Here is a 55593-nt window from a genome sequence, read left to right on the forward strand (position 1 = left end):
CAGACGCTCATGGGCGCGCGCAAGCAGTGTGGGTGCAATAATTGAATAACATGGGTTTCTAAATTTATTTTGCGACGCTCGCGCACGCGACGTGTCCGGTCTGGTCAGCATGTAAGTGTATGTTGTGTAGTAAGCTGTTAGTAGCCCACGTGCCTCACCATAAGAATTTTGTCTATTTTCACCTCTTAATTTTGCCTACTGTTCTGACTTGGTGGTGCACATGTAGCCTATAACCTGTTTTTGAGAGACGCAATCATTGAATATTGTAAGAGCTTTCATTGTCTGCTTATATGCCCCCTTTATTTATCCTACGGTTCTGACTTGGTGTACAGGAAGAACACTGTAAGAACGGCGCATGTTCTGAATTCTGTCACAGTACATTTCAAAAGTGCTGAACGTCCGTCATAGCTCGCTCATTAATGTCTTAATCGAAATTACAGATTGCCTCTTATCCGCTTGTCGTCCCCTTACACCATCGTTTGTACATCTCAATTGTCAGTAGAAACCATATTTGTTTAAACAAGTCAGCCATATCAGCTATATATTTTTTAAAGGCAGTAAATTAGGCTGAATGAACTGTTTCGCTGCCAGACAAGGCTCCGCTGACAGCCAGGTGTAGCAGTGGTATAGTGCAATTAATGTATTGTTTAGTGTTGTGTTGTGTAGTGGCTTTGCTGGCATGCATCCCACTTTTTGTTGTTGTTGCCCCACCAAGATTTACATGCTAAAATCACCACTGATTGTTTTGTAGTCTTAACATCTGGCACATAATAATGGCACAATTGCCAGAAAATAGCCTAATATAATATTTTTGAAGTTTGTCCAAGTATTTCTTGTACAGAGATTTCGAGATCCTCTGTCCAACGTTCATCATGCAAACTCTCCTCAAACTCTCCTGTTGGATTTATCTATTGTTATGCACATGCGCAAACTGGATTTATTTACAATTATAAACTGGGTGGTTTGAGCCCTAAATGCTGATTGGTTGAACACCGTGGTATATCAGACCTTGTACCACGGGTATGACAATAAATTCCTTTTTACTGTTCTAATTACGTTGGTAACATGATTATAATAGCAATAAGTATAACAAACCACAGAGGTTTGTGGTATATGGCGACATATTCCTAAACTTGGAAGAATTATTATTTTGATGAAAAAACGAATGTTGCTTCTTAGCCTAGGTCATTACAAATTGCGTCAATATTCCTTCTTAATTAAAACTCCATAATGTTATGAAAAAAAGCTTTATTGGATAAATGTGGCAACTCCTCTCTTGCTGCGACATGTGGGTTAGTTTTCGAGACCTGTGGGCAGGTTTTGACTGGTCATTGATCTAGTAATTTAGCTGGACCTGGCAACCCTGCTCGTTTGGTACACTTCAAAGAGAAATGTACACTTCAATTTTTCATGATTGTTGACTATTTGATCCACAGTTAATGGACATGACCAAGGCAACTAGAATTCAGTTCAGTAACAATATCAACCATACTGGGAAATGTCAAAACGCAGGGAGAGCGCCATGTCACGGTGAGACTATTAATAACTGGGGGCAATAAATTACTGTGGCTAAAAAAAGGAGAGTGTTGTTGGATTACTTTACATAGACAACAGAGGGCAGTGTTGACAAAGAATCAAAGGTTTTCAATAAAGGCCATTCAATAAAAGTGTAAAGTTGGATAGGCACTCTAAATCTACAACTTTGTAATTTGATATACTGATTATCCTGCATTCAATAGTAAAGCTCCTAACTGAGGCCCTCTTTTGTTACAGATCAGCATTAACAAGGGAGCTCTTGGGCCAGTACATCTCAGACACCCTCAGCCACATTCACAGAGTGAGGGAGTTCTGTGACAGGCATTCCAAATGGGCCCTTCAGAGGGAGACAGAACTGGAAATGATGAGGGACATCAAGGAGAGGGCAGACAGAATTGACCTTAAGTTCGACCATGTCCGTAACTCAGAGACCAAGGCCAAGGCATTTGGGGAGTTCATATGGAGCGGTCTGACCCAGGTGACTGCAGACAGTAGGCGTGAGGAGCTGGAGAAGGAGCTGGGGGCTGTACTAAAGGACACTCTGGGAGGCCTGGAGAAGCTGGATTACTTCCTGCATGCTGTGGAGTGTCTGGCGGTCACCTGTCTGTTGGTGTTTGAGGAGAACAGGTTCCTCTGTCTGCCTCAGGGGACGAGCCCTGCCAGTGTTCAGGCTGTCATCATTGCTGCCAGAATGGCCTGCCCTCTCCTCATCTATTTTAAGAGGGATGCTAAGGCCTTCTTTATTCCCAACCTCCTCAATGTAGAGGTGCTGGCCTTCCAGCTGGACAGATACATACAAATCAGCCAGCAGGTCTGTAAAAGGATGGAGAAGGGGTAAGTGGAGCTCTCATCACAATTGCTTCAACATTAACTTATGTCATGTTTTTCATTGCCATTTTACAAACACTTGATGTCCATTCTTTCCTTCTAGATTACAGATCAGACCACAGCCTGAGAGTAAACTTGGGTAAGATCCCTCACACAGTTTTAATATCAGCATGTATATTATATTAGCATAGTTGTATTATTTTCCTTTCGTTTTTGTCCTTCTCAGATATGTCATTTGACAAGGTTCTTTGGCTTATGTGATATTATTCAAATGCCACAAAATAATGTAATGAATATAATTTAATTTAGAAATGAATATTCATTGTTACAGTAGCTCAGTCAGTCAAATGATGTTTTGGAAAAAGAGGAATGACATCCCTGTGGTCAACCTTGGTGATGTGAGTGAAGAGTCCATACAAAATATGCTCCAACATTTGAATCAGCTGAGTGAGACCAGGTAAGTTATTCTGCCATGGTTTGGTTCTTCTCTTAAAACTTATGTTGACATTCTTTAACAAGATTCAAGAACTAGTCTATTGGAAAACAGTAAATAGATATCTTTCCTCTCCGACAGGATGGACCCGTACGTCAGACTAACGTTCCTGTTCCAAGGGGCTGCTCAGCGCTTCATTGGCCGGTTCAGCCAGCGCCGACCCAGGATGGAGCAGTTTCTGACCGAGCTGGAAGAAAATGCTGTGCAGCTGGACAGGATGAAGCTGGGGGCTAAGATCTCCAGTGTGGCAGGCAGCTCAGTGGGGGCGGCTGGAGGGATCCTATCCATCGTGGGCTTAGCTCTGACCCCTGTCACTGCTGGGGTGTCACTGGCTCTCACCATTGCAGGGGTCAGCCTGGGGGTCACCAGTGGGGTCAACAGTATAACTACTGGTATCACAGAGATGAAGGTCAATAGCATCCATGAGAAGAAAGCCAGTAAAGTCTTCCAGAATTTCATGGAGGATGTGGAGAGTCTCCAGGAGTGTCTGGAGGATGTGGCCAGGAATATAGAGCCCATCCTGGGGCAGAGCAGGGTGGACATGGTTGGAGCAAGGAAGGTGATTGCCACCACTTGGACCATAGGAAAACGCATTGACTCCCTAGTTGACCTTTCCTCAGGTTTTAAGTCAGCAGAAGTCCTTAGAAACAAAGATCTGATCACAAGCACTGGTAAGTTGGCGCTCCAGGAAGGCAAAGTAGCACAAAACCTGTCCAAGCTAGCCGAGGACATCCCAGACATTGGACAGGTGGCCAAAGGCACCCCACTAGTCCTCTCCAAGTCAGCGCGGGCTGGTCTCATCACCCTCAACGTCCTCTTCATTGGCCTGGATGTCTTCTTCATCTGTAAAGACAGCGTCAGCCTGGCCAAAGGCAGCAAGAGTGAGAGATCCCAGCTCATCCGTGCCAGATCAGCATTGTGGCGCACAGAGCTGGACTCCTGGCAGAGGATCCATGACTCGCTGTGTAGAGGTCTATTAACATTAGAGAAAAGTCAGATCAGCCTGGAGCAGCCATTGTACCCTCTGGAGGAGAAGCTGAGAGGGAAGAAATCGATGTGTATGACACAGTAGGACAACATAAATGACTGAACAGTTTTGAAGTTAGGGCCTCTCAAACATACTGTACAGTGGCACTTAGAATGTTAAACAATTAAAAATAAAGAGATGACACACTTTTTTCATTTTCATTTCAATTCAATTTTATTTTATATAGCCCTTCGTACATCAGCTAATATCTCGAAGTGCTGTACAGACACCCAGCCTAAAACCCCAAACAGCTAGTAATGCAGGTGTAGAAGCACGGTGGCTAGGAAAAACTCCCTAGAAAGGGAGAATTTCATCACTCATTCTGTACACAAGTCTAATTTTATAATCAACTTTACAATTTAATGTTATAAGAAATAAAACAATCTGTTCAATTTAATGAAACGTATTCAGCTTGGCACTTTTTTAAAGTAGTCAGTTTAATATCATGGCCATAGGTTTCCAAAATATGTGTTCGGTGTAGTCACAATACTGAAAGTGAAATGTAATAATGTTTCCAATATTGTGCTGCTGACATGTACCTTCATACACAGAAGATATATTCCTCACTTCACTGGAAGTTGAAGACTTCTTACACAGGGACAGATCAAAATTTACTGGGGGGAGGGGCTTGTCCAACTCAAGGTGTCCTAAAAAAAGCACCCTCCCCAAAGTTACAAATATTTCCACATGACCCTCCCCTTGTACTGTAAAATTATTTGAACACCCTCCCCCCTCATATAATTAACTCAAAATCATTTTTACGACCACAAATAACAATATCTGTACCGAGCCTGTGTTTATAATCGTGTATATCGACTTTGCCAGTTCAGCATGCTTTTGTGGCCCAGTCAATGCCCCGCCGTGCTACGGGCCAGAAGATTGAGGGTTGTCATGGAAATTTGAACCAGAAAGGAAGAGACTGTACATCCTTCAAACAACAACTTTTTAAAATAAGATTTGCAAATCGGGGGCTGGTTAACAATCACTCAAAAGTTGCAAAAGTTAAGAACCCAACAAAGAATAGTTTTGTCTCGGCTTTTATAACCTTAGTCTACGTGCCAGTTTAGCAGGTGTGTAAGATCATGATGGGAACATAGTGTAAACAACTGATAACGCCAGTTTTGTTACTCCTTTCTGCTGATAGAATTGTCGCTGCTGCTCAAGCTAGCCTCTGTTCTATTCATATCTCCACACAGCTGTGCCCTTGAAAGATACAAAAAGAACAGGATGGACCAAAAACTGGTCACTCTCAGACGGCCCTTTGTCTTTGGCCGTGTGACTAAGTTACTCAAAAACAAGAGAGAAAAAACACTGGCTTCTTCTTACATGAAAAAAACAAACAGTGGAAATGTACAGGATAAGGCTTATACAGCGCATGTGCATAACAAAGTTCGTAATTCCCACCATAGGGTTCGCCAACCAACACAGACGAGCTCACTCTCCCTGCCTGTTTCATTACACTACGATCAGAGCTGGTTGCAGACAATCATCAGCTTGGGGTGAATCAGATTTTCAAAATGTTTATACCGTATTCATAATTACATCAAATATATGCAACAAATTTTCCACCAACAGGTTTCTTTGCCAATGACCACACAATCTATAAACAAAGCATACCGACTTCGAGCACTTCAATATCATGATTTGCATTTCAACACCACAATAAATAGACTACTGTATGTCAATCTCGACAAACAGAAAATACATCCCTGCTTAACTTGTAGGCTTACCCAGTATTGAAGGCTTGGCTTGACAATCTCAAAATGTCATTCACCTTTTTGATGTTTTGTAACAGATGTCTCTTTCCATTCCTCAATTGGCCGCTGCACAATTCGGATTGATTGATTTTATTTGTCAGTTAAAGAAATACATACTGTATACAATGCATTCGGAATGTATTCAGACACCTTGACCTTTTCCACATTGTGTTACGTTAAAGCCTTATTCTAAAATGGATCAAATATTATTTTTTTCTCATCAATCTACACACATTACCCCACAATGACAAAGTGAAAACAGGTTTTTAGACATTATTGAAAATGTATTAAAACCTCAAAACAATAATACATTATTTAGATAAGTATTCAGAATCTTTGTATGAGACTGAAAATTGAGCTCAGGTGCATCCTGTTTCCATTGATCATCCTTGAAATGTTTCTACAACTTGATTGGAGTCCACCTGTGGTAAATTCAATTGATTGGACATTATTTGGAATGGCACACACCTGTCTATGTAAGATCCCACAGTTGACAGTGTATGTCAGAGCAAAAACCAAGCCATGAGGTCGAAGGAATTGTCCGTAGAGTTCTGAAACAGGATTGTGTCGAGGCACAGATCTGGGGAATGGTAGCAAAAAATGGCTGCATTATTGAAGGTCCCCAAGAACACAGTGGCCTCCATCATTCTTAAATGGAAGAAAAGCTGGCCGCCCAGCCAAACTGAGCAATCGGGGGAGAAGGGCCTTGGTCAGGGAGGTGACCAAGAACCCGATGGTCACTGACAGAGCTCCAGAGTTCCTCTGTGGAGATGGTTGTCCTTCTGGATGGTTCTCCCATCTGTGCAGCACTCCACCAATCAGGCCTTTATGGTAGAGTGGCCAGACGGAAGCCACTCCTCAGTAAAAGGCACATGACAGCCCGCTTGGAGTTTGCCAAAAGGCACCGAAAGGACTCTCAGACCACGAGAAACAAGATTCTCTGGTCTAATGAAACCAAGATTGAATTCTTTGGCCTGAATGCCAAGCGTCTTGTCTGGAGGAAAACTGGCACCATCCCTATGGTGATGCATGGTGGTGGCAGCATCATGCTGTGGGGATGTTTTTCAGCGGCAGGGACTGGGAGACTAGTCAGGAAAAGATGAACGGAGCAAAGTACAGAGAGATCCTTGATGAAAACCTGCTCCAAAGCGCTCAGGACCTCAGACTGGGGCAACGGTTCACCTTCCAATAGGACTAAGACCCTAAGCACACAGCCACGACAACACAGGAGTGATTTCGGGACAAATCTCGGGAATGTCCTTGAATGGTCTAGCCAGAGCCTGGACTTGAACCCGATCGAATATCTCTGGAGAGACCTGAAAATACCTGTGCAGCGACGCTCCCCATCCAACCTGACAGAGCTTGAGAGGCTCTGCAGAGAAGAATGGGAGAAACTCCCCAAATACAGGTGTGCCAAGCTTGTAGTGTCCTATCCAAGAAGGCTCGAGGCTGTATTCACTGCCAAAGGTGTTTCAACAAAGTACTGAGTAAAGGGTCTGAATACTTATGTAAATGTGATATTTCCGTTTTATTTTATTCATATATTTGCAATAAATTCTAAAAACGTGTTTTTGCTTTGTCATTATGGGGTATTGTGTGTAGATTGATGAGGAAGAAAAACTATTTAATCAATTTTAGAAGGAGAATGTAACCTAACAATATGTGGAAAAAGTCAAGGGGTCTGAATACTTTCTGAATGCACTGTACAGTGCCTTGCAAAATGATTTATCCCCCTTGTAATTTTACCTATTTTGTTGCATTACAACCTGTAATTTAAATAGATTTTAATTTTAATTTCATGTAATGGGACATTCACAAAATAGTCCATATTGGTGAAGTGAAATGGAACAAATAACTTGTTTAAAAACTTTTTTTTTTTTTAAGTGGTGCGTGCATATGTATTCACCCCCTTTGCTATGAAGCCCCTAAATAACATCTGGTGCAATCAATTACCTTCAGAAGTCACATAACTAGTTAAATAAAGTCCACCTGTGTGCAATCTAAGTGTCACATGATCTGTCACGGATTGCTATACACCAGCGGGACACATTCACGTTGAAGGAGCTGGAGCTCCTTGAAGAATGGGCAATGCCTTGAAGAATGGGCAAAAATCCCAGTGGCTAGATGTGCCAAGCTTAAAGAGACATACCCCAAGAGACTTGCAGCTGTAATTGCTGCAAAAGGTGGCTCTACAAAGTATTGACTTTGGGGGGGTGAATAGTTATGCAGGCTCAAGTTTTCAGTTTTTTTGTCTTATTTCTTGTTTGTTTCGCAATAAAAAAATATTTTGCATCTTCAAAGTGGTTGGCATGTTGTGTAAATAAAATTATACAAACCCCCCAAAAATCTTTTTTAATTCCAAATTGTAAGGCAACAAAATAGGAAAAATGCCAAAGGGGGGTGAATACTTTCACCAGCCACTGGATACACAAAGATTTTTTAAAGTGATCAGGATTGCACAATAAAGTCGGGGACTTATTTCCATTGTGGTCCCTATTTTTTATATAAATACATACAGTACAAGTCAAAAGGTTGGACACACCTACTCCTTCCAGGGTTTTTCTTTATTTTTACTATTTTCTACATTGTAGAATAGTAGTGAAGACATCAAAACTATGAAATAACACATATGGAATCATGTAGTAACCAAAAAAGTGTTAAACAAATCAACATATATTTTATATTTGTGATTCTTCAAAGTAGCCACCCTTTGCCTTGATGACAGCTTTGCACACTCTTGGCATTCTCTCAACCAGCTTCATTCCAGGTGACTACCTCATGTATTTCAATTAACATGCGTGCCTTGTTAAAAGTTAATTTGTGGAATTTCTTTCCTTCTTAATGCGTTTGAGCCAATCAGTTGTGTTGTGACAAGGTAGAGGTGGTATACAGAAGATAGCCCTATTTGGTAAAAGACCAAGTCCATATTATGGCAAGAACAGCTCAAATAAGCAAAGATAAATGACAGTCCATCATTACTTTAAGACATGAAGGCCAGTCAATCCTGAACATTTTAACAACTTTGAAAGTTTCTTCAAGTGCAGTCGCAAAAACCATCAAGCGCTATGATGAAACTGGCTCTCATGAGGACCGCCACAGGAAAGGAAGACCCAGAGTTACCTCTGCTGCAGAAGATAAGTTCATTTGAGATTCCAGCCTCAGAAATTGCAGCCCAAATAAATGCTTCACAGAGTTCAAGTAACAGACACATCTCAACATCAACTGTTCAGAGGAGACTGCGCGAATCAGGCTTTCATGGTCGAATTGCTGCAAAGAAACGACTGCTAAAGGGTACCAATAAGAAGAAGAGACTTGCTTGGGGTCAAGAACCACGAGCAATGGATATTAGACCGGTAGAAATCTGTCCTTTTGATCTGATGAGTCCAAATTCAAGATTTTTGGTTCCAACCGCTGTGTCTTTGTGAGACGCAGAGCAGGTGAACGGATGATCTCTGCGTGTGTGGTTCCCATCGTGAAGCATGGAGGGGGTGGTGTGATGGTGTGGGGGTGCATTGCTAGTGACACTGTATGTTATTTATTTAGAATTCAAGGCACACTTAACCAGCATGGCTACCACAGCATTCTGCGGTGATACGCCATCCCATCTGGTCTGCGCTTAGTGAGACTATCATTTGTTTTTCAACAGGACAATGACCCAACACACCTCCAGGCTGTGTAAGGGCTATTTGACCAAGAAGGAGAGTGATGGAGTGCTGCATCAGATGACCTGGCCTCCACAATCACTCGACCTCAACACAATTGAGATGGTTTGGGATGAGTTGGACCGCAGAATGAAGGAAAAGTAGCCAACAAGTGCTCAGCATCTCTGTGATACCAGTGGTTAAACTGTTGACCCTTCTGGTGAACCCCAGGCGTGCTCCTGTAATGGTGAGACCCAGTGACACCCCAGCAGTGACTAGGGACAGAGCTATGCCCGCGATAGAGAGGATCCCTCCAGCTGCCCCCACTGAGCTGCCTACCACACTGGAGATCTTAGCCCCCAGCTTCATCCTGTCCAGCTGCACAGCATTCTCCTCCAGATCGGTCAGAAACTGCTCCATCCTGGGCCGGCGCTGGCTGAACTGACCAATGAGGCACTGAGCAGCCCCTTCGAACAGGAATGTCATTCTGAGGTGCTGGTCCTTCCTAACAGAGGGGAGAGAGATTCAACATCTATTTACTGTACTCAAATATACATACAGTACACTCCCTCCATATGTATTCGGACAGTGAAGCTAAAATGTTGTATTTATCTACACTGTAGTGCTTGCATTGAGCAATATCCCTGGTTCCCACAGACACAGGGATCCCCGGACACATATTAATCCCACCTGAAGCATGCGCAGAACCATGTAAACAGGTGCACGAGCTCTGCAAGTATGCATGTGTTGCGTGCATGTATTTTGATCTTGTGGCATGCTTCAGGTGATAGAAATCTGAATGCACTACCAGCGCTTTGAAAAGTTGATTTAATTATACTTTCCTGTGGATATATTGTCTCACATTCCTACCTGCAAATGGACCAACTGCACGGATAACCAGTAAAGTAAGTTAAAATATAATTGTATTCAACATGCTGGCTTGTAGAGGTCAAATGCTCATTTTTGCCCGATGTAGAATTCAATTAAATTCAACTTTGGGTTTTCAGGCTAAGGTCAACCCTGTAATGTGAACTGAACTCTCGTTTTAATATAGTAAAACTATTCCTTAAAAAAAAAAAATTCTAAAAAACATTGAACATCTAATAGTCAAATCATAGTGTAAAAGCATCTGAGTGGATTCTACTCTTTTTGTCTATTTTGCGGTGGAAAACTGAGCGTGTTGACGAGCATAACACATCAACACAGAAAAACGTTGATTGTAAAGTTGATCTTTATGACAGAATGTTAAAATTAGGTGAAATATATATATATATATATAGTCATTTTTGGCAAAACTACACTACCCAAAAGGCACTCTATCCATGGAATGACACCAGCCCTGTTAGCCCAAAGAAAGAGTATTAAAGAGAATATACTGTATGGTGTGTAATTACTAGGTAGGACCATGTTTTTATTTTTTTTACAGGCATTTTAAATAAACAAATACAATTGTGGAGATCTTACTCAAATTTACTTTCAGGCTGTCGTAGCATCTTTTTTCAAATGTATGTATAATGACACTGAAGAACATTGAAAGTACTACTTTAATACTAATAGAGTGGTGAGGAGGAGCTCTGCGGACCCTTCGTTTCAGGAAGTAATTGACATTCATTGTAGCCATTTGCACTCTGTAGAGTTGCTATTTTTTCCATTTTTTTTGTGTCAATTAAGTTGTGACATTCCTCGATTACTTATTATATTAATAAAGCATGATTTAAATCAACAAATAAGATAGTCAGTTTAAAAAAAGGTTAAAGGTACAAGACTATGTGTACATATCTGGCTCTGTTGGCAAAATCACTACATATCCCATCAAGCCAAGCGGGGAGAGGCTGCCTGTTGTCACAGTTCCAAGACCAGTCAGAAACGTCCAGCTAACTCTATGCCAATGATGCTGGTGGATCTCAAAACAGAACTTGGATCTGCGTTAAGTAGCAATGATATCCTTCGTCAACGTTGTCTTATGACACGACAGATAGCTCAAACCAGTCATGGCTATTTAACAAAACAAATAATTTTAAATTTTCTTGAATTTCTTAGTTACAAGATTGTAGCAAAGGACTTTTGAAGTTGAGGGTGCAGTATTTATGAAGTTTGGCAATGAGAACGAAAACTAGCATAGTTGAGCTAACCAGCTAATTTAGCCAGGGAAAAACGAGGACAACAGGCTTGGGACAGGATATAGCTGGCCGCACATGCACACTAGGCTATTTCAGGACACATATTGTAGTATATACTGTATGCCCTGATATCAGGAGCTGGTGGTGAAAAGTTTTGTTAAACAATTCAGAGACTGAAACGAATACATCAAATGACAAATATTTAAGCAGAGCGAATCAATATACAATCCCGAAAATCAGCTGGACTAGTAAATAGTCAAATAAAGCTTAAAACGATGTTTTGAATTAGCCTAAATCCAGAAAATGAATAGTGAAGTTGCTTCCGGACACGGTAGACTCCTCCTCCTCACCACTCTATAGCCTACTAGGCAAGCTACACTGGTGGATTGTGATGGGCATTCCACTTACCTTTCCTCTATCCTGTCACAAAGTTCCTGGCGGATCTGTATGCAACTGTTCACCTAGAAGGCCAGTACTTCTACATTGAGGAGGCTGGTTATAAAGGGCTTAGCATCCCTCTTAAAATAGATGAGGAGAGGGCAGGTCATTCTGGCAGCAATGATGACAGCCTGAACACTGGCAGGGCTCGTCCCCTGAGGCAGACAGAGGAACCTGTTCTCCTCAAATACAGACAGGTGACCGCCAGACACTACACAGTATCTACGAAATAGTCCAGCTTCTCCATCCCCCCAGTATCCTTCATTACAGCCCCCAGGTCATTCTCCTGCTCCTCAATCTTACTGTCTGCAGTCACCTGGCTCAGGCTGCTCCATATGAACTCCCCAAACACCTTGGCCTGTGCCTTAGCATTGACCTTATATTTGGTGACATGGTCGAACTTCAGGTTGATTCTGTCGGCCTCCTTCTTGATGTCTTTCATAATTTTTGCTTCTGTCTCTCTCTGTGAAGTGCCCATTTGGAAAGCCCGTCAGAGAATTCCTTCACTGTGTGAATGTGGCTGAGGGTGTCTGAGGTGTATTGAACTAATAACCCCCTCATTTGCTCTCTGTAAGAAAATACAACCTTTTAGAATATTATTTGCATCTGGTATTTGTGATGATGCGAGCTCGCTGCTGCTCTCTTGTCACGTCGAACTACCTTTCTTCATTTACCACAAGTTTTGGGACTGTAAAGTCCATGGAGAACAAGAGCCCCTCCTCTCAGCTGCCCACTGCACTGAGGCTAGGCGACACGGTCACCACCGATAAATCCATGATAATCGAAAATTTCAATAAGCATTTCTCTTTGGCTGGTCATGCTTTCCTCCTGGCTACCCCAACCCCGGCCAACAGCTCCGCACCCCTCACAGCTACTTGCCCGAGCCTCCCCAGCTTCTCCTTCACCCAAATCCAGATCGCAGATGTTCTGAAAGAGCTGCAAAACCTGGACCCGTACAAATCAGCTGGGCTAGACAATCTGGACCCTCTCTTTCTAAAATTATCCGCCGCCATTGTTGCTACCCCTATTACCAGTCTGTTCAACCTCTCTTTCATTTAGTCCGAGATCCCTAAAGATTGGAAAGCTGCCGCGGTCATCCCCCTCTTCAAATGGGGTGACACTCTAGACACCCATCTAAAGTCTTTGAAAGCCAAGTTAATAAACAGATCACTGACCATTTCGAATCCCACCATACCTTCTCCGCTGTGCAATCTGGTTTCCGAGCTGGTCACGGGTGCACCTCAGCCACGCTCAAGGTACTAAACGATATCATAACCGCCATTGATAAAAGACAATACTGTGCAGCCGTCTTCATCGACCTGGCCAAGGCTTTCGACTCTGTCAATCACCGTATTCTTATTGGCAGACTCAATAGCCTTGGTTTCTCAAATGACTGCCTCGCCTGATTCACCAACTACTTCGCAGATAGAGTTCAGTGTGTAAAATTGGAGGGCCTGTTGTTCGGACCTCTGGCAGTCTCTATGGGGGTACCACAGGGTTCAATTCTCGGGCCGACTCTTTTCTCTGTATATATCAACAATGTCGCTCTTGCTGCGGGTGATTCCCTGATCCACCTCTATGCAGACAACACCATTCTGTATACATCTGGCCCTTCTTTGGACACTGTGTTAACTAACCTCTAAACATGCTTTTATTTATGTTTTCATTTATCAAACCAGACAGCTCATAATCCAGTGCCTTTATCCCAGTCAACACATGTATCATTTAGCTTTAATTAGAATGTGTAGAATAGCATGAGATTAGCTACAAAAATGCACATTTTCCTCTCTGCTCCATGGCAAAATGTGTAGAATTGCAGGAAATGTGCTTCAAAACAGCACATTTTCTCTTTGCCCCAATGTCTAAATGTGTAGAACTGCATGAAGTTTGCTGTTGTCTTTTATTTTTTTATTTTTGGGAGGGCCCACACAAATTTCTGGAGGCTCACCAACGAATTTCTGGCTATGCTACTGCCACAACTAGACCTTTTTATCAAATAATCTTATTTGTACAGTATTGGCAGTCCATGTCCAAAATCAATAGTGGAAGATATGAATGTCTTTTGGACTGTAGTCAGTATAATGTTATAGACCATCAGGAAGTCAGCAAGTTCTTCTCCCCTCTTTTATTGTGTCTTACATCTCTGATCTCTAATGGCCCTGAGGTCAGACCAGGTGAGGTGTGGTGGGGCTGATGTAGTATCTGCTGAGCTGCTTTCCACACCTGCTGTTGAACCACAAAAATGTGTAAGTACAATGTATTTTCACATTACATTCTTTATAATTTTCACACATTGAGAAAATACTGGCCAACATACAGAATATTTTTTTTCTCTAATTTGACAACTGATGAGCATATTTAGGCATCACATAAAACAACTTTCTCAGTAAGTACTGTAGGTATAGTGTTTTACTCACTGTCTGATTTCTCATCTGTGTATCTCCTCCTCCCTCTCTGCTGTCTCGTGGACTCCTCTGTGGCCTCCCCTCCGTCCCCTTGCACCTCCTCTGTCTCCTCCTCCATCTCCAGCTCTCTCAAAGCCTCCTTGCACCTCCTCTGTCTCCTCCTCCATCTCCAGCTCTCTCAAAGCCTCCTTGACCCTCCTCAGATCCTCCTCTCTCTCCCTGTCCTCCTCCTGCTGCCTCCTCTCCTCTTCCTCCTCCTTCTCCATGGCCTCCTCCAGTACCTACTTGCTGGAGAGCAACTCCCCTCTGTTCTTGGTCACCATGTTGTCCAGCTTCTCCAGTAGCTCTGCCACGGCATCGTGGCCCTTCCTGGGCCTCCCATAGAGGGCATGATAGCGGCCCCCACATCGCTCCACCAGGCACTGGAGCTCCTCGCTCTCCTTCACCTCCTCCTCTAAGGTGGCATCCTTCAGCCGCCCACCCTTCACCGTGAACAGCACCACGGTATGCCCCCAAGCCCGCTCCCCCAACATATCCACATGCTCCTCGGCCGCCTGCTGCTCCCGTCTGGTAAAGGAGAAGGAGAGGGGCACCACCAGGAGCACGATGTGGGGGCCAGGCTGGCACAGCGACATGCCCCGGACAATCTCCCTCCGGACCCCCAGAGAAGAACCCCTGGAGGGGAACCACTCCCAACCAGGCGTGTCCACCACCGTCACCTGCCTCTCGGCCACCTCTCCCTGACGCTTTACCGCCTCTCTTGTTCTCACCCCCAACGCGTCAAACATCCCTCTGCCCAGGATGGCATTGCCCACAGCACTCTTCCCCGCCTCTCTCTCTCCGATCAGGATTATTCGCAACCCTGAGACCACAGAAAGAGGGACTGCTTGGCCTGTAAAAAGCATCATACCACCCTAAATGAACGTACAGAACAACACAATTCAATTGTATTGAATTTTCACTTCCTGTTTCTCATAAGCCAGGATAGATCAACAACTGACCTTGTTGAGAATCTGAGGAGCTTCCAGTTTTTTCCATTTACACCATGACCTCCTCTGAATCTATGTTGAAACCACTGATTATCATACTTGTATGATAACACAACCAGTGCCTTCTAAAATGCTACTTCATACTTGTCCACTTTCATCAAATCTGAAAGTATACACTAGCTATTTTGTTAACGGAAGAAAATATTCCTCAGTCCTCTCCCCTCCCGGTACATCTTGTTGTCTGAATGGCATATGAACTGTAGCCACCCTGCTAATCATTCTTTACAGCCCCTTTTACTGTCCCAGGGATCCAAAGTTCACAGTGGGACTGCTTGCATGTTCACACAGCTAGATAACACTACCTTGGCAGGAATCAACAGTCTGGCTGTGACCCTGCCCCAAGCGATACTGCATGGGAACACAGCTTCTTTATTGTGCCTTAGGAAGACTTGAAACTTTTGGAAACCTTTGGAGATAAGGGAAATGGTCCTGATGAGTTAGGAGTTGTTTCTGGACAGGGCCCTGGAGATATTGAACAGACTCACTTATCAGTAGTACCACACATATCACTGGCAAATAAGATTAAATGTGAGAGCTCCTCCTTTGTAATGAATGAAAGTCATATTTAGCTGGCATTATCTGTTTGATTGTTGAAGATCCTTCACCAACAGCAACACACAGTGCCTTCAGAAAGTATTCTCACCCCTTATCTTTTTCCAAATGTTGTTGTGTTACACCCTGAATTTAAAATGGATTACATTTAGATTGTTTGTCACTGGCCTACACATAATATCCCATAATGTCAAAGTGTATTATTTGTATTATTATTATTTTTTGACAAATTAAAAATTAAAAGCTGAAATATCTTGAGTCAATAAGTATTCAAGCCCTTTGTTATAGCAAGCCTAACAATTAAGTTCAGGAGTAAAAATGTGCTTAAAAAGTCAAGTTGCATGGACTCACTCTGTGTGCAATAATAGTGTTTAACATGATTTTTGAATGGCTTCCTCATCTCTGTATCCCACACATTAAATTATCTGTAAGGTCCCTCAGTCGAGCAGTGGATTTCAAACACAGATTCAACCACAAAGACCAAAGAGGGTTGTCAATGCCTCACAAAGAAGGGCACCTATTGGTAGATGGGTTAAAAGAAAGCAGACATTGAATATCCGTTTGAGCATGTGAAGTTATTGGATGGTGTATCAATACACCCAGTCACTACAAAGATACAGATAGGAAGGAAAGCGCTCAGGGATTTCACCATGAGGCCAATGTTTAATGGTTGTGATAGGAGAAAACTGAGGATGGATCAACAACATTGTAGTTACTCCACAATACTAACCTAATTGACAGATTGAAAAGAAGGAAGCCTGTACAGAACACTTGCATCCTGTTTGCAACAAGGCACTAAAGTAATACTGCAAAAAGAATTTAGCAAAGCAATTAACTGTTTGTCCTGAATACCAAGTGTTATGTTCGGGGAAAATCCAATACAACACATTACTGAGTACCACTCCATATTTTAAAGCATAGTGATGGCTGCATCATGTTCAGGATAAAAAATAAACTGAATGGTGCTAAGCACAGGCAAACTCCTGGAGGAAAACCAGGTTCAGTCTGCTTTCCACCCGACACTGGGAGATGAATTCACGTTTCAGCAGGACAATGATCTAAAACACAATGCCAAATCTACACTGGAGTTGCTTACCAAGAAGACAATGAATGTTCTTGAGTGGCAGAGTTACAGTTTTTACTTAAATCTACTTGAAAATCTATGGCAAAAACTGAAAATGGTTGTCTAGCAATGATCAACAATCAATTTGACAGAGCTTGAAGTATTTCTTAAAGAATAATGGGCAAATGTTGCACAATCCAGGTGTGGAAAGCTCTTAGAGACTTACCCGGAAAGACAGCTGTAATTGCTTCCAAAGGTGTGTCTACAAAGTATTGACTCAGGTGTGTGAGTACTAGATATTTCTGTATTACATTTTGCCATACATTTGCAAAAGTGTCTTAAAACATGTTTTCACTTTGTAATTATGGGGTATTGTGTGTAGATGTGTGAGAAAAAATATACTTAATACATTTTGAATTCAGGCTGCAACACAACAGAATGTGTAATAAGTCAAGGGGTATGAATACTTTCTAAAGTCACTATGTTTCATCTTTGGCAGATAAAAGCAGCGACTGGATTGGGCTGAGATGAGAGGTAAAGCTTTATTTTAGAGAAGAAAAATATATAATTTCACAGTTAAATGCATTTCTAAGGGTATATCATAAATGACCATAATTTGCTTGTTATAACAGACAACAGGTTATGAAACTGTAGTGAGTTCATATTTTATATATACACCTCACATGCAACCCATAATAAGACTATACAATTAATATGTTAACAAAATCTATTAAATGTTGATCTGACTCCATAAAATTGAAATATGCAAGAGACTACGGTTGCGTTACAGTAATAGACAATCAAGAAACGTCTGACAATGTGTATTTAATTACTTTTCTTCATGGATTTACATATAAGGAATAAGCTTAAGTTACAAAGCATTAACAAGCATTACAAGCGTTATTCTAGGCATGATCAGAGAGGGAGAGTGAGAGAGAAAAATCCATAGCCTGAAAGGCCATGAATCTAAGACCCTTTTATAATCATTTGACCATGTTTGGTTTCGAAATCTGAGTTGTTGACGAATAGCAATACTGTTGAGTTAACTTCCAACCAGATATCAGACCTACAGGATGTAAAGACAGAATCTCTGCATCGCAGAAGTGTGACAAAATGGGGGTTGGCAAGAGCTGTCACGCTCTTGCCAACCCCCCGTAACTAGGAGGGTGTTCTGGTCATTGGTTTTCTATGTTGGTGATTTGTATGGTTCCCAGTTAGAGGCAGCTGGTAATCGTTGCCTCTAATTGGGGATCATATTTAGGAAGCCCTTTCTCCCACCTGCTTTATGGGATATTGTTTTGAGTGAGTGCATGTAGCACTACGGTACTTCATGGTCGTTGTTTGTTTCTTGGTTTGTTTAAGTTTCACTAAAATAAAGATGTGGAACTCCAATCACGCTGCGCCTTGGTCCGTCTCTCCTCACGACCGTGACAGAATATCCCACCAACGCAGGACCAAGCAGCATGTTATGGAGGTTAAGGAGTTTTGGACATGGGAGGAAATCATGTCCGGATGTGAGACCCTTCCTTGGAAGGTAGACACCAAGGAAGGTGGAAGGACAGCGACGACGCCGGGGTCCGTGGCCACAGAAACCCCAATATTTTTTGGGGGGGTGGCACGAGGGGTGGTCGGCGGAGCAGCGGAGAGTGGAAGAGCGGGTCACCAGTCCGGTGCCACCTGTGCCGGCTCCACGCACCAGGCCTCCAGTGCGTCTCCCCAGCCCGGTTCGTCCGGTGCCAGCTCCCCGCACCCGCCCTGAAGTGCGTGTCACCAGTCCAGTGCCACCTGCGCCGGCTCCACCCACCAGGCCTCCAGTGCGCCTCCCCAGTCCTGTTCCATGGCAGGAGCCTTCCTCTGCGTCTAGCCCCGCTCCAAGGCCGGAGCCTTCCTCTGCCCCGATGCCCAGTCCAGGCACTGTGTCCAGTCCCGCTCCATGGCAGGAGCCTTCCTCTGCGCCAATGTCCAGGCACGGTGTCCAGTCTAGCTCCAAGGCCAGAGCCTTCCTGGGCACCGGTGCCCAGTTCGGGCGCGGCGTCCAACCCAGCTCCATGGCCGGAGCCTTCCTCTGCGCCGCCAACCCAGCTCCATGGCCGGATCCGTGGTCGGGGGCTACGACCCGCACCGGAGCCGCCACCGACACTAGTCACCCCCCCTAACCTCCCCATTTGGTTTCAGGTTTTGCGGCCGGCGTCCGCACCTTTGGAGGGGGGGGGGGGTTACTGTCACTGTCAAGAACCAAGGGCTCTCTATGGTGTTTAGGTCAGAGCGTGACTAGGGGGGTGTTCTAGTCATTGGTTTTCTATGTTGGTGATTTGTATGGTTCCCAGTTAGAGGCAGCTGGTAATCGTTGCCTCTAATTGGGGATCATATTTAGGAAGCCCTTTCTCCCACCTGCTTTGTGGGATATTGTTTTGAGTGAGTGCATGTAGCACTACGGTACTTCATGGTCGTTGTTTGTTTCTTGGTTTGTTTAAGTTTCACTAAAATAAAGATGTGGAACTCCAATCACGCTGCGCCTTGGTCCGTCTCTCCTCACGATCGTGACAAGAGCAACACATAGAATGCTTAATTCCGAAGACAAAACAAAGAAATTCTTGCACATTTGATAAGTCACTTTTGGGGCTGGTTATGGTATTGTTGTAATTTCATCCACCAGTTTTGACTTTCTTATTCCATATCTATATCAGTCTGTTCAGTATGTCTTGGTCCACAGGGAACCCAGCTTTAACTATATGGTATTAGTAGGAAGAGAGTAGGGCGATGGGGAGGGGTCTGCCAGCCCAGCACCAAGTTAAAGCAGGCGAGCTGAATCAGATTGTGCTTGCTTCAGTGGTATTGGAAGACTTGACCTTCCCAGTCACAGCACTTTTACAATCCAATCTATTTAGTTTAGCAATGTGTCACCACCAAAGCAGTGTGGTGCGAACATGCTGGGGAATCCCAATGTGAAAGCAGGGCCCGTATTTAATCTCCCTGAACCCAGTGCCTTCGGGAGGAAAGATGAAGCACAGAGACACAAGGAAATATGCAGTATTTACAGGGGAATAGTGAACCACTCTCTCTCGACTGACCAGGTGAATCCAGGTGAAAGCTATGATCCCTTATTGATGTCATCTGTTAAATCCACTTCAATCAGTGTAGATGAAGGGGAGGAGACATGTTAAAGAAGGATTTTTAAGCCTTGAGACAATTGAGACATGGATTGTGAATGTGTGCCATTCAGAGGGTGAATGTATAAGACAAAAGATTGAAGTGCTTTTGAACGGGGTATGGTAGCAGGTGCCATGCACACCGGTTTGAGTGTGTCAAGAACTGCAACACTGCTGGGTTTTCCGTGTGTATCAAGAATGGTCCACCACCCAAAGGACCTCCAACCAACTTGACACAACTATGGGAAACATTGGAGTCAACATGGGCCAGCATCCCTGTGGAACGCTTTCGACACCTTGCCCCGACGAATTGAGGCTGCTCTGAGGGCAAAAGGGGGTGCAACTCAATATTAGGAAGGTGATCCTAATGCTTCATACACAGTGTATATACTGTATTCTAGTCAAGGCTGCCGATATAACGACTGCTGTACACACCTTTTCTATTCATATACTGTCCATACTGTCTAGACACACCATCAATACCTAAATTCATCTGATTCTCTCTTGACGATTCTATGCATATTAATGATAGGTTCATCACAAACAAGCACAGAGGTATATGATCACAACACTACAATTCTAGGATCATATGCTTTACTCCAGTCACTCAGGTTGGTGCCATGCCCCCTCATGTGGCAGGGAGAAGATACTGCAGTAACTTTTTTACATAAAAAAATACAAGTCAACTATATGATTGATGAAGGCATGTCATTAGGCAAAGGCAGCAGCGCAGTCATCAACTACAAGCACCATTTATTCACCAACTATGGAGTTGGGGAAACACGTGTGGACCTGAATTGTGATAACTGCAGTGGCCAAAACAAGAACAAGTTTGTGCTCCAGACCATGCACAAGCTCCACCACAGTCTGGATCTTCACTTCCTGATCACAGGCCACACCAAGTTTGCCCCCGACTGGTGCTCCGGCCTCATCAAGTAGAGCTTCAGAAAGACCAGAGTGAACACTTTGACTGAGATTGCTGGTGTTGTGAAGGACAGCACTGTGACAGGGGTCAACATCCCACAGCTAGTTGGACTGTAGGATGGTACGGTGCTGGTGGAAAGCTATGGCTGGCAACAACACCTGACTCCTTACTTCAGGCCGCTGCCACAGATCAAGCAGTACCAGCACTTCAGGGGAATATAATTTTTATTGCATTGTATGAGGTTATTCTTATCTAAACTTTGGAAGTGAATTTATATTTTGCAAGGTTGTAATGTCTTTTAAAATGTTTTGGTTATTTCCTGTTTACAGCTTCGATGCTCTGGAGCCCGGTGTTGTTGTCGCCAAGGAGCGTTCGGACTCAGTGGGGATCGGGTTTCAGCTGCTGTGGAACGCTGACATCCTTCCTCCCATAGATGGTCTGCCTGTACAAGCACCACCTGGACTGGACACAGCTTGACAAACGTATCTTTTTGAGAAGATCAAGGAGTTTTTCGACGAAGAGGCTATGGACATCACATGCCCTACACCAAAGTCAAGGGCAGGACAGAAACAGGCTCTCCGAATATAGAGTTCTTTGTTCATGCGAGGTTCGGACGGACCAGTCATCAGCACTATCTGCAGTGCCTCTATTCAAATGACTATCTCCTAACACACGCCATACGTTGTTGCTACTATTGTTTTTTTAACCTGCTGCTCAGCCACTTTACCCCTCGTCTATCACTGGTATCGTTATTGATATTGTTCTTGTACATACTGTATATTATTTTATTTATATTCACGCTATCTATTTCTGATATTGCTACTATGCAAGTAACCATTTGGCTGTACCGTTTACACCTCCTATAGAGACCCATCCACTTAGCAAGATGTGGCCAGTGGTGTAAAATACTTAAGTAAAAATATTTTAGAGTACTACTTAAGTATTTTTGTGGGGTATCTGTACTTTACTTTACTATTTATATTTTTGGCAACTTTTACTTTTACTAAACTACATTCCAAAAGAAAATAATGTACTTTTTACTCCATACATTTTCCCTGACACTCAAAAGAACTCGTTACATTTTGACAGGAAAATTGTCCAATTCACACACTCATTAAGAGAAAATCCCTGGTCATCCCTACTTCATCTGATCTGGCAGACTCATTAAACACAAATGCTTTGTTTGTAAATTATGTCTGAGTGTTGGAGTGTACCCCTGGCTATCCGTCAATATGTCATGTCCTGACCATAGAGAGCATTTATTTTCTATGGTAGAGTAGGTCAGGGAGTGACTAGGGGTTGTTCTAGTTTATATTTTCTATCTGGGGTTCTAGGTTTATTTTCTATGCTGGTGATTTGTATGATTCCCAATTAGAGGCAGCTGGTAATCGTTGTCTCTAATTGGGGATCATACTTAAGTAGCATTTTTTCCACCTGTGGGTTATGGGATATTGTTTCTGTGTAGTTGCCTGTTAGCGCTGCATTGTCGTCACGGTTCGTTTATTCGTAATTGTTTTGTCTTTTCTAAAGTTTCACTTCTTTATTAAATTATGTGGAACTCAAAGTACGCTGCGCCTTGGTCCGACCATTATTACGAAGAACGTGACACAATAAAAAAAACAATTGCGCTGTCTGGTTTGCTTAATACAAGGAATTTTAAATGATTTATACTTTTACGTTTGATACTTAAGTACATTTTAGCAATTCCATTTACTTTTTTTTAAACCAAATACTTTTAGACTTTTACTCAAGTAGTATTTTACTGGGTGACTTTTACTTTAGTCATTTTCTATGAAGGTATCTTTACTTTTACTCAAGTATGACAATTTAGTACTTTTTCCACCATTGGATGTGGCTGGGGGTTTTAGCATTTATTTCACATGACCCATCAATTTAGACAAGTGTGTCTGGGTAAGCGTCATCAAATATTTTTATCTGGACACTTTCTGTTTACCTGGAATTTTTCATTATTGTAGGCTACTACTTTTACCACTTTTAGTCTTAATCTTTACTACTCACTGTTTAGCACATGACCTCACATGTGAATCCTTAAAGAGATGGGTGGGGCTGGCTTAAGAGGGTGTGAACAATGCTAAGTTTATCAACTTTCAAAGCAGAATTACTTTCCCATTGTTCCTCAGAAATGCAGTGTATGATATACCATTTTGTAGGTCTGAGTCTCTACTTTATCCAATGTAAAAAACACAATTTAAAATGTTGCTACATAAGACCGATTTGAGCTGGTCAGTCACATTTACATTTGACATTTGAGTCATTTAGCAGACGCTCTGGCTTACAGTTAGTGCATTCACCTTAAGATAGCAAGGTGGGACATATGTATATCTGAAAAGGGGTAAGGAATTTTTTTTTTAAACATGGAAAAATAAAAGCCACCTAAAGACCTAGTACTGATTCCTGCATTTTCACCGACCCTGTAACCAAAATACAGGTATCAGGTCTGTGTGAATGGTTCTCTGCTTTTTGCAGGTAAATTCATTAACACTTCCATTCTTTAACACCTTCCTAATTTGAACTGCAAACAGCCCCCATGCAACATCCTCCCAATTTGCCAGTTTCCCACTGATATGTATAAAAGGGTTATACCTGCAAATAAGTTGTAAATAAGGGGATGTTTGAAAGGGTAAGATTTAGGATTTGATTATGATCCCCATTAGCCGATGTCAGTGGTGACAGTTAGTCTAGTGGGGTCCAACACATAACGAAAAGGATATTACAGACAAAATACTATACAATTGACATACATTTAAAACATCAACATGTAGTTTGCATGTGTGTTCATCTATAAATTACACATACATGTCACAAGTGCAAAACTTTAAAATTTACACAAAAAAATAGGCCACAATGTTGTTCCACGCAACAGATTTGTTTACTAAATAATTTGCTCTGTGTTTTGGCGTTTCTTTCTCGCCTCGCAGTCTCAATCATTCAAAGGCATGGCGGTGACGCGGCCAAGCGTTCTTATTATAGCCCAATGAATCCAAGTTGAGTTTGGTAAAGGGAAACGAAACTGAGACACACATTTCCGGTGTAGGGAGACTGAACAGTATTCAGCCCCTTTGTCAAGGTGAGTGAGATTTATACATCCATTTTTATTTAATTCAATGAAACGGGCAATCAACAGTTGAAACAATAACAAAGCGTTTTACCAGCCCGTTTCAGCTAAAAATTGAGGGATGGGACTGGAGATTGTAACCACTTCACAGACAGACCTATGCATACAAGGACTGACCATCCATGATATCAACATTATAGTTTTAACCATGTATTGAGGGTATATAGTGTTTTTTTTTATTTTTTACAAACATTAGAGTAAAACAAGCTTATGTTGTGGGTTCTGGTGGGATACGAGAGTTGGACTAAGCTAATGAGGCAATACATTATATTCTTCAATAGATAATGTGTACATAGGGCTATCGAAATGTTTATACATTCCAAAATGAACGTAACAACTGCAGATTGTCCCTTTTTAAAAATGTTGTACTTCGAAAAGTTTTAACACCTTTGCCCCAGTGCTCAATTTGAGCCGGATCCAGCATCTCTCAGATTTGACTTGGTTCGTTCCGGTACCTATTTACCGTTCTAATAAAAGCGATGAGCGTTAACAAAACCATTCTTGTAAACACCACAGCTGAGTATGTGTGCATATGCATATGGAAGTGACGTCTGAAACTGTTGTTGCACACTGTCTAGAATGAGGCTATAAGAAATCGGAATCAGCAACTGATTCCCCTGTTCATTTCACCAACATATATAGTAGGCTACTTGGCTGTTTACTCGGTCTGCTGCGCTGCTACGTTGTTTGTCACTTTCTTTCCTCAATGTCTACCCCGGATACGGTGGGATACCACTCCGCGCGCTCACAATGTTTTCCGGGACCTCCCGATTTACAAATGAAGTACTGTGTTTGCGCATGTAGCTATGCGATGTCTGTGAATCCTAATGCAACATTATTTAAGAACAGAAATGTAGACTTTTATTTTTCATGCCTGTGATTTAAATTTGTTTTATCCACAGTTCCATTGGACATGCACTGGGGACAAGGCAACACGGTTCAGTAACGATATCAGCAAAACCAGGAAATGTCCAAACACAGGGAGAGCATCATGTCACGGTGAGACTATTAACCAGTTAAATGTAACTAAATGTAATCAAAAATGTCATCTACGTAATCCACAAAAGTAATGTATCATGAGAGGGCCGTAAACAATAACTAGTAATGCTGTATACTCAAAGAAAGGTTAAAATCTCACCTTTCTGGTAAAAAATAGTTATAAATTGCTGAGGTGTAGTCACTTTTGAGGACAAGCTCAAGTACACAGTACAAATATGAAGTATTTGATATGATGTATTTCCTATTCAACAAAACTGTATGAATAACGATTGAAATGACTTATGCTTTCTAAATATAGCATAATCAAATTATAAAATGACTAACTATAGATGTATAGCCATTAATCTAAAACTTATCTCTTAATGTGCTACCATGATGAAACCTGTGATGTAGGGTTCAGGAGTTGATGGACAGTTGGAAGAGTGAATGAAATGGTAGGAGAGACATCCCAGCTTCAAGTGGTTTCAGATTTCATATCCTACATCACACAGGCTGAGAAAAAATACTACGGTGTCCGTGGGAACCAGGGCTTTCACTTAATCCATTTCGATCTACTGTGTCCACAGATCGATTTATAAGCAAAAATGTCGGTTGGAACCGGTACCAGAACCACATAGGGGACCTTACATTTAAGAGGTTTAATAACTGGGGCAGAAAGGAGAGTGTTGTTGGGCTACATTACAAAAACAACAGAGGGCATTGTTGACAAAGAATGCAATGTATTCATTCAGTAAAGGTTGTTCAATAAAAGGGTAAAGTTGGCACTCTGTAAATCTACAACTTCATAATTTATATAGGGATTATCCTGAATTCAATAGTATAGCACTCTTTTGTTACAGATCAGCATTAACAAGGGAGCTCTTGGGCCAGTACATCTCAGACACCCTCAGCCACATTCACAGAGTGAGGGAGTTCTGTGACAGGCATTCCAAATGGGCCCTTCAGAGGGAGACAGAACTGGAAATGATGAGGGACATCAAGGAGAGGGCAGAGAGAATTGACCTTAAGTTCGACCATGTCCGTAACTCAGCGACCAAGGCCAAGGCGTTTGGGGAGTTCGTATGGAGCGGTCTGACCCAGGTGACTGCAGACAGTAGGCGTGAGGAGCTGGAGAAGGAGCTGGGAGCTGTACTAAAGGACACTCTGGGAGGCCTGGAGAAGCTGGATTACTTCCTGGATGCTGTGGAGTGTCTGGCGGTCACCTGTCTGTTGGTGTTTGAGGAGAACAGGTTCCTCTGTCTGCCTCAGGGGACGAGCCCTGCCAGTGTTCAGGCTGTCATCATTGCTGCCAGAATGGCCTGCCCTCTCCTCATCTATTTTAAGAGGGATGCTAAGGCCTTCTTTATTCCCAACCTCCTCAATGTAGAGGTGCTGGCCTGCCAACTGGATAGATACATACAAATCAGCCAGCAGGTCTGTAAAAGGATGGAGAAGGGGTAAGTGGAGCTCCCATCACAATTGCTTCAACATTAACTCATGTAATCTTCATCATTGCCATTTTACAAACACTTGATGCCCATTTTATTCCTTCAAGATTACAGATCATACCACAGTCTGAGAATAAACTTGGGTAAGATCCCTCAAAATCAGCATTTATATTATATTAGCATAGTTGTACTATTTTCCTTTCATTTTTGGCCTTTCTTCTCAGATGTCATTTGACAAGGTTATGGTGCTTTTGTGATATAATTCAAAAGCCACATAATAATCAAATGAATATAATGTAATGTTGAAATTAATATGCATTGCTACAGTAGCTACATCAGTCAAATGCTGTTTTGGAAAAAGAAGAATGACATCCCTGTGGTCAACCTTGGTGCTGATGTGAGTGAAGAGTCCATACAAAAGATGCTGGACCATTTGAATCAGCTGAGTGATATCAGGTAAGGTTAGTTTGGTTGTTCTCTTTAAACTTCTATTGATATTTTTGAGCAAGAACTATGTTTATTGGTATACAGTAAATAGATGTTGAATCCATCTCCCCAGGATGGACCAGAACCTCAGACTGACGTTCTTGTTCCAAGGGGCTGCTCAGCGCTTCATTGGTCAGTTCAGCCAGCGCCGGCCCAGGATGGAGCAGTTTCTGACCGAGTTGGAGGAGAGTGCTGTGCAGCTGGACAGGATGAAGCTGGGGGCTAAGATCTCCAGTGTGGCAGGCAGCTCAGTGGGGGTGGCTGGAGGGATCCTATCCATCGTGGGCATAGCTCTGTCCCCTGTCACTGGTGGAGTGTCACTGGCCCTCACAATTGCAGGGGCCAGCCTGGGGGTCACCAGTGGGGTCAACAGTATAACCACTGGTATCACAGAGATGAAGGTCAATAGCATCCATGAGAAGAAAGCCAGTGAAATATTCCAAAGTTTCATGGAGGATGTGGAGAGTCTCCAGGAGTGTCTTGAGGATGTGGCCAGGAATATGAAGCCCATCCTGGAGCAGAGCAGGGTGGATGTTGTGCTGGGAGCAGGGAAGGTGATTGCCACAGCCGGGGCCATCGGAAAAGGCATCGACTTCATAATGGACTGTGCCTCAGCTCTGAGTGTGAAGGCCTTTGCTAATGAAGATCTGATCGCAAGCGCTGGTAAGCTGGTGTTCCAGGAAAGCAAAGCAGCACGAAACCTACCCAAGCTAGCAGGGGACATCCCGGACATTGGACAGGTGGCGAAAGGCACCCCACTAGCCCTCTCCAGCTCGGCGCGGGCTGGTTTCATCACCTTCAACGCCCTCTTCATTGGCCTGGATGTCTTCTTCATCTGTAAAGACAGCGTCAGCCTGGCCAAAGGCAGCAAGAGTGAGAGATCCAAGCTCATCCGTGCCAGATCAGCATTGTGGCGCACAGAGCTGGACTCCTGGCAAAGGATCCATGACTCGCTGTGTAGAGGAATTTGGAAGTCCAGGAAGTGCCAGAGAATCCTGGAGCAGCCATTTTACCCTCTGGAGCAGAATCTGAAAGAGAAAAAATCTATGTGTATGACACAGTAGGTCAACGTCAATGACTTACCAGTTTTAAGATAGGGCCTCTCAAACATACTGTACAGTGGCACTTGGAATGTTCAACAGTCAAAAATAGATGTCACAAAGTACTTTAATTTTAATGAATCATTCTATACACAAGAGTCTACAAAACAAAAATGAAGGTAATTTGATGAAATGTATTCAGTTTATTACTTGTTCAGAGTAGTCTGTTTAATGTCATGCCCTGTTTACAATGTGTTCAGTCAAAATACTGAAAGTGAAATGTAATAATGTTTCTATGATTGTGCTGCTGACATGTACCTTCATAGACAGAAGACATATTCCTCACTTCACTGGAAGTTGAAGATGTCTTGCTAACAGGCAATGAAACATGTTAGTACAATTTATTCTGATGTTGACTTGTGTGGAAATGTTATGAAATGGACTGATCATGTCTGGCCTTTTTTGTGTTAATAATAATAGGCCTACTTGCTGGTATTCTGAAGGGGGAAATATATATAAAAAGTGGTCTTTGGTACTGCATTCTCATCATGACAATTTAATACCAGACATCAGTGATCCTGGCCTCCTCCAGGATCGCCGTGGACGATTTCCCTCTGGACCCCCAGAGAGGAACCCCTCCCAACTAGGTGTCTTCCACTGTCACCTGCCTCTCGGAATCCTTGCCCTGCCTCCTCACCGCCTCCCTGGTTCTCACCCACACCACGTCAAACACCCCTTCTGCCTAGGATGCCATTTCCCACAGCACTCTTCCCCGCCTCTCTCCGATAAGGATTATTCGCAACCCTGAGACCTCAGAGGGACTGCTTGGCCTAAATGAACAAACAGAATAACATAGTTCTATTTTATTGCATATCTCTTTAAACAACCTTTTCTCACAGTATGTACTATAGCTGAAAATTAAAATCACTAATGAGATCATTACAATCATTGTATTGAGACTGTCAGGACAGTTTATCTGACTGCAGTGTGTTTTCACTTCCTGTTTCTAGTTTTGCCAGGATAGATCAAAAACTGACCTGGTTGAAAATCTGAGCTTTCATTTCCACTATGACCTCATCTGAATCCACTGTATATCATATGGCAACACACAACCAGTGCCTTCAAATATACTCCACTTTCATCAGAACAATGTATACAACATCTGTTTTCCCCAGTCCTCTCCCTCCCATCTTGTCTGAATGGCTTACGGTCTACAGCCATGAGTCTGGCTGTGACACAGCCCCAAACGATATTGTATGGGAACAGCTTCTTTGTGCCTGAGGGAGACTCAGCTTCTGGACACTGGCTCAGTGCCAGATGAGTTGGGAGGGGTAGTTTCTGGCAATAACAAAACAGACTCACTTATCAGTCACACATCTCTGGCAAACAAGATTGAATGTAAGAGCTCACCCTTAGTAAAGAATGAAGTTCATATGTCATTATGTTTGAAGATCTCAAACAGCTACATATTAATTATTTGGCAAATAAAAGACTGGAAGAACACCTTTACAGTGGCTCAGCTTTGACCAGGTGTTTGAGGAGCAGACAGGTGACATGACTTGGAAGTCATCTGGGATATAGATCAGCATAGAGATTGATGTAGCTCTGCCCTCACCAACTACCCAGTAGCCATTCACTCAACCTGTATACAGTAACATCAAGTATCTAAATATACCAGAAATCTCAATTGCTAATAACAATATATACACTTCACAGAAGAGCAGAATAGGAATCCTTGACTCATGCCTGCTTAGTGATTATTTTTCAGTAGGAGAAAATACAAAATAAATGGAAACAAGAGCCAGTTTCTCAAATCTTTATTTGAATATAATGAGGAGTATTTTCTGTGTGATGCAGGCCACCAGGTCACTAGTGCAATTGCCAGACCTTAGGGTTCTTGTTCATCTAGAAAAAGAGGACAGGAAGTAGAGAGAAATAAGGGGGAGAGAAAACATAAGTAATTCAGAATATGCTAAACGTATTGTACAAAAAGTAAACAAATCACATTACTTACAAACCATTAGACAGAATACAATCAAATAAATAATTTAAGACCACACATTGTAATATATAGTGCTTTCGGAAAGTATTCAGACCCCTCCACGTTTTCCACATTTTGTTACAGCCTTATTCTGAAATGGATTACATTGTAATCCCCCCCTCAATCTACACACAATACCCCATAATGACACAGCAAAAACAGGTTGACATTTTTGTAAATTTATATAAAAAAATTAAAAAAATGATATCACATTTACTTAAGTATTCAGATGCTTTACTCAGTACTTTGTTGAAGCACCTTAGGCAGCAATTACATCCTTGAGTCTTCTTGGGTATGACGCTACAAGCTTGGCACACCTGTATTTGGGGAGTTTCTCCCATTCTTCTCTGCAGAGCCTCTCAAGCTCTGTCAGGTTGGCCGGGGAGCGTCGCTGCACAGCTATTTTCAGGTCTCTAGACGTTCGATCGGCTTCAAGTCTGGGCCACTCAACAACATTCAGAGACTTGTCCCGAAGCCACTCCTGTGTCGTCTTGGCTGTGTGCTTAGGGTCACTGTCCTGTTGGAAGGTGAACCTTCGCCACTGTCTGAGGTCCTGAGCAGGTTTTCATCATGGATCTGTGTACTTTGCTTTGTTCATCTTTCCCTCGATCTTGACTAGTCTTCCAGTCCCTAACGCTAAAAAACATCCCCACAGCATGATGCTGCTACTACCACCATGCTTCACCGTAGGGATTGTACTGGCCAGTTGATGAGTGGTGCCTGGTTTTCTCCAGACGTGACCCTTGGCATTCAGGCCAAATAGTTAAATATTGGTTACATCAGACCAGAGAATCTTGTTTCTCATGGTCTGAGAGTCTTTAGGTGCCTTTTGTCAAACTCCAAGCAGGCTTTCATGTGCCTTTTACTGAGGAGTGCCTTCCTTCTGGCCATTAAGGACTGATTGTTGGAGTGCTGCAAAGATGGTTGTCCTTTTGGAAAGTTCTCCCATCTCCACAGAAGAACTCTGGAGCTCTGTCAGAGTGACCATCGTGCTCTTGGTCACCTCCCTGACCAAGGCCCGTGTCCCCAGTTTGGCCAGCTCTAGGAAGAGTCTTGGTGGTTTCAAACTTCTTCCATTTAAAAATGATGGAGTCCACTGTGTTCTTGTGGAACTTCAATGCTGCAGACATTTTTTGGTACTCTTCCTCAGATCTGTGCCTTGCGACAATCCTGTCTTGGAGCTCTACGGACAATTCCTTCAACCTCATGGCTTGGTTTTTGCTTTGACATGCACTGTCAGCTGTGGGACCTTATATAGACAGATGTGTGCCTTTACAAATCCTGTCCAATCAATTGAATTTACCACAAGTGGACTCCAATCAAGTTGTAGAAACAGCTCAAGGATGATCAATGGAAACAGAATGCGTCGGAGCTCAATTTCAAGTCTCATAGCAAAGGCTCTGAATACTTAGGTAAAAAAGGTACGTTTTATTTTTAATTTGCAAATAATTCTAAAACCTGTTAATTCTCATTATGTGTGTACATTGATGGGAAAAAATCTATTTCATACATTTTAGAATAAGGCTGTAACGTAGCAAAATATGGAAAAAGTGAAGGGGTCTGAATACTTTCCGAATGCCCTGTAAACATTGTACAGGTACCGCATAGTGCAATGGTGGCAGTCCTTCTCACCTTCCTCCTCCTCCTCCTCTTCATCATCATCATCGTCTTCCTCATCTTCATCTGAGCTGAAGGTCCCGTCAGGCAAGCTATACACGCGAATCACTTGCTGTTGACAAACACACAATGATGATATTGACTCTCTGTAAGGAACACTAACATTTCTTGGGCTCTGTGTGCAGACACCGTCAGACAATGGGGGAAATCAACTACTACAAGTTGCAGAGACAAGTACTAGTCTTTCAAGTCATTGGCAGCGCTCTACAGAAACAGTCAAGGGCATGCTCTGCTCCATGGTCAGCAGTCCCGGGCTCACCTTGTTGGGGTCCTTGAGGATGAGGTACTTGCCCTCCTCCAGCTTGCGGCAGATGTCGATGACGCAGCGGAGGATGCCCCAGGCGTTCTCCATGCTCAAGTTGATCTGGCTGGCAAACTCAGTGGGCTGGAACTGCTGGGTGCCCAGGACCACGTGGCGCGCAGAGTCCTTCGCGTGATAACGAGACACGTACCTGGAGACGGGAGGGCAGGGGATTTAACTGATGGAGGTCAGTTGAATTGTTTTATAACAGAGGATGTACCAAGCTATTCAGCTCATAACCAAGTGAATTTATGGACAATTTGAAGGGGAAAAGATGGTTGCTGTGAACAGTATATAGTTGCACTGACCCTAGCTTGAGGTACTCTGAGCCAGCCAGCATGGCACAGCAGGTCCAGCGGGCCAGTTTGTAGCTGTTGTTTTTTAGCTCAGTGGCCAGAACAGCTCCTCTCTGAGAGTCCAGCTTCTGACGCCAGTCCACTCCATTACAGTGCTTAAGACAAGAACAAAACATTCAACAACATTAAGCATTAGAGGGGAAGTTAACACTGCATTTCATCCCCAGAGATAGCATCAAATATCTCGTACTGTCTTTTCTGTCATCACTCGTTCCTCCTCTTACCCGGGAGTCCCACTCGTTGAGGGTCTTGACGTTGATGAAGGACACCTCTCCGTTGGCCCCGGTCATCACTCCATCGTGCTCACAGCGTACAATCAGGTCAATGTCCTCCCCCAGTTTCCAGCGGCGGTACCTGAGACGTAAACTCACCTGTTTCTAGGTCTACACAGCTTTTACCCCTCAACACTAACCCAGAGTCCAGCAGGACACATCACATGGATCCATTTAAAAACAGGAGTACCCAAAAAAAAATCCAAAAAGACTACTTACAGATGTGAATGAACAAACTATGATTAGATGGTCTGAATGATTAGATGGTCTGCAGTAGTGAGAGAGCAGCATGAGAGAGCAGCACGGGTCAGTACCCACCTGTAGGCAACAGAGGCCACCTCACTCTTGTCTATGTCCTCCTCTACAAATGGGTTGGGGTTAGGGAACTTGTGCCTCTCCCCACCCTGAGGGGAAACAAAGACACAGCATCCTATTAGAACTGAAATAATTAACATCCAATTCAAATGTATTCTTTACAAATGCAGAAATGCTTGGACTTTTGCCACATCACACTCACATTGAAGGAATGTCACTAGACATGTCCATTGGTGTATAATTGTAGTGGTCTTACCATGCGCAGACACTGCTGGCTGAAGTTATGGTTGATATAGGTAGCCTCCATGGCCAGGTTACGGGGCGAGTTGAAGGAGTTGCCCTCATCCTGTGGTGGCTCGTTGGCAGTCTCACTCACCGTCAACAGATCTGACATGTACAGTTAGATGAGCCGAATGCACAAAAAACCAAACGCACCCCTAAACATTGGCATTATGACAAGAAGACTTAAATATGAGAGAGTTTGATATTAGGTATAACTACTGATTCACTAGTAAACAAGACTTCCTTGACCAGTCAGAGATGGACCAACAGCTGAATAGATTAACTTGAGAAAGCCTCACCAAAGTCAGAGTTGTCTCTCTTGTCAAAGAAGAGCTTGTTGCCCACTCTCTGCACAATGATGTCCCAGGAGTTGACTGAGCGCGTGCAGCACATCAGGGTGGCCAGGATGGCATCGGTGGCAAACACATTGCCCTGGGTCTTAGCCAACTGCAGAGAGGGAGGGTATAGGGGAGGATTTACATCAGAGCAGAAAAACACACTCTACAGGGCAGTGGACATTGTAATAATCATGTTTTTGTTTCTGAAATGTGTGAAACCATTAGTTCTGGACAAGAACGTGCAGACAAAACAACAAAAGGACTAAATCAATAATATGTTGCTCTGGCTTACTGTACCTGGCACAGTGCTGTACAAGTGTGGAATTGAGAGGGTGTACCTTGCGGATGACAGGGTCGTCGGTGGTGGTGACTGTGTGAAAGATCCTCTTGATGCTCTTGAGAGGCTTCTCGTTGCGAGTGGTGACACGGTCGAAGGCCTTGTCGTAGTACTCCAACGCACCACAGCACTCACTGAGGGAGAAAGAAAATCAACTGACTTTACATTTTAACATTTTACATTTAAGTCATTACATGGATATAATATTGTCTTCCAGTAGAAACAAAAAGGGAAAAAACAGACTAGACTCATTGCAGGTGAAAAGCAACTTGAACATCATGTTATTCAGACTGGGTTTTGTTCTGAACTGTGTGATTGAGACAGACTGGAAAAAAATGGACAAAGCCATCGATGACATCACTCTATTGTTTCCTATGAGAATGCTCAGTGGCGCATTTCATGATAAGGAAGTGTCATTTCAGCATGTCACCATCCTTTTACACAGAGGAGTTGTTGGAAACCTACTCTATGAAGTGACGTTGAAGGTTAGCTCAGTGCTGCTCCCTCATGGAGTATCTCAAGTTGAAGGCCGAGAAAGGTACTGCAGGCTGCCATTAGCAACTAGATTATTCTTATAACTTTGTCTGTGATTTTAAAGTAAACGGTTCAAGGACATACATCTGGTGAAATAGAAGCCATTATTGGTACCATGATTGTGTTTGAATATTTTGTTTATATACATCTACGAATACTGACCAACGAGCACCATTTCCCCTTTCACTATAATTGGGGATACTGTTTTGTGGAAACAATGCCTGCAATACCGCGGTCGTCCATCAACTTGAACTCAATGCGACGGGGCAGTCGTTCTCCCCGGATTGAGCACAGATGCAGTCACTCACATGTCAGTGGGGTCTTCCACCTCCATGTATCTCATCTTCATCAGCCTGGGGAAGTCCATCTCCTCCTTCACCTCCCAGTCACTCCGGACCTCCACCGACGAGTCCCGGGGTTTCAACTGGGCCTTGAAATGAAAGGTATGAGGGGGGAAAGGGAAAGGGGAGGGAGGAAAGGGAAAGGAGGAGAGACAGGCACGTATGGTAGCGTTAGCAGGTGTTTGGGAAGACTGTTGCCAGAAACTTCATACGACTACAACAGATGTTATCGGAGGAGTATCACAATACGGTTCAGATGTCCGGAGGTGCACTGATGTTGTTGATCTTCCCATACCTGGGATTTCTGGTCCCACTTTTGACGGACGCCAAACTGCTTCTGGAACTTTTTCTGTAGGCGCATGCGATCCCTGGACAGAGCCACATGAGATTAGACAGTTATAGAGAAAACCAGAGAACGTGTGTTTTAGAAAGCCACATGAGATTAGACAGAGTTATAGAGAAAACCAGAGAACAACATTTAGAAAGCCACATCGGCAGTGGATTGGCTAAACAACTGCAGGCAGCTTACCTCTCCTTCTGCTTGGCACTCTTTGGCAGGGTCTGCATATTGAACTGGGTCAGGTTCCTACGGTCCTTGTCCCTGCGCAGATTCCTCTGTAAAAACAGAACAAAACATCCTGTTATAGAAAAGGTTACATAGAAAAGCCTTTTTGGGGTACTGTGTGTGTGTGTGGTCGAGCAGGTTAGTCTTGTACCTGAGCAAACCTCATGCGGTTCCTCTGGTAGGCAGTCTTCTGCGTCTTGGCAGTGTCCACCAGCTGGAAGCTCGTCTCGTCCTCCTCATGGAAGTAGGCATACTGACTACCACCCCCAAACTGAGATGAATACTTGTCTGTCAAAACATACAACCAAATGTCAAAGGATGGCATCCATGGTCTGAAATACCTCAAAATCAATATTGAATATAGACATTTAGAATAGGCAATATTCTGGATTATGTTTACACCATATCATGGTATTATTGTGAATCCTACAATACAATTTAACCCACTTGTGTATCTCTTGTCCTGGTAGGTTGCTCCTGTCCAATCAGCCACCTGCACAGATGGACAGAAAAGTAAATCAGTCAGCCTAATTTCCTCCTCTTGAAGCAGGGCAAACTGCTGTTTATAATTAAAGGTGAGAGGCAGCAGAGGAAGACCAACCTTTCCCAGACGGTCTCCTTTGCTAAAGGGCTGGTAGGGCATGTCCTTAAACTTCTCAGGGACAGCACAGGGACCCCATCCGGAGGGATTGTCCTGGATCTCAGGGGCATGGAACTTCGCCATGGTCTGAGGTTAGGGCAGATGTTGTAAACATTTAAAATGAAACGCAGATTTGAACAATATCTAGTTACCTTATACTATGTATATTAGATAGAAATTTGGTGTACATACGCAAGTGGATGATAAGATTAGTAACCTAGGCCGCAGGGTCTCAGACAATGTCAATGAACAACACTGTTTTCACTCAGCAATGCACTAACATTAGATAGGCATTTCAGTATGCGCAGTGGCCTAGTCATCACGGACCCAGGACACATAACCATTGGATTGCTAAGAAACTGCCATCGATAGACTATTTGCATATTGCACAAGTAATCATCATGGAGAGAAAGCAATGTACAAGTTATAGCTAACGTCGTTATCTACAATACCCTAGCCTAAGCTTGCTAACGTTAGCCAGCTAGCATTATATTAGCAGGCGACCTAGTTAGTTAACCAAAAATGTCACAACACCCAAATCTAGTAAGGGGAAATTAATCGGGGACATCAACAAGTGAGCGCAACTACGTTCTGTTTCCATATGGACACTATGGCAAGCTAACCAGCATGCTTGCTAGCTCGTTAGCCAGGTGGCAGATAGCAATCTGCTAATCTAACGGCGGTGGCAGTAACATCCACTCGAGTACATCTCACATTATGTTTACCCTAAACATAATTGTAAACATGACATGTTCATACGTCTTTGTATGTCTTATTCGAATCTCACCTTTGAGATTGTGACGACCAAACGGCAGCTTTTATTCGGCCAATCAGCCGAGTCACAATTTTCTTCTAAAAGCGCCGTAGAAAAAGGAAGTGGAAAAGTACCGTAAAGAGTTGTTTTCCGGCAGACTATAAGCTTTGTTGCATATTGCTGCCTTTCACAGGTCGGAGTGTGAATTGCACATTTTGTTCAAAAAAAGTGAAATTGGGAAAAAAATGAATTGAACCACCATCTCCCCCTAGATATACACCACTATCCCCAACAAACCCACCACCCCTTCACACTACTTTGGCCCGAACATCCTACACCAGGCCGTCACCCTGGGAGGCTGGAACCCCTTTTCTCAAATCCCCCTGTAGTTCTTCTGGACTAAAACCTCAACACCCAAAACGTCTCTGCTGCTTCTACCACAAAATCAGTCTTCTGGGATTTCCTTTCCATCTGTGCAGTAATGACCATAGCAATAAATGCCAAGAAGTCAACCTTACTAAAGAACAAACTGTTTGGGTTACTCTGTACTGGCCCAATACTCACAGGGATCCTCCCAGGCTCCCTCACCCATTGCTCACCATCCTCTACTTTCCTCAATGTTTTTTGTTGTTGTGGTATTGTATTAGGATCCCCATTATCTGTTGCTGAAGATGCAGCTACTCTTCCTGGGGTCCACACAAAACATTATATAATACAGAATATCAATAGACAAGAACAGCTCAAGGACTGAACTACACACATTTAAAATATGAACAATAGAACAAAAAAAGGTCCTACTGACAGTTACTCACATTACTGACAGTTACTCACACATCAGTACATATACAGGAAGTATTCAGACCCCTTGACCTTTTCCACATTTTGTTACGTTACAGCCTTATTCTAAAATTGATTACATTGTTTTCCCTCCCTCATCAATCTAAACATAATACCCCATAATGACAAAGCAAAAACAGGTTTTTAGACATTTTTGCATTGCTTAAAAAAAAAAACTGAAATATGACATTTACATAAGTATTCAGACGCTTTACTCAGTACTTTGTTGAAGCACCTTAGGCAGCGATTACATCCTTGAGTCTTCTTGGGTATGACGCTACAAGCTTGGCACAACTGTATTTGGGGAGTTTCTCCCATTCTTCTCTGCAGATCCTCTCAAGCTCTGACAGGTTGGATGGGGAGCATCGCTGCAAAGCGATTTTCATGTCTCTCCAGAGATGTTCGATCGGGTTCAAGTCCGGTTTTTGGCTGGGCCACTCAAGGACATTCAGACACTTGTCCCAAAGCCACTCTTAACTTGTCTTGGCTGTGTTCTTAGGATCGTTGTCCTGTTGGAATGTGAACCTTCGCTCCAGTCTGAGGTGCTGAGCGCTCTGGAGCAGGTTTTCACTAAGGATTTCTCTGTACTTTGCTCTGTTCATCTTTGCCTCGATCCTGACTAGTCTCCCCGTCCCTGCCACTAAAAAACATCCTCACACCATGATGCTGCCACCACCATGCTTCACCGTAGGGGTGGTGCCAGGTTTCCTGCAGATGTGACACTTGGCATTCAGGACAAAGAGTTCAATCTTGGTTTCTTCAGACCAGATAATCTTGTTTCTCACGGTCTGAGAGTCTTTAGGTGCCTTTTGGCAAACTCCAAGAGGGCTGTCATGTGCCTTTTACTGAGGAGTGGCTTCCGTCTGGCCACTCTACCATAAAGGCTTGATTGGTGGAGTGCTACAGAGATGGTTGTCCTTTGGAAGGTTCTCCCATCTCCACAGAGGAACTCTGCAGGACTTTCAGAGTGAACATCGGGTTCTTGGTCACAACCCTGACCAAGGCTCTTCTCCCCCGATTGCTCAGTCAGGCCGGGCGGCCAGCTCTAAGAAGAGTCTTGGTGGTTCCAAACTTCATCCATTTAAGAATGATGGAGACCACTGTGTTACTGAATACTTTCCGAATGCACTGTATGACAAACAGGAGTGGCAATATATTTCGCTACCATCCTCAGTAGCTTTCCATCTAAGTTGCCAATACCAGGTGGTATGTCATTATTGATGGACAACAATACATTTTCACACTAACTTGACAGAATAAAAAATTACAACGCTTTCCTTTCATTATTAAGTCTTTTATGCATTTCATGCCTGAGTTTGCCCACTTTGCCTATGAAATAGTCATTAAAATAATTGGCAATATCAAAAGGTTTTGTGATGAATGAGCCTTCTGATTCAATGATAGATGGAGTTGAATTAGTCTTTCTGTCCATTATTTCATTTAAAGTACTTTAAAGCTTTTTTTCCTTCATACTTTATAATATTTATCTTAGTTTCATGATTCATTTTCTTCTTCTTTTTGTTTTAGCTTACTCACATAATTTCTCAATTTACAGTAAGTTTGCAAATCAGATGTGCAGCCAGACTTATTAGCCTACTCATTTTGCTTCATCTCTCTCAACCACACAGTTTTTCAATTCCTCATCAATCCACGGAGCATTAACAGTTCTAACAGTCCGTTTCTTTATAGGTGCATGTTTATCAATAGCTGGAAGAAACAATGTCATAAATGCATCAAGTGCAGTGTCTGTGTCACGACTTTCGCCGAAGTCGGTCCCTCTCCTTGTCCGGGCGACGTTCGGCGGTCGACGTCACCGGCCTTCTAGCCATCGCCGATCCACTTTCATTTTCCATTTGATTTGTCTTTGTTTTACACACCTGGTTTCAATTCCCCAATTACATGTTCATTATTTAACACTCTGTTTTCCCCATGGTTTTTGTGCGTGTTTGTTTATTGTATTTACAGTCCGTATTGTGGGCTCGGTATTATCGACTTGTATTTGAAAGTCTTGAGTAAATTTACGTGTATTACTCATCTCTGTTGTCCTGCGCCTGACTCCTCTGCACCAGCTACACCCAGACCTATTACAGTCTGGATGCTCCTCATTACACACATCAGACCAACAAATCTTTTTTACATCTTCAACTTAGGAATCACTACAAAACATTTTGTATGATCTCCTATACACTATTTTAGGCCCAGCCTTTGGAACTTTGGCGTTTCTGGATATAGCCCACTACAGTATAGCATGGTCACTATGTCGAATGGGTGTGGATACAGTTTTAGAACAAACTTCTGCAGCATTAGTAAAAATGTGATCAATACACGTGGTTTATATATTTATTGTAGATTTGTAAACACCCTGGTAGGTTGATTAATAACCTGAACCAGATTACAGGCACTGGTTACGGTAAGAAGCCTTGTTTTCATCAAGCTGTCCGCTCAAGACCAGTCTATATTCAGGTCACCAAGAAAATAGACCTCTCCGTTAACATCACATACACTATCAAGCATTTCACACATATTATCCAGATACTGACTGCTAGCACTTGGTGGTCTATAGCAACACCCCACAAGAATAGGCTTGAGATGAGGCAGGTGAACCTTCGACCGCAGCACTTCAACAACATTTGACATGAGATTGTCTCTTGACAGGAATATGGCTCTGAATATATATACCAACACCTCCCCCACAAGTATTCCTGTCTCTTCTATAGATATTATATCCCTGTATTGCTACTACTCTATTATCAAAGGAATTATCTAAGTGAATCTCAGAGATAGTCAATATATGAATATTATCTGATGTAAGCCAGTTGTTGATTTCACTAACCTTATTTCTAAGGCTATATATACATATGGGCTATCTTTATCCCTTTACTGGGTAGCTTATCAGAGAGAACATAATATTGAGAAGGAAGAAAATAACAGACTCCGTCCAGGTCTCATGTGGAAACTGGGATTTCATCCACAACAATGTTATTTTGCCTTGATTAGCCTTCTAGATAACCCTGTTTCCCTGTCATTGTTAACATAGATGTCATTTCTCGTGGACTTACAGTTAGTTGCCATCTTGCTGCTGTCTTGTTTTCATCACATCAAGTGCTCCCTGGGAGAAATGCAAATTGTTTTTCAGGTCCTGGACCTCTGTGGTAAGATCTGCCTCAGCATATGACCCTTTCTGCATTGCTCTAACCCTGGTAACCTCAACCTGTCTCACTCGCACAGGACATTTCTGATCCCAAGCAACACGGGCAACCCCACAATAGAAACACACCACTTTTTCCACCAAAACTACACACTCCTTTGTCCCATGCCCTCCTGTACACCTCTCACACTTCGGAATCTCCCTCCTACATACTGCTGCAATATTACCATAAGCTTAGTACCTGAAACACCATAGTGGGTTTGAAACAAAAGCTCTTATGGGATACCTGACATATCCTAGCATGACTTTATCAGGTAAAAACTCACCATCAAAACTCAAAAGGATAGACAGCGTCTCCTCAGTCTCGAGCTTGCCACTGGGACTGCGTCGCACTAAACTGCGTGCATCACAGACACTGGGGATCCTCAACTCCACCTCAACACTCTAACCCACCCCAGTTATCACTCCTTTCAGCTGTGCTCTGCTCCGGAGAGCAAAGCAAGACACAGCTCTTGTCCCGAGACACGTGGTGCAGAGCGCCTGCTATTTACTACAATAATAAAAAGGACTGTATGGAACAAAAATAAGCAGAGATAAAGCCTACATATATTCTTACCATATATTCCTCTCCTGTACCTTCACCCAACCATTCTGGGCTGTACTACAAGACTTGCGCTACCAGGTATCGAGCTTTCAAGAAATGATATCCTATGGTGCTAATATAAAATATTAAAGTATGGAATTTCTCACCAGTGTAGTCATAAATCTTGCCCAAATGTTCATTACCAAAGTGAAAGCGGGGAAAATAAATGGTGAGAGTGTGGAGAGAGGGTTGAGGAGGTGTGTGTGTGCGTGTGTGGGTGGTGGTGCATTTTAATTCTAGCTGATCACTGCCACTAACACACCTGACAAACTTAGTCATGTGTAACTGCTTGGCTGGAACAAATGTTCACACATCTCCGAAACCTGGATTAATATGAAACCCTGATTTACTGGTGACCAAGGAATGTGTTTAATTGCAGAGAACATAAGCCTTGAAGAGCAGGAGAGTATCCATCTGGCAGAAGATGCAGAGAGGAGTGCAGTAGGCCCATGTATATTGCACTACCTGCATGAGGCAGCTTGATGTACAAGTACACCCCCTGGTCAGGACACCAGTCTGTTGCAGGTCCTTGAATACTTTAAACATATGGCGCGTCGTCCCTACCACATCATCATTATTCTAGATAATGTACAGAGCGTCAGCGTATATTCCTTCATACAATAGTACGGGCTAATAATGTAGGCTATATGTCAGAAAGCAGCACAGTTACTGTGGATTGAAACACTTTTACTTCCCTTTTGAAGCCATTCAAGTTATCAGGGTTCTGGGAATTACACAGGGGAAAAATTATGTACAGCATCAGGTCGGAGGAGATAAAGATGCATACTGATGGGCCAGAACACATGTGAGCCTCAGCCCTCAGCATCTACCTGAGGGTATGTTATTAGTAGTCGTTTTGTTATCACACAGTGCTCATATAAATTGCCATTTTCACTAACACAGTTTTGCCTACTCTTTGATTGATATTATTTAATGTTAATTTTGTTATTCCAATTCTTTTCAACTGGCCTTTCAAATGATCTTTGTGATGTAAAAAAGGTGAGGGACAGGAGAAAGAGGCGAAGAGGCAGAAGACCAATGCTACAATGTTTAGCACAATGTGTGAAGAGGGAGTGTAGGGATCTGGCTAAGGAATTTATTAGGCTGATGGGCAAGTCTGCTTCAGTGGACACAATCATTGGTGACAAGGCCCCAGAGGAGAAAGTGGCAGTCAGGTTTAACTGTCTATATCAGAAGCCAGTAATATGTGTGTGCCTCTCTCTGTGTGTTAAGGGTGGCAGCTGAATCAGAGCTCTTATGAATGTAACATAAGTGGCAATACATCGTTTTAGGTTTAATTTACAATTCAATCAGTCACAAACATTTAATTTCATTGTCTAAAATGTAATGGACTAATTAAAATGGCCCATACATGGCGTCCCTGGAGGAAAAAGTGCGTCATCCTTGACCTCCAGGAATGGTGAAGGATGATGCACACCTTTGGACCAGAGCTCATACAAAGAATGTTTACCTACAGTGCATTCGGAAAGTATTCAGACCCCTTCCCCTTTTCAAAATTTTATTATGTTACAGCCTTAATCTAAAATTTTGTAAATAGTTTTTTTCCCCCTCATCAATATACATGAAATGATAGCAAATGTATAAAAAAACAGAAATACCTTATCTACATAAGTATTCATGCCATTTGCTATGAGACTCGAAATTGAGCTCAGGTGCATCCTGTCTTCATTGATCATCATTGAGATGTTTCTACAGCTTGATTGGAGTCCAGCTGTGGTAAATTCAACTGACTGGACATGGTTTGGATTCTACCCGAAACCAAGAAAGGTTTTCCTCTGGGGAAAGCCGAAGAACCCTTTCGGAACCCTTTTTTCTTGACAATCTGTATATGCTTGATGATATGTTTTTATGTACATTGAGCCGCAAACTAAATTTCCCCACAGGGATAATAAAGTACTTATCTTATCTCATGACTGATTTAATATGGAAGTGTTATCATTACAGCCCCCCCCCCCCCACCACAGAGAGGGAAGTTGGTGATAACGAAAGGGTGTAAAGACATTTACTAGGAACTATAAGTATCATGGGAATTTTATTTTTTACAACTTCTCTCTTGCTGATGTAGAATAAATGTGTTAAGAATGTTGTAATCTTGGCAACCAGAATGCCTACACCATAAACAGCCATCTGCCTCAACTGGCTGAGTAGGACATGTGGCTGGACATGTGGCTGTAGTGCAGTGGAGGCTGCTCATAATAATAGCCGGAACGGAGGGAATGGAATGGAAACCACGTGTTTGATGTATTTGTTGCCATTGCACTTATTCCGCTCCAGTCATTACCACAAGCCCGTTCTCCCAAATTAAGGTGCCACCAACCTCCTGTTCTGTATGTAGTGTGTTACATGCTGAACTGAAATCAATAAACAACAGTCTAGCATAGGCCTTGGGGTTCTCCAGGTGCTTAACAATGAGATGCAATGTATTGTGCTATGCTGTTGATTGCATCATCAGTCCCACGATTTAGCTTATTGGCAAATTGGTAAGGAGCTAAGGCCTGTTTATGCATAAAGGTGTGCTTAAAGACAAACTATTGTAGATTGACTTCCAGCCTAGTAAGAATCCAGTCATCAATAACAATTGTGTTAATCACATTAGCACACTCAGAGAAGTCATGTACATCAAACCTTGTGTAAAAATGATTTAATTAATTAGCTTTTGTTACTTAATCTGTTATGTGCACTGATTATTTTGTGGGGTTCATGTTGGTGATTGTTTTCATTGACTCCCACAGTTGTTTTGGAGTTCATTGTAAGGAACTTTTCTCCAAAGATTCTTTGTGTTGTTTCCTTGTCTCTCAGAGTTTTCATTGAGCTTCTTTTCGCACACATTTTTCAATTGTTGTTGTTCCTTGTTTTTCGAACGTTTGTCTCGTGCGGTTGTGTGTGTGTGCCTCCTCTACAGGCTGGTTGAAAAGGAACTGATGGTGGACTCCGATAGAGGTGCTGGTTTATAGATAGGTGCAACTGTCCCAGCTCCCTCTTTAGAGGATGTAAATGATGACCAGTAGGAGACAGGGATACAATTTACACTGTATTACCACATACCAAACAAATACATTTTTATTGGTGCATACTAGTGGAGGCTGCTGTGGGGTGGACGGCTCATAATAATGGCTGAAACGGAGCGAATGGCATCAAATGTGTTTGATGTATTTGATATCATTTCACCTATAGGGTACCACCAACCTCCTGTGTTGCATACACATGTTTAGCAGATGTTATTGCAGGTGTAGCGAAATGCTTGTGTTCCTAACTCCAACAGTGCAGTAATATCTAACAATACACAACAACACACACAAATATAAAAGTAAAATAATGCAATTAAGAAATTAAGAAATATTAGGATGAGCAATGTTGGAGTCCGGAGTAGGGTACTGGGTGGAGGCTGGCTAGTGATGGCTATTTAACAGTCTGATGGCCTTGAGATAGAAGCTGTTTTTCAGTCTCTCGGTCCCAGCTTTGATGCACCTGAAAATGCCTTGGCTCAGGTGGCTGAGGTCCTTGATGAAATTCTTGGCCTTCCTGTGACACCGAGTACTGTAGATGTCCTGGAGGGCAGGCAGTGTGCCCCCAGTGAAGCGCTGGGCAGACCGCACCACCCTCTGGAGAGCCCTGCGGTTGCGGACGGTAGAGTTGCCATACCAGGCGGTGATACAGCATGACAGGATGCAATCAATGGTGCATCTGTAAAAGTTTGTGAGGGTCTTAGGGGCAAAGCCAAATTTCTTCAGCCTCCTGAGGTGGAAGAGGCACTGTTGCGCTTTCTTCACCACACTGTTTGTGTGGGTGCACCATGTTTGTGTGGGTGGACCATCAGTGATGTGTACGCTGAGGATCTTGAAGCTTTTCACTTTCTCCACTGTGGCCCCATCGATGTGTTTGGAGGTGTGCGCCCTCTGCTGTTTCCTGAAGTCCACGATCAGCTCCTTCATTTTGTTGACGTTGAGGGGGAGGTTATTTTCCTGGTACCACTCCGCCAGGGCCATTACCTCCTCCCTGTAGGCTGTCTCGTTGTTGTTGGTAATCAGGCCTACCACTGTTGTGTCATCTGCAAACTTGATGATTGAGTTGGAGACGTGTGTGGCCACGCAGTCATGGGTGAACAGGGAGTACAGGTGGAGCACGCACTCTTGTGCGGCCCCTGTGTTGAGGATCAGCATAGTGGAGGTGTTGTTGCCTACCTTCCCCACCTGGGGGCGGCCCGTCAGGAAGGTCAGGACACAGTTGAACAGGGTGGGATTCAGACCCAGGGCCCTGAGCTTAATGATGAACTTGGATACTAGGGTACTATGGTGTTGAAGGCTGAGTTGTAGTCAATGAACAGCATTCATACATACTGTAGGTATTCCTCTTGTCCAGATGGGATAGGGCAGTGTGCAGTGTGATTGCATCATCCGTTGATCTATTGGGGTGGTATGCAAATTGCAGTGGGTCTAAGGTGTCGGGTAAGGTGGAGGTGATATGATCCTTAACTAGCCTCTCAATGCATTTCATCATGACAGAAGTGAGTGAGTGCTACGGGGCAATAGTAATTTAGTTCAGTTACCTTTGCTTTCTTAGGTACAGGAACAAGGGTGAGCATCTTGAAGCGAGTGGGGAAAGCAGACTGGGATAGGGAGAGATTGAATATTTCCATAAACACTCCAGCCAGGTAAGTATGCCGTCTGGACCGGTAGCCTTGCGAGGGTTAACCAACTTAAATATCTTACTTACGTCAGCCACGGAAAACGAGAGCTCACAATCCTCGGGAGCTGCAGCGTCGGTGGCATTGTGTTATCCTCAAAGCGAGTGAAGGTGTTTAACGTGTCTGGGAGCAAGATGTCAGTGTCCCCGACGTGACTGGTTTTCCCTTTGTAATCTGTGATTGTCTGGAGTCTCTACCACAAACTCAGCAAAAAAAGAAACGTCCTCTCACTGTCAACTGCGTTTATTTTCAGCAAACTTAACATGTGTAAATATTTGTATGAACATAACAAGATTCAACAACTGAGACATAAACTAAACAATTTCCACAGACATGTGACTAACAGAAATTGAATAATGTGTCTCTGAACAAAGGGGGGGTAAGTACTGCAGTGCATCTCCTCATGGACTGCACCAGATTTGCCAGTTCTTGCTGTGAGATGTTACCCCACTCTTCCATCAAGGCACCTGCAAGTTCCCTGACATTTCTAGGGGGAATGGCCCTAGCCCTCACCCTCCAATCCAACAGGTCCCAGACGTGCTCAATGGGATTGAGATCTGGGCTCTTCGCTGGCAGAACGCTGACATACCTGTCTTGCAGGAAATCACGCACAGAACGAACAATATGGCTGGTGGCATTGTCATGCTGGAGGGTCATGTCAGGATGAGCCTGCAGGAAGGGTACCACATGAGGGAGGAGGATGTCTTCCCTGTAACGCACAGTGTTGAGATTGCCTGCAATGACAACAAGCTCAGTCCGATGATGATGTGACACACCGCCCCAGATCATGACGGACCCTCCACCTCCAAATCGATCCCGCTCCAGAGTACAGGCCTCGGTGTAACACTCATTCCTTCGTTGATAAACGTGAATCCTGTCTGGTCCAGCGACGGTGGGTTTGTGCCCATAGGCGACGTTGTTGCTGGTGATGTCTGGTGAGGACCTGCCTTACAACAGGCCTACAAGCCCTCAGTCCAGCCTCTCTCAGCCTATTGCGAACAGTCTGAGCACTGATGGAGGGATTGTACATTCCTGGTGTAACTCAGACAGTTGTTGTTGACACCCTGTACCTGTCCCGCAGATGTGATGTTCGGATGTACCGATCCTGTGCAGGTGTTGTTACACGTGGTCTGCCACTGCGCAGATGATCAGCTGTCCGTCCTGTCTCCCTGTAGCGCTGTCTTAGGCGTCTCACAGTACTGACATTGCTATTTATTGCCCTGGCTACATCTGCAGTCCTCATGCCTCCTTGCAGCATGCCCAAGGCACGTTCACGCAGATGAGCAGGGACCCTGGGCATCTTTCTTTTGGTGTTTTTCAGAGTCAGTAGAAAGGCCTCTTTAGTGTCCTAAGTTTTCATAACTGTGACCTTAATTGCTTACTGTCTGTAAGCTGTTAGTGTCTTAATGACGGTTCCACACATGCATGTTCATGAATTGTTTATGGTTCATTGAGCATGCATGGGAAACAGTGTTTAAACCCTTTACAATGAAGATCTGTGAAGTTATTTAGATTTTTACGAATTATCTTTGAAAGACAGGGTCCTGAAAAAGGGATGTTTCTTTTTTTGCTCAGTTTATGTCTCGTGTCTGAGCCGTTGAACTGCAACTCCACTTTGTGTCTGTTGTCATGACTGACCACGAGAATCCAAATAGATCAGGTTTGCAATGAATACCTTCAATCAGACCCCCTTTCACCCGTAGAGGGGGAGGAAAGAACTAATGGAAATTGACACTCACATCCTGTTGTAAATCAAGGGAGAAGATCCAGGCCTGTTCTCTCCAAATTCACCAAATGAATGTGCTTTGTCTCAACAGACCTTTTTCACGCTGAAACTCTAACATGTTTAAAAGTGAATATTGGAACAATATTTCTAACGTAGAACGTGGGAAATGGTCAGAGTCAATCTATAGAGCACTAATGTCATTTGTTTGTTATTTTGTGATGTCTTTAAAAATGTTATAAAGGAAATACTGTAACTTGGAAAGTATACACACATAGATTAAGTTCCCTATACGATGGGTTGTGCGCGTAATATGAAAAATGATGAAAGTGTTTTTGTTAAGAGAGGAATGTGATTTGAGAAGTTATAAGAGATAATTGTTTTCCATAACTTTGCACAGTGAGTAATCACCGCCGCGGAGTGAGGTCAGGGAGCGTGCCAGCCGGCTGGAACCGCCTCTTTCGAGCAAGAGGTATAAATTATGGGTTAAGAAAAAAACACATGTGAAGCGGGACGCGGCAGCTGCACTTTTAAAATGGTTTGAACTTTGAATCTCAACACGAGGTGGAGATGTTAAAATCCCCTCCCAGACAATCACTGATATGCTGATTAGCTGTTCTAAGTAAAGTATATTCGAAAGAGAATTTAAAGAAGAAATGGAGAGGGAGAGAGAGGGACAGAGACACTTAGCATTGCCTCATTCAGAAACCTCTCTCACTTACAATAACCATATTCTTTGGACACGAACCGCCGCCTGCTTTGAGCAAGAAATCATTAATGTATTTACGTGAAATTCCTGGGTTCGTCTGGGATCTCTCGGTGAACGGGGCACCCATGGAAAGGGGGTTGGGCCTTTTTGCAGGACGCTTGTAAGGCTCTGATTGTCCAAAATGGTTCCAACAACTCTTCTACTGTTGTCCTTCTTCGTAGTTGTCCGGTATCCGACTCTTTGTGTAGTCCTGAAAACAACTACAGAGTTGACTTTCCTTCCTTTCACTCTTGAAGATAGACTAGCCAGCCGTATCGATGGTTCCCCAGTGGGGTGACGAGAGTAGCGTAGTATGATGGTTTGAGCAGAGCAAAAGGATGGTCCTACTTAACCCTTGTGTAGTCTTAACATTCTGTATACTCCCTTAAAAAATGACCCGCCTTCACTAAACCCCTAAAATAAAGCAGTTTAATTGAATTTTAAACCCCAAATCTATTTTGCATGAAGAAACAACCAGTCATTCATCACAAACTTTGTGAATATGTGGGTTTTCCCTCTTCACAATGCAGAAAGGCTGCATTTAATCAGTGGACACCACTCGTTTTTATTACAACACACCTGTCATAATTGTTTTCTTTACTAAAGTAGAGGTTTATTATTATTATTGCTAAAGGTACTGCATAGGTGTAAACAAACATTTTTTAGCAAGAGAGATCAATTGTATAGCCTAAGAAAGTAGCAGAAATGTGCAGAAAGTAGTTTTGAATACAATGTACTGAAGGGAAACAATAACAGTCTTGGACTTTTTTGGCAACATAGTGATACAGTTGAAGTCGGAAGTTTACATACACCTTGGCCAAATACATTTAAACTCAGTTTTTCACAATTCCTGACATTTAATCTGAGTAAAAATTCCCTGTTTTAGGTCAGTTAGGATCACCACTTTATTTTAAGAATGTGAAATGTCAGAATAATAGTAGAGAGAATGATTAATTTCAGCTTTTATATCTTTCATCATATTCCCAGTGGGTCAGAAGTTTACATACACTCAATTAGTATTTGGTAGCGTTGCCTTTAAATTGTTTAACTTGGGTCGAACGTTTTGGGTAGCCTTCCACAAGCTTCCCACAATAAGTTGGGTGGTTTTTGGCCCATTTCTGACAGAGCTGGTGTAACCAAGTCAGGTTTGTAGGCCTCCTTGCTCGCACATGCTTTTTCAGTTCTGCCCACAAATTTTCTATGGGATTGACGTCAGGGCTTTGTGATGGCCACTCCAATACCTTGACTTTGTTGTCATTAAGCCATTTTGCCACAACTTTGGAAGTTTGCTTGGGGTCATTGTCCATTTGGAAGACCCATTTGCAACCAAGCTTTAACTTCCTGACTGATGTCTTGAGATGTTGCTTCAATATATCCACATAATTTTCCATTCCTCATGATGCCATCTATTTTGTGAAGTGCACCAGTCCCTCCTGCAGCAAAGCACCCCCACAACATGATGCTGCAACCCCCGTGATTCACGTTTGGGATGGCCTCCTCCTTTTTCCTCCAAACATAATGATGGTCATTATGGCCAAACAGTTCTATTTTTGTTTCATCAGACCAGAGGACATTTCTCCAAAAAGTATGATCTTTGTCTTGGTGATGTTTGCCATGGTGATCTTCCTCTTCAGGAGCTGCTGGCTGAGTTCATAAGAGGTGAAGAAATTGTCACACGTGACATTGTGCCCCCTCAGTCCAACTGTCACATCAAGCACAACCCACATCCCCTTGTTCTTCTCTGGGCCTCCACTGATCGTCTTCCCTGTGTAGACTTGCATCTTCCAAGCGTAGCTGGATTGTGCGTCACAGGCCACCCATATATTGATGCCATACTTTGCTGGCTTGCTGGGTATATACTGCTAGAAAGGACAGCGACCTTTTGACAAAAGATATTACTATCAGTAATTAGTATCAGTGTCACAGAAAACAATCACATAAATCAATGATATTACTGCAATGCATAATCAAATTAACAGTGAAAATCACTTACATTACAGATATGAAAATAAACATTTACCTCTGAATGGAACCAGTTGCTCATCCACTGTTACTTCAGGCTGAGGGTTGTAGAGGTATGGCAGACGCTCCACCCACTTCTCCCAGACCTCTCTTATGGCCGCCAGTTTGTCTCTCACACGTCTTGCAGGTCTTGACTTGCGATTATTAAATCGTAGCATTCTTGAGAGTGTGTGAAAGACTTTCAGTGGCATCATGACACGGAAAATCGCCCTTCCACTCTCTGCATCCCAGAGACAACATGTAACCTCGCCTCGGGACCTATACACACCCGCTAAGATTAGCAGCCCTATGTAGGCACGAAGGTAAATCTCATCCATCCTTTTCCAGTTGTCTCCATATTTACGGGAAACCCTCCAAATTTGTCATCGCCAGGAGGCTGGCTGGTGTGATGAACATGTAGAATGTTGAGGCGAAGTCCTTGGCATGGGCAACTGCATGTCTTGTGGGCCCTGGGGTCATCCTTCTGACATTTTGTGCTTCCATCCTGCCCTGGTTGTCATATGGTGACTAGGACCATGTTATTTTGCTGTTCTTTGACAAAAATGTCTCTCTTTCAGCTTGGGGGATTTCTTCATCTGAAGATGATGCATCATGCTCTGGGTTGTATTTCTCCCCATCTTCTTCTTCAGATACTTCCTCCTCTTCTAAATCATTGTTCTCTTGTTCCTCCTGGACATCTGAATAAAGATCAGATCTATGACCTGTTGGGCACTGAAACGTGCACTCATGGTTCAGCAAAGAGACAACTGGGGGGACTGTCATCTGCAGCACCTTTATAGCCTCTGACTGCATTCCCCATTAGTAAACAATGCTTTCAAGAAATTTTTATTTTGTCAGAAATGTGTTTATTTTGTCTGAAATTGTTTTTATTTTGTCTGTGAACTTGAGTCATATGGGGGTCGTGGAGGGGAGATGCTGCACATGCACAAGAACGTTTTAGTTTTGTCTGATTTCAATCATTGGCACACATAATCTCCATTTCTCATTGTGTGTGTGTGTGTCTTTGTGGTTTTTGTGGTGTGTAAATTATTTTATAACTGCTAGGTTAAAAATGACCCTAAGACAATCTTTGTACCCTGGTGGTGTACAGCTTTCATGGAAATATGAACAAAGGCAATGTTTCACATTTTCTAATGTTGGGGTCACTCTAGGAAAAGTAATCAAATTTCAAGTTGAAAAAATATCATTTAGCGGGTTTTCTCTACTGTTAAACATAGTGGCGGGTCATATTTTACTGTTAAGACAACACAAGGGTTAAGTCGTGTCTCTAAGAGAGAGGGCCCTGAAAAGTAATCATATGAAACTAAGGGTTTTCTACACTGGTGAACCTTGACAGGTGAGATGCTGGGGTGTCACGACTTACGCCGAAGTTGGTCCCTCTCCTTGTTCGGGCGGTGTTCGGCGGTCGACGTCACCGACCTTCTAGCCATCGCTGATCCATTTTTCATTTTCCATTGGTTTTGTCTTGTCTTCCATCACACTTGGTTTCAATCCCATCAATTACATGTTGTATGTTTAACCCTCTGTTTCCCCTCATGTCTTTGTCTGTGATTGTTTGTTGTATGTTTTGTGCTAGTCATGTTCTGGTGTCATGTTCTAGTGTCATGTTCTGGGTGCGACGGGTTTTCTACCCTTGTATATTATTTTTGTATATACTGGTTTTCTTAGTTTTTTTAGCATTTATTAAACTGCTCCGTTTATACCAAGTTTACTCTCCTGCGCCTGACTTCCCTGCCACCAGCACACACTCATTACATGAGGCTTGCAGAAGTGGTGAGGGCACCTCTACCTAAAGGTGTATAACAAGACTTTATGGTAGGATTTCTTAACAGTTTAACATACATTTTATGTGTTCTGATATGTTCTCTGTTGTAAAATGTAATGGTGAAAGAGGTACATTACCTCTCAATCCGATTGTTGGTCTCTGACACTGCATGGTTGAACGTTCGCCCAAAGTTGGCCCTCATCTCTCCAATGCCCTGCCAGTTCCCTGAAGTACTTGGTTAGCTTTGGGTATTTGGCTTCATGATTCTCAATTAAGTGTGCTGCACATTCTTGGAAACTCTGGTTCTGAATTAGGTCAATCAAATGCAATTTTCCCAAATCTTAAAATGAAAATAAAAAATTACAATATTTGTCTTGGTCTCAAAATGTTTTGCATTTCAGCAATCAAGTTTTCAAGAAACAGAACTTTTATAAAGCAAATTGTCACTTTCCGCATCATCATGCTAATGAGACAAGTGACAATTTTATTTTTGGGTGGATTATTCCAAACCTCTTAAAGATCCAACCCTTTTTTTTAAATTTTCACCTAAAATGACATACCCAAATCTAACTACCTGTAGCTTAGGACCTGAGGCAAGGAGATGCATATTCTTGAAAGGAAATACTTTGAAGTTTGTGGAAATGTGAAATTAATGTAGGATAATATAACACATTAGATCTGGTAAAAGATAATACAAAGAAAAAACATGCGCTTTTTTTACCATCATCTTTGAAGTATTATCTTGAAGTATTATAAAGAATTATTCCAGCCCAGGCACAATTTAGATTTGGGCCACTAGATGGCAGCAGTGTATGTGCAAAGTTTTAGACTGATCTAATGAACCATTGCATATCTGTTCAAAACGTTCTATCAACTGCCCATTTGTGCCTAATTGGTTTATTAATACATTTTCAAGTTCATCATTTTGCATGCTCCTCAAACAATAGCATGGTAATCTTTCACTGTAATAGCTACTGTAAATTGGACAGTGCAGTTAGATTAACAAGAATTTAAGCTTTCTGCCCATATCAGATATGTCTATGTCATGGGAATTTGTTTTGTTACTTACAACCTCATGCTAATCACATTAGCCTATGTTAGCTCAACCGTCCTGCGGTGTCAATGCCAGTTTCCTTTGCTTTGTAATATATGTTTCCTCCACAACAATTGTTTAAATTGAGACCAGACTGTTATCATATTTCTTCTTTGTTGATGGAAATATTGAACAAGTTACTAAACTCTGCCTTCTTCTATCATGTACATTTAATTATGGGGAAAGTCTATTTAATTACCGGTACATCACAGACATATTTGTAACATTTTAATGGTGCACACTATGCAATTAGAATGTCCGGATAAACTATTTAATAATTAAAGTGATTATATTACTAAATATATTTGAAATATTAGATTAGAATGCAACATTGTGTCCCTGTGGGTACATTTTGTGATAGCTCTTTGAATGTAATTTCATTCACCTCTAGCCAAGCAAGCAGCAGACATGTTGGTCTGAAGTTAATCTCAGTTAACCAAGAATTAAAGTCTAGCATAATTGGTCAGCTGCTCGATTAAGTTTGGGGTCCATGCATGTTAATTAAGAGAGCAAGAAATGCTAGAACAAGGAGCAGAACCGTAACAAGGATGCAAGTTGGGGGCCAAATGTCCCCTCCCCTTCCGAAATTCGAAAGATGCTAACACCTGAGAAATCGTGATTTGTCCAAATAACCCATACCGGAACTACTGCTGCTCGTTATCCTATGCACCCAGTTAAGTCCTGACAGATTCTATGGTACCAGATCTGTCCACGAGAGATTAGTCTGAAGTAGGCTAGCTTCCACAGATTATGATCTTATTCTACAGATTTGCTCCCAAGTGGCGCAGTGGTCTAAGGTGGTCTAAGTGGTCTAAGGCACTGCATCTCAGTACCTCAGTACCTGGTTCGATTGGGCGGCGCACAATTGGCCCAGCATCGACCGGGGTAGGCCGTCATTGTAAATAAGAATTTGTTCTGAACTGACTTGCCTAGTTAAATAAAGGTTAAATTGAATAAAAAATAAACCTAAAATGTTCTGTATCCTATTCTACCTACCTGCAGTCCTGCAAATATTCTACACGTCTGAAAATAATAATAAATAAATAGACCTGGAGTTATGATGATAACTCAGTCCAGTCTGACTGTGATGGTAAACAGACGCCAATACCCTCAAGTTATGACATCACAACGGAGACAAAGTGCTAAATGCAAATGTAACAGAATTAAGAACGTACCTTAAGCTTACTCCACAGCTAGATTGAAATGTTGCAGATGGAGCTATGGCATTTGATATTATTCCATAGCTTAAATGGTTGGTTTGTTGTCAAGGAGGATGGTCACGTGTGTTAGCAAAGCAAAGGTCCTGGGTTTGAGCTTCAGTGTGAGCTGCAAGCGGTACTTGCTAAGCAAGCAGCCTAATGTCTGTAACACAAAGGTCTGCTTTGAAACCTTGATAATCTGTCATGTTTAAGTCTGTGCTTTGTATGCATGTTTTAAATTGGTCTTGGTTAGTGAGATGTGCTAAAATATTCATGTTTTGCTGTGGCTGATGAATATGATTGGACAGGGACTCTCAAAGGCATCCAACCTCACAGTCCTCTCATCAGAGGATGCTGCTGTTTAGGCAAAAATCCAAGGTTACCTGTGCATTGCAGTATGCAAGCAATGCCCTTCAACAAACGTGGGCAAGCAAGCATTACCCATGTGCTGAGAATAAGTTTACTGTGGAGACCTCTGCCTCTGAAATCAAACGTTCTGTCACATCATGTTGGGATATGCACACTAACACGCTGTGTCTTTATTGAAAGTGACAAGATTAATCATTGTTCTGATTAGGATGCACTAATAGACTAGAACACATTTGTAGCATATTGCATCTAATTTGTTTTGATGATTTTAGTGCTAAGCAGAGTATAAATGTGATAAGACATTAGTCAGACAGCCTTTCCAAAGTCCTATTTAATCACAAAACCTCCCCAAAAAATGAATAAGTTGTACACTCTTAGAAAAAAGGGTTCCCCAGATGCTCCAAAAAGTTCTACAGTGGCACCATCGAGAGCATCGTGACTGGTTGCGTCACCGCCTGGTATGGCAACTGCTCGGCATCCGACCATAAGGCGCTACAGAGGGTAGTGCATACGGCAC

The 55593-nt window shown here is 42.8% G+C and overlaps 3 protein-coding genes and 2 pseudogenes across 7 annotated transcripts; 2 read left to right on the forward strand and 3 right to left on the reverse strand.

The window, feature by feature from the left end:
• Positions 1 to 1433: 1433 nt before the first annotated feature.
• Positions 1434 to 4031, forward strand: LOC139575163 (uncharacterized). Of its 2 annotated transcripts, none has more exons than XM_071400168.1 (5): positions 1434 to 1530; positions 1774 to 2370; positions 2468 to 2503; positions 2696 to 2821; positions 2939 to 4031. In XM_071400168.1, exons 1-5 carry the CDS (start codon positions 1499 to 1501, stop codon positions 3927 to 3929), a joined length of 1782 nt encoding a protein of 593 aa, XP_071256269.1. In that variant the 5' UTR covers positions 1434 to 1498; the 3' UTR covers positions 3930 to 4031. The 2 variants fall into 2 exon arrangements, with proteins under 2 accessions (XP_071256269.1, XP_071256275.1); XM_071400174.1 differs by having other exon boundaries at positions 1435 to 1530; positions 2699 to 2821.
• A 421-nt stretch (positions 4032 to 4452) lies between these two features.
• On the reverse strand, positions 4453 to 14272 carry LOC139559984 (uncharacterized; annotated as a pseudogene).
• On the reverse strand, positions 14269 to 15463 carry LOC139560073 (GTPase IMAP family member 4-like; annotated as a pseudogene).
• An 8521-nt stretch (positions 15464 to 23984) lies between these two features.
• Positions 23985 to 29024, forward strand: LOC139575181 (uncharacterized). 4 transcript variants are annotated; one of them, XM_071400184.1, is made up of 6 exons: positions 23985 to 24071; positions 25022 to 25118; positions 25958 to 26554; positions 26653 to 26688; positions 26873 to 27001; positions 27105 to 29024. In XM_071400184.1, exons 2-6 carry the CDS (start codon positions 25087 to 25089, stop codon positions 28093 to 28095), a joined length of 1785 nt encoding a protein of 594 aa, XP_071256285.1. In that variant the 5' UTR covers positions 23985 to 24071; positions 25022 to 25086; the 3' UTR covers positions 28096 to 29024. The 4 variants fall into 4 exon arrangements, with proteins under 4 accessions (XP_071256285.1, XP_071256297.1, XP_071256296.1 ...); XM_071400196.1 differs by having other exon boundaries at positions 26876 to 27001; XM_071400195.1 differs by lacking the exon at positions 23985 to 24071 and adding an exon at positions 24722 to 24843.
• An 849-nt stretch (positions 29025 to 29873) lies between these two features.
• LOC139575216 (eukaryotic translation initiation factor 3 subunit D-like) lies at positions 29874 to 36995 on the reverse strand. Its single transcript, XM_071400202.1, has 16 exons — positions 36858 to 36995; positions 36032 to 36157; positions 35878 to 35923; positions 35582 to 35718; positions 35395 to 35480; positions 35161 to 35233; positions 34833 to 34948; positions 33992 to 34124; positions 33615 to 33762; positions 33290 to 33420; positions 33037 to 33122; positions 32671 to 32800; positions 32399 to 32541; positions 32049 to 32241; positions 31745 to 31841; positions 29874 to 29976 (listed from the first exon to the last, which is right to left on the reverse strand). Exons 2-16 carry the CDS (start codon positions 36152 to 36154, stop codon positions 29960 to 29962), a joined length of 1659 nt encoding a protein of 552 aa, XP_071256303.1. The 5' UTR covers positions 36155 to 36157; positions 36858 to 36995; the 3' UTR covers positions 29874 to 29959.
• Between the last annotated feature and the right edge of the window lie 18598 nt (positions 36996 to 55593).

The sequence above is a fragment of the Salvelinus alpinus genome, chromosome 1, assembly GCF_045679555.1.
Source record: "Salvelinus alpinus chromosome 1, SLU_Salpinus.1, whole genome shotgun sequence".
NCBI lineage: Eukaryota > Metazoa > Chordata > Actinopteri > Salmoniformes > Salmonidae > Salvelinus > Salvelinus alpinus.

Excerpts from the sequence above, each read along its gene's own strand:
- LOC139575163 (XM_071400168.1), top strand. The coding sequence starts at position 1,499 with ATGTCAAAACGCAGGGAGAGCGCCATGTCACG. Across the intron at positions 2,371-2,467 it reads TGTAAAAGGATGGAGAAGGG|ATTACAGATCAGACCACAGC; the intron begins GTAAGTGGAGCT and ends CTTTCCTTCTAG. Across the intron at positions 2,504-2,695 it reads CAGCCTGAGAGTAAACTTGG|TAGCTCAGTCAGTCAAATGA; the intron begins GTAAGATCCCTC and ends TCATTGTTACAG.
- LOC139575216 (XM_071400202.1), bottom strand. The coding sequence starts at position 36,154 with ATGGCGAAGTTCCATGCCCCTGAGATCCAGGACAATCCCTCCGGATGG. Across the intron at positions 33,421-33,614 it reads GAGAGACAACTCTGACTTTG|ATCTGTTGACGGTGAGTGAG; the intron begins GTGAGGCTTTCT and ends TGTACATGTCAG. Across the intron at positions 33,123-33,289 it reads GCCAGCAGTGTCTGCGCATG|GGTGGGGAGAGGCACAAGTT; the intron begins GTAAGACCACTA and ends GTTTCCCCTCAG.
- LOC139575181 (XM_071400184.1), top strand. The coding sequence starts at position 25,087 with ATGTCCAAACACAGGGAGAGCATCATGTCACG. Across the intron at positions 25,119-25,957 it reads AGGGAGAGCATCATGTCACG|ATCAGCATTAACAAGGGAGC; the intron begins GTGAGACTATTA and ends CTTTTGTTACAG. Across the intron at positions 26,555-26,652 it reads TGTAAAAGGATGGAGAAGGG|ATTACAGATCATACCACAGT; the intron begins GTAAGTGGAGCT and ends TATTCCTTCAAG.